The sequence below is a fragment of the Epinephelus fuscoguttatus genome, linkage group LG12 (genome assembly GCF_011397635.1).
Source record: "Epinephelus fuscoguttatus linkage group LG12, E.fuscoguttatus.final_Chr_v1".
NCBI lineage: Eukaryota > Metazoa > Chordata > Actinopteri > Perciformes > Serranidae > Epinephelus > Epinephelus fuscoguttatus.
The window spans coordinates 4,212,345-4,284,433 of record NC_064763.1 but is presented as its reverse complement, the minus strand read 5'-3'; the positions used below and the strand labels follow the sequence as shown (position 1 = coordinate 4,284,433).

General features: G+C 40.7%; 3 protein-coding genes and 1 long non-coding RNA gene across 7 annotated transcripts in view; 3 read left to right on the top strand and 1 right to left on the bottom strand.

The window, feature by feature from the left end:
* The window catches only part of LOC125898023 (calpain small subunit 1-like), a 10,926-nt gene extending 4,629 nt beyond the window's left edge, over positions 1 to 6,297 (top strand). For 2 of the 3 annotated variants that reach the window (XM_049591629.1, XM_049591631.1), the window contains exons 8-11: positions 1,131 to 1,209; positions 3,997 to 4,113; positions 4,239 to 4,297; positions 4,407 to 6,297. In XM_049591629.1, coding sequence (XP_049447586.1) covers positions 1,131 to 1,209; positions 3,997 to 4,113; positions 4,239 to 4,297; positions 4,407 to 4,433 — 282 coding nt within the window. In that variant the 3' untranslated portion in view covers positions 4,434 to 6,297. The remainder of the gene's footprint in view (positions 1 to 1,130; positions 1,210 to 3,996; positions 4,114 to 4,238; positions 4,298 to 4,406) is intronic. The other variant, XM_049591630.1, reaches the window with a different exon arrangement.
* A 16,264-nt stretch (positions 6,298 to 22,561) lies between these two features.
* LOC125898053 (uncharacterized) lies at positions 22,562 to 23,438 on the bottom strand. Its single transcript, XR_007450575.1, has 3 exons — positions 23,275 to 23,438; positions 22,891 to 23,205; positions 22,562 to 22,619 (listed from the first exon to the last, which is right to left on the bottom strand). It is a non-coding gene; the product is annotated as an uncharacterized LOC125898053 (long non-coding RNA).
* Positions 23,439 to 44,465: 21,027 nt separating this feature from the next.
* Positions 44,466 to 48,362, top strand: zgc:153990 (uncharacterized protein LOC768125 homolog). Of its 2 annotated transcripts, none has more exons than XM_049591588.1 (5): positions 44,466 to 44,901; positions 45,665 to 45,862; positions 46,086 to 46,505; positions 46,771 to 46,824; positions 46,913 to 48,362. In XM_049591588.1, the coding sequence occupies exons 2-5, from the start codon at positions 45,736 to 45,738 to the stop codon at positions 47,353 to 47,355; spliced, it is 1,044 nt and encodes a 347-aa protein (XP_049447545.1). In that variant the 5' UTR covers positions 44,466 to 44,901; positions 45,665 to 45,735; the 3' UTR covers positions 47,356 to 48,362. The 2 variants fall into 2 exon arrangements, with proteins under 2 accessions (XP_049447545.1, XP_049447544.1); XM_049591587.1 differs by having other exon boundaries at positions 44,467 to 44,901; positions 45,661 to 45,862; positions 46,913 to 48,361.
* A 10,392-nt stretch (positions 48,363 to 58,754) lies between these two features.
* dlb (deltaB) lies at positions 58,755 to 65,183 on the top strand. The gene is made up of 7 exons (XM_049591529.1): positions 58,755 to 58,995; positions 59,083 to 59,322; positions 59,528 to 59,585; positions 59,727 to 59,984; positions 61,460 to 61,821; positions 62,748 to 62,964; positions 63,212 to 65,183. Exons 1-7 carry the CDS (start codon positions 58,945 to 58,947, stop codon positions 63,925 to 63,927), a joined length of 1,902 nt encoding a protein of 633 aa, XP_049447486.1. The 5' UTR covers positions 58,755 to 58,944; the 3' UTR covers positions 63,928 to 65,183.
* Positions 65,184 to 72,089: the final 6,906 nt, after the last annotated feature.

Below are 72,089 nucleotides of genomic sequence, written 5' to 3'. Positions count from 1 at the left end.
ACTTGTTCAGTATGCCAAACTTGTTAGCTTTATTAACAGCCATGTTTTACACAGGCATAAACTTTTATATGTTCACTCAAGGGCCTACATTATTAATGTAGAACAGATCTTTTAATTTCCAATCGATAACTCTTACACCCAGTTCAGACCAAAGATTCCCAACAAGAACAGAACTTCTTGCAATGTGCTGTTCTGCAATGTTCTAAAAACCTGCCGGTTCACACCAATGCAACCAGATGAGACAGCGTATCATCTCTGTGCAACAACTCTCTGTACTTCCTTTCTGATTTCCAGCTTTTCAGGCTTACTTTGTAACCAGATTTAATTTTGTAGCTTCTTAAAATATGAATGAGGATAGTGATAGTGAGATACTGGCTACAGCTGAATTTGTAGTAGTGATGAAACGACGAGAAAAAAAAAAACATGCATCAGATGGACTGCATTCACAGTAAATACACCACTATAATATAAATAATCAGCAAGAGTTAATCAGTCAGTAAGAATATGTGTGTGTCAAGGGGGCACATACAGTAAACAGCAGCAGCGACCTAGGCTCACCATGAGGACAGAAACAGAGGGCTCAGTGGGAACGGAGCACCTGCCGCAGTAAGCAAATTCTCTGTCTACAGTCATTTTGACTTGACCAGCAAACTTCACTACAAGTTGATTGGCTGTTGAAACAGGTGACGTGCTTTACAATCTTAAACCAGCTGCCGGCAATTTGACCAGCTGAGTTGCAGGTGACACCATCAGCCGGCTTGAGTCGAGCTCAGACTGGCCAGTTCACACTGCTGCAACTTTGCTCTGCCACGTTCTAAAATGGTTTTATCGTGTCACAAATCTTTGGTCTGAACTGGGCTTTACATTGTCAGTGATGTGCACATGTATTTGGTGCTTGTTCAATTAAGCCTTCCAGTTAAAGATGTAGAAAAGTATGTAATTTATTACAATGGTATTCAGTTTGAAAAAAAGTTCTTTAAAGCAATTTTTTATATAGTTGTTTGTAGGTTGTTTAGACAAACTTTTTTCCCTGCTCTTTAGAGGTATATAGGTTTATGGATCATGGATGAGCTTAACAGGAAACTGTCATGACCTCAATGCTTTTAATACTTTTAATTCTTGTTGCTTAGGGAGTGTATAAATCCTATGACACAGATGGCTCTGGTGTCATTGGCGCAGATGAGTTGCCTAACGCTTTCAGAGCTGCTGGTGAGTTTTTTTTTATTTTATATTTTCATTTCACCTATTGTTGTTTAAGTTATTGAACAGCCACCGTAAGATGCAGGCAAAACAAAACTTAATTTATAACAGTAAAAAGAGCCACAGATAAAGCAGTAGTCATGGCTGCACTAAGAACTTACATATGGGCTCTTGATTAACAGGCAACAGTCATGTGGCTGCACATGTTTTCAACAAAGTTTGAATTGGACAGTTGTTTCATATGCCAGAAACCTACATGTAAATTTGATCATTTAACCATCATTGTTAGTCTGTAAAATGTGGAATTTGTTAGGTTTGGCTCGGTCCCTGTTGGTATAATTCTGTTATCCCATAAAGGCCAGTGTTCTCAACTCTTTAACAGCTATATGACGTTGAGATATGTAAAATATTAAATTATATCATTATCTAACTCATTGTAGCATTAAAGGCATTCAAAGTACTTCAAAAATACGTAACCCAGCAGTATACTACTAACTTACTGTGTACGTCTGTCTACCTGTAAATCAGAAGAAAATGTACTACTACAGTACATTTTCTTGACTGTGACATGTAACTGATTACGTTGCAGATTCAGATTTTATTCACAAGATAGAACAATTAAACTGTGATGCATTATCAGGGATAGACGCCCAATATTTTCAAGCACTGGCCCCCACTGGCCAAAGAACATTTTTGAGGCCCAAAGTAAACTTGTATAAAACCAGTGTGAAACTCACTTTTATAAACACATGGTATATTCTCTCACAGTCTCTCAGTTCACAGTCTCTTTACTTTGTTATTATCAATCAATTTTATTTATAAAGCCCAATATCACAAATCACAATTTGCCTCAGAGGGCTTTACATTATACGACATCCCTCTGTCCTTAGGACCCTTGCAGTGGATAAGGGAAAAAAATCATTTATAGTTGTTGGTGGCATAATAAAACACAATTTAAATGTTAAGGAGATATACTATATATTTTTTCTAGCCCCATAGAAAAAAAGGTAACACAAAAAGATACAGAATTAATTTTAAAATAGTCCAGATTATAATTCCATTGGTTTGTACACAGAGTGCAGATTGGTTATACAAAGTCTGGAAACAGAACTGGGAGGAAATCAAATACTGCAATCCCTACAATTCACCTTAAAAGTGTATTGTGGAGACCCTCAAGATCAATCACAATCTAAAATCGTCAGATTGCCCACCCCTAATTTGAAGATCATACCAGTTGTTCGTACAGCCCCAATTGGGATGCTGTGTAAAACGCAAATACAAACAGAATGCAATGATATGTGAATCAGTTTTGACCTTTGTTCAATAAAATACAGTACAAAGATAAAATATTTAATGTTGGTAACCTTTACTCTTTATTTTATTTTATTTTGTTTTATTTATATTTTTTGTAAATATACACTCACTCTGAATTTGATGCCTGCAACACATTCCAAAAAAGTTGGGACAAAGACAACAAAAGACTGGGAGAGATAAAACACAGTGAACATTCCACAGGTCAACAAGTATCAAGATTGGGTATGAAAGGGGCATCCTCAAAACTCTGTTGTTCAAATGCAAGGATGGGGCGAGGTTCACCACTTTGTGGAAAACTGCGTGGGCAAATAGTTCAACAGTTTAAAAAAAAAAAAAATTCTCAACGCAGTTTCAAGAAATTTAGTGATTTCACCATCTACAATCCATAATATTAAAAGATTCAGAGAATCTGGAAAAATCTCTGCATGTGAAGCAAAGAAAACCAACATTGAATGGCTCTGACCTTTGACCTCTATTGTATAAAGGATATTACTACATAGGCCCAGGAACACGTTGAAAAACCATTGTCAGTAAACACAGTTCATCGCTGCATCTACAAATGTGAGTTAAGACTCTGCCATGCAAAGTGAAAGCCAGACATCACCAACATCCACAAACACCACCAACTTCTCTGGGCCTGAGCTCACCTGAGATGGACAAACACAAATTGAAAAAGTGTGCTGAGGTCTGATGAATCCGCATTCCAAATTGTTTTTGGAAATCATGGACGTCATGTCCTCCAGGCTAAAGAGGAAACGGACCATCCGGATTGTTACCAGCTTAAAGTTAGAGCCAGCATCTGTGATGGTATGTGGGTGTGTTAGTGCCCATGGCATCATGGGTAACTTGCACAGCTGTGAAGGCACCACGAATGCTGAAAGGTACATGCATTTTATAGAAACATATGCTGAAATCTAGACAACGTCTTTTTCGGGATGTCCATGCTTATTCTAGCAAGACAGTGAGGCACATTCTGAAAGATTACAGGTTTTAGACTGACCTGCCTGCAGTCCAGGCCTGTCTTCTATTTAAAACGTGTGGCGCATTGTGAAGCACAACATACAATAAACGTAAACGCCGGACAGTTGAGCACCTGAAGTTGTTTATCAAGCAAGAATGGGAAAGAAATTCCCTTTCACCTTGTCCTCGGTTCCCAAACACTTACCAAGGGTTGTTAAAAGAAAAAGTGATGTCATACAGTGGTAATCATGCTCCTGTCCAAACTTTTTTGGAACATGTTCAGGCATCAAATTCAGAATGAGTACACATTTACAAAACACAATAAAGTTTATCAGTTTGAACATTTAATGTCTTGTCTCTGTACTGTATTCAATTGAATATAGGTCAAAAAGGATTTGCATATCATTGCATCTGTTTTTGTTTTACACAACATCCCAACTTTCAGGAAATTAAACTTATGCTTATGTGCCCTTTGTGTAAATGCTGTTATATTAAAAGACAATGGTTTCATCTGTTCCTCAGGCTTCCCCCTCAATGACCAGCTGTTCAACATGATAATTCGCAGATACAGCGATGAAAATGGCAATATGGATTTTGACAATTACATTGGCTGCCTTGTGAGGCTGGATGCCATGTGCCGTAAGTTTGAAAGATCAGTTAAAACAAATGGATTTATTCATTAGTTTAGCAGCTTTATCTGTGTGATAAGAATGATTGTGTCATAAACCGAAGGTGCTGTTGGCTTAACATCTGTTCTGATTCAGGTGCCTTCAAAACCCTGGATAAGGATAACAATGGGACTATCAAAGTCAACATTCAGGAGGTAAACTGATCTCAATTATCTTGACTATCAGTGAGTTTCTTTATGAACATTTGATTCAGTCGATAGTAAACATTCACTGTTAAAGTCATCTATGTTCTTGTCTTTGCAGTGGCTTCAGTTGACCATGTACTCATGAGTTCAGATGATGGCTCCCCTGCTTGTTAAAAGGAACCACTTTGTTTGTTTACACAGTACACAATATTTTCTCAACCTTCGCTACAACTTCCTGTCATTCAGCAAATACCCTTTGTGTGCAGGCGTATTATGAATGTTAATGCAATGCAAGTGTTGTGGGATTGTTCATGGTTCCATTATACTTACAAGACAATTATAAATAATAGTAATCACGAAAAGCCCCAACTTGCCCTCACAATGGCACCCATATCTAAGGATCAAAACATGACTGAAGTGCATTAAGATGATAATAGGTTGGTGCATTTGGTCCGTTAGTTTGGCATTTGTTTTTAATCTTCCTCAGGCCCGAAAGGAGGCAGGCCAACATCAACATGTTTCATGTTTCCAAATGGGAAAGCAGTAAGGTCCCGGTCTTATGTGGCTGGGGCTGATTTCACAAAGATTATCGGTCAGAGGAATCTGCAGAGAGACCAGTTTTAGTTTTGCTCTGAAACTTTTAATACTAAAATGCTGACGTCGGACAATAAGTCAATAAAGACTCAACACCTTCTGACAACTCTGGTATACCTGCAGGCAAAAACAGGAAAGCCTACCTCACTCCTGTAAAAAATCTTACACACATTTTCTTTTGGAGTGATTACAGGTTGATGGTGTGAAGTTGTAGCTTGGTTGATCATGTTTCTTCAGTTGAATGGCCACCTGAACAGTTGTGTTCACCTATTTTGCCCAGTTGTATCCTCAGAACTGTGTGGACGTGTATAGATGGCTGGATTGACATCTCCATCTCTTTGCTGTTATTTCTGCTAAACATTAAGCATTCATATCAGCAAATGGACTTTAATAACCTTGCAAATTCTCAGAAACATTCCACCCAACTCTGATCTGAGCAGAGGATTTACTTACCTTTTGTTAGGATGTGTAGGACCTTGAAGAGAATTTAACTATGAACCCATTTTAGAACGTTATGTTATGCTCATTGGGTAAATGCTCAGGTGAACAGGTTGGTGTTGGGTGAAGCTATTCTGAGAATTACTTGAGGTCAACAAGTCACCTTTACTCATAAGAATCATATGGGTATGACATTTCCCACCCTAACAGGTGCACCAGACTAACAGGAGTGTTGGGGAAATGGCTGTCAGTCAGTCTGCACACACTATGCAGCCCCGAGAAGAGGTCTAATTTGGTTAACACAGGCAGAGGTATGGGTGGACCCTTGCAGAGACTTTTAGACAGCTTTGTATATCTACAGTTTTACTTCTGTTAGACCACAGTCATATTCAGTTTTTTTTTTTTTGTGAACCCAACCTCAGGCCCACTGACCGGAGATTCTTGTTCACTAAAATAAACAAAGAAATAAAACGACGTTACACAGCTCAGCATTTTGTTAAAATGGTAATAAAAAGTAAGGCAGATGTTTAAATTATGGTTCACTTGCACCTCAGCTGATTGCATGCACATGGTTTTTGCATCACAGTTGCACTGTTTACACAGTGGTCAGGAATCCCAGTGCTTTCTCCTCTGTAACAGTAATTTACATGAACGTCCTAAGTTTTATATTTTATATAATCTAATATTTTGCCATTTAACGTTCAGTGCTGGTAATGCAACTTTGCCATAACATTCTGTATGTTTCACTTTAATGATCAGTTTACTTATCACTGTGTACTTCTTCAAAATGCCAGCACAATGTGTAAATTGAAAATATATGAAATATGTGTATGCCACTAATGCATGCAGTAAATAATAAAGATGCCATCATTAAGTGTTTTTAACCATGTTGTTATGGCCACAGTCATCAATGTGTTACTGAAAATGCTAGGTAAAAAAAATACCTGTGCCATATTTGGAATAAAAGGATATGTTAATGTGTCAGTTTTATTCTTGATGTACCGCTAACAGTTGTTGCTAGCTACTTTCAGACACAAGTCAGTGAGTAGTGGATTCTCATTTAAACTGAACTGGGATCTGCTATTGGACCATTCAGATGACTGAAAAAGCCATGATTTTGCAATTGGAATTAATGCTGCTTCAAGTGGTATTTAAAAGATGGTAATCATGCTTCAGAGGTACATATCCACCCATCCAACCAACCTTAAGGGGGAACTCCAGCCATTTTCAAACCTCATGTGTTATTCATATGGTCTAAGACAGTCCAAAAACTATTGGTAAACAAACAGCTCTCTCCCAAATCCAACAGGTAGAGAGCTAAAACTCAAATTTGTGATGTCATCAAGTAAAAATTGTGGAGCTGCTCTGTAGGCAATGATTGGTGAAAGATGTTCGAGATGACAGTTGGAGCAGCCAGGTATGTGTATGGGTGCACTGTCGCATTGGCTACATTTTTTAGCCTCAAAGGTTGCTGCATGGTCTCCTAGGAATGTGGTGCTGCTGCTCATGTGAAACTGTTGCATGATGCTGACCATGAGAGCCCAGTCAACAACTTATTCACCCAGCTGGTGGCCAATGACATGGCTTACTACTTAAGGGACCTCCTGCCTATGACGTGCTCATTCAGAATGTGCACAGACTCCATACCTACAACTGGGGTGAGTATGTGAGCTTTTTTGTATGCCAGGCTGCCACAGATGGTATGGTAGGAAATAAACTTTGAGGTGCGGAGGAAGCTAACATCAGGGGTTTGCAATAAGTAAGGAAATGTCTTTTAACTCTAGGAACTGTATACATGCGATTACAGAAATTATATACCTGAAACAGAAAAATATAACTGAAATATTTAGACTATGATATAATAATTGATATATTTAATAGTAGCTATTACTGACACAAATGTCTTTTGGTTAGCTGGTTAAGTTTTTAAGAAGTAGCTGATTAAACCTGATGCAAATAATATTAAGCTCTTAACACCTATTCAAAATATTAATATTACAGACATGCTATGTTTTATGTTGACTGTATTGATAATAGTATTGAAAAAAAAAACTACACAAATACCGTAGCCATTAAATTTTACTTTCAGATCCAAAACCAGACCTCTAATCCTACAGTTGCTGATCTACTTCCACATCATAACACAAGACAGGAATGCATCACTAGATCAATTTCGCATGCACTTACAACCCCTGGCAAAAATTATGGAATCACCATAAGGATGTTCATTCAGTTGTTTAATTTTGTAGAAAAAAACCAGATCACAGACATGACACAAAACTAAAGTCATTTCAAATGGCAACTTTCTGGCTTTAAGAAACACTAAAAGAAATCAAGAAAAAAAATTGTGGTAGTCAGTAACAGTTACTTTCTTAGACCAAGCAGAGGGAAAAAAAATATGGAATCATGAAAAAACAAACAAAAGAACACTTCAACACACCACTAGTACTTTGTTGCACCACCTCTGGCTTTTATAACAGCTTGCAGTCTCTGAGGCATGGACTTAATGAGTGACAAACAGTACTCTTCATCAATCTGGCTCCAACTTTCTCTGATTGCTGTTGCCAGATCAGCTTTGCAGGTTGGAGCCTCTTCATGGACCATTTTCTTCAACTTCCACCACAGATTTTCAATTGGATTGAGATCCGGATTATTTGCAGGCCATGACATTGACCTTATGTGTCTTTCTTCAAGGAATGTTTTCACAGTTTTTGCTCTATGGCAAGATGCATTATCATCTTGAAAAATGATTTCATCATCCCCAAACATCCTTTCAATTGATGGGATAAGAAAAGTGTCCAAAATGTCAACGTAAACTTGTGCATTTATTGAAGATGTAATGACAGCCATCTCCCAGTGCCTTTACCTGACATGCAGCCCCATATCATCAATGACTGTGGAAATTTGCATGTTTTCTTCAGGCAGTCGTCTTCATAAATCTCATTGGAATGGCACCAAACAAAAGTTCCAGCATCATCACCTTGCCCAATGCAGATTTGCGATTCATCACTGAATATGACTTTCATCCAGTCATCCGCAGTCCACGATTGCTTTTCCTTAGCCCACTGTAACCTTGTTTTTTTCTGTTTAGGTGTTAATGATGGCTTTCGTTTAGCTTTTCTGTATGTAAATTCCATTTCCTTTAGGCGATTTCTTACAGTTCGGTCACAGACGTTGACTCTAGTTTCCTCCCATTTGTTCCTCATTTGTTTTGCTGTGCATTTTCTGTTTTCAAGACATATTGCTTTAAGTTTTCTGTCTTGACGCTTTGATGTCTTCCTTGGTCTACCAGTATGCTTGCCTTTAACAACCTTCCCACGTTGTTTGTACTTGGTCCAGATTTTAGACACAGCTTACTGTGAACAACCAACATCTTTTGCAACATTGCATGATGATTTACCCTCTTTAAGGAGTTTGATAATCCTCTCCTTTGTTTCAATTGACATCTGTCGTGCTGGAGCCATGATTCATGTCAATCCACTTGGTGCAACAGCTCTCCAAGGTGTGATCACTCCTTTTTAACTGCAGACTAACGAGCAGATCTAATCTGATACAGGTGTTAGTTTTGGGAAAGAAAATTTACAGGGTGATTCCATAATTTTTTCCCTCTGCTTGGTCTAAGAAAGTAACTGTTACTGACTACCACAATTTTTTTCTTGATTTCTTTTAGTGTTTCTTAAAGCCAGAAAGTTGCCATTTGAAATGACTTTAGTTTTGTGTCATGTCTGTGATCTGCTTTTTTTCTACAAAATTAAACAACTGAATGAACATCCTCCAAGACGGGTGATTCCATAATTTTTGCCAGGGCTTGTATTCCTGTACCAACTTACAAAAGCAATTATGGTCAGAGATCATTTTTTACCCTAAATTCTAGAACAAAATCCCACACTACATTAGAACAATAACCTCCATTACACATTTAAAACATGCATATTTAAACACTATCTGATGGAAGGACATACCTGCAACCACTGATTCAAATCTTGTCACATTTTGCTCACTCCACATAAGTCCTCTCCTCTGCAATTGTTGTTTTGCCTCTGTTTATTGTTTCTGTTGTTATTTTGTATTGTAATGTATTTTGTATTGCAGGACCTAAATTAGCCGTCGTTGAACAACTCCAGTGTGAAGTAATTGGTAATTGACACATTTAGTCAGGATGGCACCAGTTGTTCTCCACTTGCAGCCACACATAGCTGACACCTTCTTTATGATCCTGAGAGACAAGAAATCAACAGAGAGTTGTCTAAGTGGTCAAAAAGAGCGAGACAATTGGAAATAAGGGACATAATGTGTGTAATAAGGACAGACAAACAGTACCTTTATAATATATTGGCTTGTGAGTGAAAAAAAGTGTTTAATTGCATGGTCACCATCTAAAGTTTTCGTGCCCTGCAGGAGAGACAGATTGAGATCCAGTGAAACAACTTGTCGTTGTCTGTGTATGTGATAGTGAAAAACACAGGACAACTGCAGTGTAGCAAAGTTAAATTTTTCACTTACAATGACAGAGAACTTTTTGGGGTGCTAGTAATGGTGCCAATTGGGGACAAGCTCTTAGCCATGTAACTCAGTGTCACATGGCTGATGGTGGAATAGGGTGATGAATAAATGCCCACTCCCACCTGCAAAGGGCCAGCAGTGTCCCTGAACCAGGGATGAAGATCCCTGAGGGGGTGGAGCATAAAAAGAGAGTTTAGATGTAGGAACAGTCTCAACCATAACATCAAATAGCCACACCAGGTAGCCATCTGTGTGTAGTCCCTACTTGAATAACAGTTCTTGGGTTTAAGGAAGATTGATAGGTATACCAAAGAACTTCAGTTATGTCTCTGATGACAGATGACAGAAACACAGGCCCCTGCACACAAACACACACAAAGATGGTCAGAAAGCAATCTCAAAACTAAAACGTGCAAACTACAATCAACTTTTTTACTACAACTTTTTAACCAGTGGAAAGCCGCCTTGAGTGCACATTATGTCCACGATGTCACTAGACAACTTTTTCACGCAAACTGGGCCACACAAGAAGAAAGACGGACGTAGAAAGGTAAAAGCAATGCTAATGCTACCTCGGATAGCCATAGCCAAGGAGAGATAGACCCAGGAGGACACACGTGAGGCCGAAAACGAAGAGTCAAGTGCACATCGAGACAAACTGATTGTGAAGAGTGTCACTGCTTATATAGAGAAGATGCTGGACAGTAAACTAGCTAACGTAATAAAGCCGGTCAGCGAAGTGGCTGAAAAACTGGATGGCTTAATCGAGAGGATGGGGACGGTAGAGCAGCGGGGCTCCAACCTGGAAGACGAGTCAGCTACTACTACACCCCGGGTGGGAGCTCTGGAGACCCAGCTAAAGAAAGCACTGGAACGCCTGGAAAACTTTGAAAATCAAGGTCGATGGCAGAACGTGAGGATCGTGGGGCTGAAAGAAGGCATGGAGGGCAATACACCGGTCGACTTTTTTGAAAAGTGGATACCAGACATCTTGAATATGCAGAACGACCGCATTCAGATTGAAAGAGCTCACCGCACGGGACCGCGGATGAGACTCGCCGGCAAAGAGGGTCCAAGAGCCATCCTGGTGAGGCTGCATAACTACACCGACAGACAGAGAATCCTGTACGCAGCGAGGAACAAAGGCACGATAAAAGTCGATGGTAGAAATGTGTCCTTCTATCAAGGAGGAAGGAATCGGCAAACGGCCGCAAATTGCTGAGAGAAGGTGGGATTAGATATTCCTTCTTATATCCGACTGTCATCAAGATTTTCCACCCTGATGGTTCCAGCTCTGCCTTCTCGACCTTGGAAGAAATTAACGGCTAACGTTACATCAGCAAATTGCCCCCATCAAAGTAAACCCCTAGCTTGGAGGCTAAATGGACTGTGAATGCTACAGGTATGAATGTAGTGGAAAATATGCAGTTCAAAATGCATCTCGAGAATTATCCTGTTAATTTTTAATGTTACAAAAAAGAACACTGGTATCACAATAGCAATCTAGTGAGGGAGGTCTCTATTCTTGCTGGTCAATTGACCCCCACAGCTGTACTTTGTACAAGGTAAAGGTACAACTAGGTAAGTTAGTTTATCATTTAGATTTTTTTTTTTTTTTTTTTTTTTTTTAATGTTTGTTTTCTGTGTCAAGTTGTTGATGATTCCAAGTATAGGAGCCAAATATGTTATTGGGAGGTTTGTTTCTGACTGTAATTCACTGTGTGGGCATTGGGGGCGCTGTACTGTCACCTGGTGAGTTCAGGCATTTTAGGATGTGACCTCACTATGATCATCAGGTGTTTGACCCGGAAGGGCAAAAGGTTTTTGACCGCTGTGGCGCTAACTGCCGGCGTTTTCTTTGTTTGATCAATTGTCAATAAATCCAAATAAATGTTCGTTATAATGCACCAGAAGACCAGCGTCCGGACTCTTTTACTGAGCATCAAGAACGGTAACGTTAGGGTGAGAAACCAGTAAGTTAGCAAGACGCGTCAACCAGGTTACTCTGGGTCAAGTTTCTCAGTAGCTAGTATAAGACATAGCTCCTATACCAAGCTTTTGGTTATGTTCGTGCTTGGAACACATTCCTAAGTTCAATGATGTTAACTGTACACCTGAAGATACAAACTGATCCTTTTTATTTTTAATGGTTATAGATGCATGCAGCACGCAATTTATAACACAACCTTTTGTTGATGTCCATTAAGATGGTCATGGTAAAAAGGAAATCTGTCCTGAACTCTCTTAAAAAAGATAAGATTCAAATAGGTTTCTTACAAGAAACACATCTTAGTGATGAGGAGCACAAAAAATATCATAGGGAATGGGTTGGTCAATTTTTTTTCTCATCACATTCAACTAATAAGAGGGGAGTAATCACTCTAATTCATAAAAATCTGCCTTTCACAGTAACAACATCCTGTAAAGATACTGAAGGGAGATCCATTTTAGTTAAAGGTATGTTACACGGTGAAAATATTTTACTAGGTAATATCTATGCTAGGGCGGCACGGTGGTGTGGTGGTTAGCACTCTCGCCTCACACCACCGTGCCGCCCTAGCATAGATATTGGTGGTGGTTAGCACTCTCGCCTCACAGCAAGAGGGTTGCTGGTTCGATCCCGGGCGTGGGAGCCCTTCTGTGCGGAGTTTGCATGTTCTCCCCGTGTCAGCATGGGTTCTCTCCGGGCACTCCGGCTTCCTCCCACAGTCCAAAGACATGCAGATTGGGGACTAGGTTAACTGATAACTCTAAATTGTCCGTAGGTGTGAATGTGAGTGTGAACGGTTGTTTGTCTCTATGTGTCAGCCTTGCGATAGTCTGGTGACCTGCCTCTCGCCCGATGTCAGCTGGGATAGGCTCCAGCCCCCCCGCGAGCCTCAAGAGGATGAAGCGGTTAGAAGATGCATAAGAAGACTATTATGCAACAAAATCAGAGGGGACCTTGATTGAACTTAAAGCAACCAGAATAGCATTGCATAACCTAATAACGAGGAAGGCAGAAAAGGATATTCTATTTACTAAACAAAAATTCTTTTAATTGGCCAACAAACCAAACCGCCTTTTGGCACGATTGGCAGGGAATGCTACTGTTAAATCTTTTATCTCAGCTATACAGGATGAGAATGACCAAAGACAAACAAACAATTGTCAGATTAATGAGAGCTTTAAAAAATTCTATGCTGATTTATATAGTTCAGAAATCAACCTAGAGAAGCTCAGAACAGGTCATTTTTTAGACAATTTGATTTTCCCACAAATTTCAGAAGATCAAACAAAATTATTGGAATCCCCTATTTCACAATTAGAAGTAGAGAAAGCCATCTCCACACTCCAGTCAGGTAAATGTCCAGGAGAGGATGGCTTCCCAGTTGAATTTTTTAAAGTAATGAAAGGGAAAATTTGCAATTTGCTGTTTAGGGTCTTAAATAAGTCATTTGAAGATTCTAAACTTCCAGAATCGATGTACAGAGCCAATATAACATTAATAGTGAAGAAAAACAGAAACCCAGAGCTATGCTCCTCATATAGGCCAATTAGTCTTCTTGGAGTAGATAATAAAATACTGTCTAAGATACCGGCCCTTAGGCTTGAGCATGTTATGACTTCTATTGTGGATGCGGAACAGACTGGTTTTATTAAGGGTAGAAACTCTTTCTACAACACAAGATGCCTTTTCAGTATTATTCACTACCTTAGCTCTTACCAAATACTGAGTGCTGTTATTTCTATGGATGCCGAAAAGGCGTTTGATAGAATTGAATGGGAATACATGTATGACGTTATGAAAAAATTTGGATTTGGGTCAAATTTTCTGAGGTGGATTAAACTGTTATATAAAGCACCTTCAGCTTCAGTTTTGACAAATGGTCTGTTATCTGCTGCCTTTAATTTAGCAAGAGGCACCGCTCAAGGAAGCCCATTGTCTCCTGTCCTATTCGATTTGGCCATAGAACCCTTGGCAATGGCCATCAGACAAAATCCAAATATTCAGGGAGTTGATATTGGCACAAAACAACATAAAATTTTACTTTACGCTGATGATGTCCTTCTGACACTAACAGACCCAATTAGATCATTACCGGCCCTAATAGAGCGTATCACAGAATTTGGTTTAATATCCGGATATAAAGTAAACTTCGATAAATCAGAAATGATGCACCTAAATGATGATACCGCTGAACTGGTTTATGTGAAGCCTTTTTGTTGGTCCCCGTCGGGGTATAATTATCTAGGAGTCAAAATTACTCCCCAAATTAACCAGCTCTATGTGGAAAATGTGAATCCCTTAGTAAAGAATCTCAAAGGAACATTGACAAGATGGAAGAAACTTCCCGTCTCATTTCTGGGCAGAATAACCTTATCAAGATGACAATCCTTCCAAAAATACAATATTCTATATCAATGCTATTTGTACTTCCTACATCAAATGACATAAAGGTAATCAATAAAATTATATCAGACTTCATTTGGGCTGGAAGGAAACCCAAAGTGAAATTAGAGACATTACAGTTGCCAAAAGAGTGAGGTGGGTGGGGTTTACCAAATGTAGAATACTACGCAATTTCCATACAAGCCAGAATTATTTCTTCATGGGTGAATGAACATTCATACTCTCCTTGGCTTGACCTAGAGGTAACAATGTGTAAACCCTTCTCTCCAGTGAACTTGTTAGACAAATGCCTAAATGAATGGCCACACATTGCTAGGAATAACCCCTTGATAACCAACGTACTGCGGACATGGAGGAAATTGAGGAAAATATTCAAAGAGACTCATCCACTCAATATTTTTCCATCCACACAGCATATTTCCGGGTATGATGGTGCCTGTGTTTGGCTCTGCCACTGCCCGGGTTTCCCGTGGGCTCCTACCTGTTCTTTGTATTGCTCTGTTCGTTCTACTGTTTGTCAACGATGGATTTGCTGCTTAGGTGTATGATCGCCAGACTCTCCTGTTCATCAGGGCATCCATGATGGATCATGGTGTTTCTACTCCTTGGTGTAGTCACCCGCAATCCTCGGCACCTCCGTTCCTGTCAGTGGCTGCCGGCATTCCCCGCAGTAGTTTGCAGCTCCAAGGCTCTCGCAAGTATGGAAGAAGGAGAGGGAGAAGGGCCAGAGTCCAGGTGAAGCTAAGATGGCTCTGGAGGCGAGGTGTCGCTGGAAAACGGCGCCGTTCTCTTCTGATGAGCCATGGCTTGATGTTTCCTGTTACTCTGTGGAATGATCTCCCTTTATCGATGACTGGAACTGTCAGACTCTTCGTTCTCCGACCTGTTTCCCGACTTGGCCAAGGAGCTGATCTCGGCCCCTCCGATGTGTGGAATACATTGGTGCGGTGGAGGGAGTCCGCGTCATCTGCGCTCCCTGCCCCGCTGACTGCGAGTAGTCTTCACCTCTCCAAATGGCGCTACTTAATGCGCGCTCCATAGCGAACAAATCGTTCGTGCTACACGACTTTGTCTTGTCTAAAAACTTGGACTTTCTTTTCCTGACGGAAACCTGGCAGGAATATGGAATATGGAACTGGGCCCCCTCATTGAGCTCTGCCCAAAGGGCTACACTTTTATCAGCTCGCTCAGACTCTCAGGCCACGGTGGAGGACTTGCTGCGGTGTTCAGGAGCCGCTTTGTACGTCGCTCGGTGAGCACTGGGTCTTTCTCTTCCTTTGAGCTTCAAATGATTAAAATTGGACGTAAAAATCCATTTTACTGTATTTACTGTCCTCCTGGCCCAAATGGCTCATTTTTGACTGAATTCACTGACTTATTGGCCTCTATTCTTAAGCTATCCAGATTTATCATTGCTGGTGATTTTAATATACATGTTGATGATGTTTCAGACAATTTTGCCTCTAGCTTTATTAACATCACAGAGTCTTTTAACCTTACTCAGCATGTATTAGGCCCTGCACACAATAGAGGGCACACTGGATCTTGTTTTTACTTTGGGTTTGAATACTGATTCTTTGTCCCTTGAGGATCTTTTTGTTACTGATCACAATTGTATTTTATTTGATTTGTCTTTTCATCTGGATTCCTTACCCTGTCGACGTATTATAAGCTCTCGCATCCTTAACCACCGTTCTGCTGGAAAGTTCTCTGCTGCCTTCTACTTCGACTCTGATGTGGACAGTGACGTTGACACCTTGGTACATTCCTTTAATGAACACTGCCTTACTGTACTGGATGAAGTGGCCCCTATTAAAACTAGGCGGGCCCCCCTGATCAAGCCCTCTCCTTGGATAAATGACAATATTCACTCTCTGAAGAGAGACTGTCGAAGGTTCGAGCGCCTATGGAAATCCACTCAACTGCATGTCCACCATCTTTATTTGAAAGAACTTCTAGCGTCTTTTAATAATGCAGTGAAGGATGCCAGAGCTGCTTATTTCTCCAGGCTTGTGTCTAATAATCGGCATTATCCCAAAGTGTTATTTGATACTATTGGTAATATTGTTACTCCTGCATCACCTGCTGTGCTAATTTTCTCTGATGAGGAATGTAACAATTTTCTGTCTTTCTTTGTGGGAAAGATTAATGAGATTAGATCAAATATTCTCCCCTCTCCTGCCCCCTCTATCGCTTCTCTTCTACTCTCGGCTGTCTATCCTGGAGAGCTTTTCTCCTATAACTCTGCAAGAACTTACTAATTTGGTTAACCGTATGAAAACTTCCTCTTGCTCTCTTGATATCCTACCAACATCTTTGTTTAAAGATGTCATTGGTTCTATTGGTCCTGCGGTGCTCTCTATAATTAACAACTCTCTATTATCTGGTTGTGTCCCTGCTCATTTCAAACATGCTGTTATTCAACCACTTCTCAAGAATTCAAATGTAGACTCTTCTCTACCTCAAAATTACAGGCCCATCTCCAAGTTGCCTTTTGTCGCTAAAATCTAAGAGAAAGTGGTTGCAAACCAGCTCACAACTGCATTAGATGAGCACTGTATCTTTGATAAGTTTCAGTCTGGCTTTCGAAGGCTGCACTCTACAGAAACAGCCCTTCTTAGAGTCTCCAACGATATCCTGATGCACAGTGATGCCGGGTCGTGCTATTGGATCTCAGTGCAGCGTTTGATACAGTGGACCAATGTATACTGATAGAGAGACTTGGGCAGTGGGTGGGTGTGACTGGGTCAGCCCTGCAGTGGTTCTCCTCCTACCTCTCTGACAGGAGCTTTGCTGTATCTGTTGGTAATTTCGCCTCCCCATCTGAAACTCTCAGCTGTGGTGTGCCCCAAGGTTCAGTCCTTGGTCCAGTTCTATTTGCCCTGTACGTGCTTCCCCTTGGGCAAATAATAAAACAGTTTAAAGGTATCTCTTATCACTGCTACGCAGATGATATTCAGCTTTATGCCTCCTTTAAATCCCACAACCTTGCTATACTGTCAGCTCTAAATGACTGTGTGAGAGCTATAAAAAACTGGATGGCCAATAACTTTTTGCAGCTTAACTCTGACAAAACCGAAGTCCTTATTTCTGCCCCTTCAAGTCTTGTCCCTAAGATCAAGGATGGTCTAGGTTTTCATACCTCAATGGTTAAATCATCTGTAAAAATTCGTGGTGTCACTGTGGACCAGGCTCTGACTCTGGACCAACATGTGAAGTTATTGATCCGCTCTTGCTTTTTCCAGCTGAGGAACATAGCCAAACTCAGGCCCATTGTATCTCAAGCAGAGATGGAAATGTTGATCCATGCATTTGTTTCGTCACATCTGGATTGTTGCAACTCTCTTTTTACCTGCCTCAGCAAATCGTCTCTGGATCGCCTACAAGTAGTCCAAAACGCTGCTGCCAGACTGTTGACCAGGTCCCCCAAAAGGTCTCATGTGACTCCAATTTTAATTGCCCTCCACTGGCTCCCCATCAAATTTAGGATCCAATTTAAAGTTCTTGTGGTCACATATATAGTGCTCTGCATGGTCAGGCACAGGCCTACATTAGTGATCTACTGCAGCCTTATAGGCCCGTTTCCACCGCAGGAACTTCGGGGTAATTTTACGGGGCCGGGGCCGTTGCTGCGTGTCTCCACCGCAGGAACCACCCCCGAAGGACAGAGTTCCGGAACTTTTACAGGGGCTAAACAAGTCCCTGCCTCGGGGTAGGTACTCAGAACGGCCCCGAAAGACTCCCGGCTGGGGCTTGGGGATTACTTGGTGCTGATTGGATATACTCAAGGAGAGATGTGATGTCAACAGAAAGCAACAAAATAGCCGGCATTTTTAAAACTCAGCAGAAGAGGATTAGCTCGTTCATATAGCTTTCTCCGCCATGTAAAAAAAACTCACTAAATGGCCCGTGAAAAAAATATTTTTCCAGCGGATATCTTAGTTACAACATGATTGAGCTAGCAAAGCAGTTTTGTGTTGCTATGTGTGGTATTTATTCAGTTTTGGGAAATCATGATGTCTAGAAAGCATCAGTGGCTGCCGCTGACAGAGAGAGCTAACAGCAGGCTAACATCAGGACGTCATCTGTTAAAAGCCTCCCGTTGTCGGATACGACGTGAAACTACTCCAGTTAGCTCAATCATGTTGTAACTAAGACATCCGCTGGAATTTTTTTTTTTCACGGGCCATTTAGTGAGTTATTACAGACACCGCTAAGGGCTATCAGCTAACAGCGTCCCTACATCACCCCGGTAAATGGTCGCGCAACGATTACGTCACATCCAGAGCCCGTAACTTTACAGGAACCTTCCTCCTACTCCGCTCTCTCAGTGGAGACACGACGGTTCAGAGGGCCGAGCGAGAGGACATTCCTGTAGTAGTTCCTGCCCCCCAAATAGTACCAGGAACTTCTTCAGTGGAAACGGGCCTTATGTCACCAGCAGGTCTCTGAGGTCCTCAGATCAGGGCCTGCTGGTAGTTCCTCGTTCTAGGCTGAAAACCAAAGGAGACTATGGTTTTGAGGTTGTGGCACCTAAACTTTGGAACTCTCTCCCACTGAATATAAGATCTGTGGACACTGTGGACACCTTCAAAAAGCAGCTTAAGACCCATTTGTTTAGACTTACCTTTGTTTGATTTTTTTTTCTCCCTTTACTGTGTTACTGTGTTTTATGTCTATATGTATATTTTTTGCTTTATTGCCTCTGTAAAGCACTTAGTGACTTTTATGCTCTTGAAAGGTGCTATATAAATAAAGTTTATTATTATATATTATATTATTTTAAAAACATTGGAAGGAAACCCAGAGCTATCATCACCAGGGCTAGGTCCAAATCTTACATCTTGGCAAAGAGTAGGAATTACTAGAATTCATGATCTCTTTGAGAAAGGGAGATTCAGAACGTTTGAATCTCTGAAAACTCAGTACCACATATCCAAGAATGATCATTATAAATATTTACAGGTCAGACATGTGTATGAGAAAACCAACTCGCTGGAATACTCTAACGATTCTTGTCCATTAGAGATGTTTTTTCTGAACCACAAAGAGCAAAAACATTTTGTGTCGAAATTTTATTCAGAAATGTTAAATTTGAATGCGGATAAACTGGCATGGCTTAAAACATCATGGTGTACTTTACTGAAATGTGTGATAAGTGACGATATGTGGAATGACATCTTGCGATTGCCCTCCAGAATTTCAATTTGCAACAGATATAAAGAATTACAATATAATGTCCTACATGATATTTATATATCGCCATATAGTATTTATAGTAAATATACAACAGGAGTTTCACCAAATTGTCCCAAATGTAAAAGTCATGCAGGCACTAGGTTGCATTGCCTGTGGGAATGCAATACAATTCAGGTATTCTGGAGGGCAATATGTGCAAACATTAGAATTGCAATAGGACAACAGGTGTCACCAAATCCACTTTTATGTTTGCTTGGAAATTTCCCCAATTTTCTTAAACAACATGAAGAAGTGATTCAATCACTCTTAATGCTGGCAAGGAAAGCAATCATGGTGAAGTGGGTAGGAGATGACCCTCCCTCTGTTCTTATGTGGAAATCTCTGATATCCGAGGTCGTGACTCTTGAAAAATCGGGACATTACATCAGTGGGAGGATTCATACTTTTCAGCAGAAATGGAAGAGACCATTGGAACAGCTTGGAATTAAATACTATTTGGAACTGAACTAACTGGACATACGCTTGAAATGGGACATTACGGGAATCTGACCCATGTATGTGTTTCACTAGATTGACTTTCACATTGTTAAAGTGCTGTGCTTCTCTCTTTTCACTTATTGACCAGTCTTGTAAACCTGTGAAAATTGTAATTTTGTAATTTGATTTTTTTTGAACGCTTTTGGAAAATTGAATAAAAGTTTATTAAAAAAAATATATATATATATATATATATATATATATATATATATAATATCCAAGAAGTTGTTGCACAGAGTCAGAATCAAGTATGCAAATCCTGATGGATGGAGAGAAACGAAAAGAAAAGAAAAGCATAGGTTAAACAGGTATGTTTTATTCAAAGACAGACACTCTATAAAACACAAGCTGATGAACTAGATATGATAGTCTGCGGAAGGAGAGATCCATTACCAAAACACAGGGGGAGCATGAAGAAAAGAAACACCAAAAGCTTCAGTTTGGACGTGATGGGAGCCCTGCTGTTGGTGTTCCTACTCCTGTAGCTGAAGCTGCTACTCTTGCTGTCACTGTTGCTGTCTCTGAAGCTGTCTGTGTTTTGCCAATGTAACTGATTGTGTCTCTACTCAAGCAACAAGGGATCTTGCGGCCTCTGAAAATCCGAGATGTAATGAGAAATGCACCAGAAAGGAGGGAGAGGTTTGAAAATGAAAAACATACGACTGCATTAAACACATACATACGCAGTGTGCAAACAGTGTGACTGAGGCACAAACATAAACTCCAGCTTACCTCTGCATGTTTTCCCTTTATGTAGTGATGTGTCCTCCCTCACTGTCATAGTATCCAGTGGAATCCAATAAAAAGCTTCTTCGTGACATGACTGTAAACCAAACAAGAGCACAGGAGGGGTCAGTCAATTACTGACACAAGCTATGTCGTACGTTTTTAACAGTAACTTTTCGAATTATGAGACTTGTAAAAATCTCAGTACGTGTCAAATGTTTTTGAGCTTCAGACACACAAGCAAAAAACTGTGTCACAATTCAGTGGGATAGACACTGTTTAGACATAGGGTAACCCAGCTTTTTGAAACAGACAAACAACTGACCGTGTGAGTGGGTGCAACATACGCCCTTAGTTCCCTCACTGGAACATAAGCAGACATTCTTCCCCTTGCGGGAGAGCCGGATCAAGATGAAATGCGCTAATCTCAACCACCTCCGTTTGTGAGTTTACAACTTTAAGCAGAAATGAGGGATTTGGCCAGAGAAACAAGCCTGTGTTATCAGCCAGAGATGGTCCTGGCTAGTTTTACGCCCTGGGCGAACCATCCCTCGGCGCCCCCCCAAAGAGACAAATGGAGCAGGTTTAGTTGACTATGGGTTCATCCCAATATCTCTTCTTGACTCCTCTATCCTCTTTCCTTGATCACTTGACCCCGAAATCTTAGACATCTCAATTCATTAAATGTACTTGGAGGAGTCAAGGAGAGAGGAGGCTTTCAGAGGGGAGGGAAGCGAGGATGCACAAGTGCAGCCTTTGTGGAAGCCTTTTACCAACCGACACACCCCCTGACTGGATATCAGTTATTGACTGGACAGTGCAGCACTGCAGCAGATCAGACTGATCAGACTGATCTGATACATCCCAATATCACTGGAGTTTCATACAGAGTGAGGACAGATAGCAGATTAAACTCAAGTGTATCACTGCCAGAGTTGGGTATAACGCGTTACAAAGTAACAAAGCGTTAGAGTACTTTGATTACTTTTTGCAGTAACGAGTAACCTAACGCGTTAGTTTGCTGTTTGAGTAATCAAATACTTACTTAAGTAACGTAGACTCACTGTTTTCCGGACATCACGGTATTCCAGACACTTGACCTTTTCCTGCAAATTCAATAAATAAATACTTCCAGGTCATGGGTCATATAAATATTTGTGTCATCACTGACTCCACCTCTTTCGACTCAGACCAGTTTTCCCTTTCTACAGCCAGTCGTTTGGGAGAAATCAACGTGAGTTTCCAATATGCACCTATGAACGCTCAGAAAATGGTGGAGGGGAGGAATTTCCAGCAGGACAAGAGACAGAGGGGAGAGGGATCCATGTGCAAATTACTGATTTTAAAACACGATCAACCAAAAATAAAATGTCATGAATGTTCTTAGGGTTTCATTCAATATTTAGGAGTTACTTTGTTCAAATATTTTGACTTTTTGAAGGGATACACGCATTTATAGAGGCACTTTGTTCGACATGAATATCAGCGCATAACAGCGTCACTGGTGTATCACAGCATCAACACTGAAACAACACCTCACTCTTAAAATGACTGTTTTATAGTTATTTTAAAACACATCTGTGTATCTGGTTAGGGACAGCATACATTTGTAACTTTAACTTTTCAAGCCATAACATTTCAACGTTACCAACAACACATAATTGATCCAATATTTGCCATGAAAGTCTGTTAACATAAAACATAACATAAAAAACATAAATCTTTAAAATAATGTTAATGTGAACTTGTGTTATATAAAAAACTTAATGCTATTAAAAAAAGAGTCTGAGGTTACATTTCAAACAACATATTTTATTAACTTGAACAATTAACGTTAAAGTGAATATGAACTAACAACAATAACATAAAATAAAATGATGTGCCGATCATGTGGCTCGCTGGCCTCTGCCCGGCGTGTGTCTGGCCTCTCTCTCTCCCATGCTGTTCAAGGGAAAACAATGCTTTTAAAATTGTATTGAAACACACTTCACACAAGCATAATTTTACATAAAATCCATAAATATCAGATTTACCATCAATAGCACCATAGAGAAATGCTAACAAATTCAAAATCTGGATTCATGTCTCTTTTGGTAGGGAAAAATGTCAGGGAAAAGAAACAAAACTTACAGCAGGGAGACTCTTGAGGCTGCTATGGAAGAGGTTAGAAAAGGGGAGAGTGTCAGGAAAACCTCTAAAAAATATAACATACCCAAGTCTACATTTGCAGATCACAAGCTCGGCAGATTTGAATGTGGTCCTCATCCAAACAGGGCCATTAACCAGGAGGAGGAAAAGGCCCTTGTTAATTATATTACCTGGATGGCTGACCATGGCTTCCCCCTGACCAGGTCTGTTATAAAATGCCTGGCCTTAGAAATAATTAAGGACAGTGGCCGGGAGACACTGGTAAACATCGAGAAGGGACTCAGTGACAACTGGTGGTCCAGATTTAAAACCCGCCATCTAGAGCTGACCTCCTGGACACCAGACTCCCTCAATCAGGCCAGGGTCCTCGCGGCCACACCTGAGGCAATAGAAAAGTTTTTCAGCTTGTACGAGGGTATTGTGGAGAAGTACAGTCTGCAAGACAAACCTGGTCAGATCTGGAATTGTGACGAGTCCGGCTTCGGGGACAAGCCAAAGTCCAAGGAGCGGGTGGTCTGTCAGAAGGGGAGGAGGCATGTTTACCGCCAGCAGATCACCACCAGAGAGGACATCACTGTGCACCTGGCAGTCAGTGCAGCTGGTACAGGCATCCATCCTCTGTCAAGAGAGGCAGTGGACATGTCACAGGTTAGGTTTTTTATTTTATTTTGTATAATGATTCCTATTAATTGTTATGCAACTTAAATTTAATTTAACATTAGGAACCCTAGGTTTTAACCTGATCAATTTCTTTCCAGATGGTAAAGCTTGTGCCTAGTTGAGCTGCTGTGCCCACCGCCTCCTCCACTGCTCCTTAGGCCGTTCCCTCTGTTGGGCCCACCTCTTCCACTGCAGCGGCCTCCTCTGCCATGCCAACCTCCTCCGCCATGCCCACCTCATCCAATCCACAGGCTGCCATTCCCTCTGCTGCGCCCAGCAGCTCATTGCCACCTTCAGAGGAAACACAGTGTAACGTTAAATGTCCCACATGCAACAGGTCCAACAAAAATTACCTCGTTGAAGCCGGTCTCATTCCGCATTCACTTTCTGAAATCCTTATGACGCCCACATTTGGGGACAAACCAGGAGGGGTACGCCGCCTGGTCCCACAGGCTTGTGTCATCACAAGTGATGACTATGTTGCACATTTGGATAGACTGGAAGCTGAAGAGAGGGAGAAAAATGAACAGAAAAAAGGAAGAAGGAACTAGAAAAAAGGAGAGGAGAGAAGAAGGCCAGGAGGGAGAGTGGCTATGTCATAAATGTTGTCTCACTGCATAGAACACGCACACACACACACACACATTACTGTAAATAGTTTACATACAAATACAAAATTACATGTTTAAGAATTATTATGGTTACCAGTTAATGTTACCTGTTATTACCTGCTGGTTTTTTCTTGTTTTGTTTAATTTCTTGCAGCCTCCAATGTTCAGTTCACACACTATAGTTAAAAACAAAAAAAATTACAACATGTCATTTTATTATATCTATTATAGCTATTATCTATTATATTATGTGTATATATATCTAACATTATTGTGGCCAGGTGGGAGATTCTGACTGGCCAGGGGTTGTCAGGACATAATTGCCTGCAACACCGGAAGTAAAAGGCTTCCTCCTCGCGGTCCGCTAAGATGCCAGGTATCGTGTTAGTGTCTCTTTGTATTGCTGTGGCACTGCTGTCGGCCGAGCAGGGGAGGTAGCCAGTATGCGCGAGTCGGGCTTGCAGTGTGAGGCCAGTTGCCAGACCCAGGTCCTGAGTTGCTTTTTGATGTGTTCATGAGCGCGCCGTAGCGAGTGACCATCGAGCCAGTAATCTCCTCCAGTCCACTGTATGTGTTTCATTTTGAGCTTAGTTTCCCTGTGAGCCTTAAAGCACTATTGTATTGTTTGTCATTTGTGGAATAAGGTCCAGTTTGTCTCCTTTCTTCAAATTTCTATTTTTGTATTGTGTCAAAAAAAAAACCTCCTTTTATATATATCTTGCTAAAATTGTAATAAAGTTTATTTTTTATATAACCAATGGACTGACTGCTGGTCATTAAGAAGTATTACTCTTAAGTGATCTTATTGCAAGGTTACATTATGTAAATAGGCCTATGTCAGTTATGAAACGTTAACTTTAGGGAAAGGAGGAAGGGAGGGAGTTAATTGTTTCAAATTAAACTTACAATTCAAATTTACCAGAGCACTTTAATCATGCACTTGGTTTTACAATAGCATTATCTCTAGCTATATAATGTTAACGTTATATCAACATCAATTTTAATTCTGACACGTGCATCAACTTAGTTAATTAACTTTACCACCATTTTCAATTGCGCCACCATTTTAGACTCTCTGACGCGCATCATATCAGAAAATGTAATGCTTAGAGATGATAAATATACAATATGTAATAGTTATTCATCAATATCATGCATTAAATATCTGATATTTACTAAAATATGTGCTTTAATAGTGTTAGAATAAACTCCTCCTTACCTGTCCGGAATACCATCAGCCAAAATGTCTAACCGTCCGGATCAGCATGAGCACACATGGTATTTCGGACACCCTTGTCAAGTGACGTTTTTTTTTTTTTAATTTCTCCCAAACAACTGGTCCAAAATGTGTCAATCAAACTTTGGTGTGCATGTAAGACCCGCCCCCAGAGACACATAAGCCAGTCAGGATTCTCTATCCATGCATTGATATCTTAAGGGACTTTTGCTGTGCAAAGTGTCCGGAACACCGTGAGTCTATGTTACATTTTTGAACAAGACATCAGTTACTTTTAGAACGCTGGTCCTTCAGCTCCAAAACAGCAATGGCTGTCGTTTGTTTCTAATAATGGAGATAACGTTAAACCTATCAGTCTGAAAGAAGCCATGGAGCTTGTGGCTCACTACGTGGTCGGATAAATGCTGCTGTTGTCTACGGTAGAGTCTAAATAGGTGGAGGAGGACTCGCTGACAGACATATTTCAGACTCAGGACTTGCATTATGCCTGGTACACGCTTCACGCTGGTACTCACCAATTATCCCTGGTAGTCTTTCACGGCGTGTGTGATGTCATCGGGTTATTCTTGTTCTATTTTTATTACTTTCACTATTATTTGAGTCACTGCCAGAACTGTGTCTGTTCCAGAGACTGTATAAAAATATGTGCCAGCCGACATGTTGTAGTCACCTAAAAGCGTCAGCAGATGGCAGGAGCTACATTTGAAGCACCATACGTAAACTGTCAAGCTAGTGTATCTTCCACAGGAAGTTCTGACAAATGTTTCAGAATAAAAGCCCATTTAGAAAATGGAGGGATTCTCTCAGCCGAGGTTATAAGGGGCTTTTAATTTTAAACAAGTGTTGAGTTTGAAACGACGGTGCAATATGTTAAAGACAATGGAGCGGATAAAAAGTAAATATATAAACACACAGAGGGATTAATAAATAACAGACCGTCTATAATCTAGTTTGTTTCAAATGAAGCTGGGAGCCTCTGCAGTTGTGGCGAGTAAAAGCCCCGCAGCTATTTGTTAATGTTACTACTTTATGTCCGACCGTGAGGATGTACCATTGCTTGTACCTAGCTTGATGCTAACGACAGTAATGTTAACTCAGCGGGTTGACAAACTGCCTCTGCTGTTTCACACCATCATTTCCCCTTTTACTCTGTGTGGTAACATCCCTAGAGGAAATAATAAAAATGCTGGGGTGTTGTTGTCATACAGTTGTCTACGGCAGCAGATTGTTCTGTGTTTCTACAGGTCAAAGTGATGGCTGTGATGGGAGAATTGGATCTCAGTGAAGGCCAAGTGGTCCATAACTTTAATTTTGGAGACAAAAAAATGTAGGCTTAGTGCCGTGTGGTCCATTGCCCAATAGGAAATGTAGAATACTCACAAGTACTTTAAAAGTGCTTGAGTTACTTTTCTCAGGGAGTAACGCAGTAAAGTAACTGGTTACTTTTTAAAAAAGTGACGCAGTAACGTACTTTGATTACTTTTAAAATAACCCTTACCCAACACTCTTTTATTAGGCAAACTATCATCCATTGGCCTAGACAGTCTCTCTATCAGCTGGTTCTCTGACTGTCTTTCAGGTAGATCACAAGCGGTAGTTGCAGATGGTGCTAGATCCAGCTCTCTTTCTTTGGGCAAAGGTGTTCCACAAGAATCCATCCTGGGCCCACGTTTATTTAGTCTTTATATTAATAACATTTTACTCCCCTCACCACTTTGTGATGCTCATTTCTATGCGGACGACACAATTTTGTACAGTTTTGGCCCCACTCTTAAATCAGCCGTTGCAAGCCTGCAATCTGCTTTTAACTGTTTTCAATTGTCTCTTATTTCCCACAAGCTTGTCCTGAATCCCAGTAAAACTAAAGCTTTGTGGTTCACAAGGTCACAACTAAATGACTCCTGTCTCAGTATTCAAACCCCGTATGGTGAGTCAGTTGAAACTGTTGAGTCTCATAAATACCTGGGCATTTGGTTGGACACCAAGCTTTCTTTTCAAACCCTCAGCTCCACATTGAAACCTCTTAATGCAGTTTTTCACAGTACCTTACGTTTTATCACTGGGGATCGGTATCTTATCCACCACTGCATTTTATATGAAAAAATGGGCTGGCCCTCTCTCAAAGTTCGCAGAGAACAGCACTGTCTTTTATTCACTTATAAAGCCTTGTGTGGAAAGCTTCCCTTATATTTAACCTCACTTTTAAAACTTTGTACCCCTGGTTATAATACACGTTCACAGACACAGCTTAGACTTCACATCCCACGTATGAAAAGTGAACTAGGGAAGACCGCCTTCAGTTTTTATGCCCCTGAGATGGAATAGACTCCAGGAGTCACTTAAATTAGATAATCTGGTTTCCATCGAGTCCTTCGTGGTGCTACTTGATGAGGCTTTACTTAGAGATCAGTCTTGCTCCTGTTACTTTTAGTCTTGTCTGTATCTACTATGTTTAGTTTTTTCACTTTGTCACTATGTTGTTAAGACTGTATTTTTTTTGTATTCTGTACTCTCATGTTTATGTACCTTGTAATTTTGTAATTGTGTGTGTTATGTATTGCATGCAGGGCGTCCTTGAAAAAGAGAGCTCGCTCTCAATGGACCTCCCTGTTGAAATAAAGGTTAAATGAAACACTGATCACTGCCAAGTTTTATATTTGATTTGTTTTCTGATTCACCATTGAGTTAAAAATCTGAACAAGATTTAGGTATTCACAATCAGAACAATACAGATGCAGATAATGAATGTCTAAATCATATGAACACATTCTGTGACTGAGCAAGACACAGTACATATTATAAATACAAACACAGGTTGTTGTTGTTCTTGTGCAGATGATTGTTAGAAAGAAAACACTGCTGCTATGTTACTAATAACTGTATCTGTATCTTTATCATTATAACATTATGTGTGTGCAGACACAAACTCCATCAAAAGTTTCTATAGCTGTTAATAAAGCCTCCTGACAACTGATCCAGCATTAATCAGCTGCCGCCGTGTTAGAATGACCGTTTAGCGGCTGGATGTAACAGGACACAGAGATGACCGGTGGAGGCAGGTTGTTAATTTAAACAACAGCACCAAACAGACCTGTACAGGGACCAGAGATCTGACCAGCAACACAGACAGATAGAAACTGGCGACTTTTATACTGTGCCACTACTTCACCCTAGGTTCCTTCCATGAACAGGTATTCACACATATCATGTCTTCCCTGTAATTAACTTATAGTCATAAATATTAAATATAATTAACACATAATATTTACCGTTAATGCCTACTGCTGATTTATATATAGCCGTCACTTTGACCAATAGGAACTCAGAGCTATCTGCTGCCGTAGACAACTGTACTCAAGAACACCACAGCCTTTTTGATATTTCCTCTAGGGACGAGTAAAAAGGGAAAAATGCCGGCATGAAACAGCAGAGGCACTTTATTGACCTGGTGAGTACTGCCATTAGCATCAAGTGAGCAAAGAATGTTCTTTTTTCATAATGGAGATGGACATAAAGTACGAAAATTAAAAAATAGTGGCGGGGCTTTTACTCATCACAATTGCAGAGGGCACCAGCTTCATTTGAAACAGACTACATTATAGATGGTCCGTTATTTATTTTTCCCTCTGTATTTTTCTATTTTTACTTTTTATCTGCTTCCGTTTGTCTTGATAAAGTTAATGCATCACGCCGTCATTTCAAATTCAACACTTGTATCTGTGTAAAATCAAAATCTGTTATAACTTTTGAGACAATCTCTTCATTTTCTAAATAGGCTTTTATTGTGAAACATTTGCAGGAACTTGACTTGTATGTATTCAGTGACTTGCATGTTTGCATATGGTACTTCAAATGTAGCTTTTTACATTACTACAATAACATTTCAGCTGGCACATGAACAGACACAGTGACTGAAATAATAGTAAAAGTAATAAAAATAGGACAAGGATAACCCGATGACATCACACACATTGTAAAAGATGACCGGGGATGATTGGTGTGGACCATCGTGTAGTGTGTCGTGCCTGTCAGTCATGTCACGGCAAAATTTTATGACTCCACAGTCACCTAATGTGACATAGCGACTGTCAGAACAGACAGAAATGTGTACCAGGCAACGCGAACACCCTGACAAGCAATTTACATTGCTACGAGCAGTGAGACTCAAGATGATGTCGTAAAATGTCATAACTTCCTGTTTAAATTGGCGGTTTGTGTCCTCGTTTGCGTTTGTACCATTTGCGACATAAACGTAAAGAAAGATGGATGCCTCAAAGAAAGCAGTTGTCCCTATTGCAGTAGCAGAGCCTTTAATTATTAGCAACACTGCTAGCTAGAGATTCCATGCACAACAATACATCATAAAGCATTCCCATAAGGCATTATAATGTGTACAAGTGATTAAAATGAAAACTCAAATTTGCTCAACAGTAAAAATGATAGTAAAGAGCAGAGCCACTTAAGATAAATAGGGTGCAGCCATCTTTGCTTTCGTCAGTCTTTCGAAACACGTAGTCCTCTGAGTTTGTACGAGAACCGCACTGGTAGAACCGCAAGATGTGTCGCTGCGTAATTTTGCGCAGTTCCTGTCTCTCCTTACCCTGGAAATCCAGAGTTCTCACGAGAGCACAATTTGAATTTGCTCAGCGAGTCACTCTGGCAATCAGTAATGATGCTCATTACCTATACCCATAACCAAGCTGCACCAATCACATTGGTGTATCTGTATCATACAGATGGTATGACCCAGTCTCAGGGTGGACACTCTACCACTAGGCCACTGAGCTGGTTATATGTCATTCAATAAAAACCAGTAGGCTATAAAAACATATATGAATATGTACCATTACATATAGTTTTTTTGTATGTTAAGGGATATAATGTCACGATAAACTATGTTTTCTATAAGAATTCTTAAATGTCAGCCTATGAAATCTGAAACAAGATTATAAAAAATACATACTTTATATAAACAAATCTATACAGTCAGTTTCATATAAGTTTCTGTCATAAGAAACACATGACTCACATATGAAAGTGACAAGACTTAATTTGTCCCTTTACTACTGCAATTGGATCAAACTGTGTAACAAACTAGCAATGCACTAACTGCTTGGCCAGCTCCCAGAACAACTACTTTCTACCATTCAAATTACATAAATGCAGTCTATAAATGTTGTCTTTCAATACCTGTAATACTGAAAAAATGGCTGTTAGGCAAATTTTTAATTCAATGAACTTTATTCGCAAAACAAATTAGGCATAGTCACTTATACTGACTAATATTTACCACTGCTGAACAATAATCATTTCACATGGAACAGTGTGTTTGTTTTCAACAATCTGAGTACTGAAATTACACAACAAACAACAAACAGCAACAAAGCTCAATTTAAGGGGATGCTTTACTTTTGGCACAGAGCTCTGTGATCTTGGCATTGATTGTGATGCCAATGCTGAAGGGTTGGGTCCCTGCCACCTCTTAAGAGTTGCATCTACAGTATATATATATATATATATATATATATATATATATATATATATATATATATATATATAAAACTATTTCTACAAGAATGGGATGAATAGTCTTTTTCAATCTCTGCGTTACATTGAATACATTCGACAGGGATTTTGAATATTTGCTGTGTTGATTTAATCATTTTTCCTAACTTATTGGATATAATTGCTCCTAAAATGTTAAACAATATTACCCATGTAATAATTTTAGGAAAATTAATTCGTTTAGAGATAAGAATATGATCCCTGGTTTTGCAAAAATGCTAAACTTAGCAACATTTTAACAGTCCTTTGTCATTACATGTTGAAAACCTGCTTTCAGTCATGCTTTTCCCTTCAATTTTATTATCATATTATGTTGTTTGTGGCACCACAAGTAAATCTTGTAAGTGTTTTCTGTAATACTTACAAGAGTTTAGTTTCACTGATTATTGTCCAACTCATATAAGTTTGATATTGTAGGATATTGTATGTGGAATTACTGTCATATAATGTTCTTATAAGTACCCAAGTCATACAAGTTTCATTTTGTACAAATTTAATAAGGATCTTATATCTGGTTTCACTGTTGTATGCATTACATACAAGTTTCAGACAAAAGATATACAAACTTTATAAAATTTATCTATATCTTTTCCATATGGGTAAATTGCTATGTGCAATCATTAAAGTGCTATGTTAAGTTGTCCATATAAAGTGCATTAATACAAGCCCATCTGTGACATATTTACAAGGCAAAATGTCACTGGTAACGAAATGCTCGTCGTTACACGCCATCATCACAAGCAGACGTTGCTTCATGTGACGCTTTAGAGTGAAAGACATCTTGTTTCTCTAAAGACATATTTCCTAGTTTCTTCTCTCCTAGCATCTCATCCTTGCATCTGTCCCCCGTGTATTACAAGGGCGGAGCCAAGATTAGGGTGACCATATTTTGATTTCCAAAAAAGAGGACACTTGGCCGGCCACGACATAGCCTACTTAAATGATACTCGCAGTTTACTCAAAGATGCCTTATAATTATAATATATTTAAAATTTATATGTATGGATAGAAAATTCAGTTATATTACAAAATAATATCTCTCAAAGGCAGAAATTCAGATAGGCCCCAATAGGGGACACATACACACACTAGAGTGTGGCGATCCGAGCCCGACGGTACCTGACGGGTCGGGCCGGGGTTGGTCAAAAATGTAGCTATAAATTGTATTCGGGCTCGGGCCGGATTCGGTCAGCTTTCGGTGAAAATGTAGTGTAAAAATAAATAAAATCCTATTGTCTGTCCTGTTTATTGCTTGAGCACTGTTATTTACGTGACAACACCTGAACATAACACACACAGACACACATTGGCTTCTTGTTTCTACCTCTCTCCTCTCTGGAAGTCTCAGACCTCCAGCTGCCCGCCTCCGCCTTGATTAAATGCTGAAAATAAATTAAAAGAGGGAGACAGGTTTTTCCTATTTTATCTTATTTTGTTATATTTCTCCCTCTCCTCTCGCTGGAAGCATCAGACCTCCCGCTCCCGTCTCAAACACAGAGGTCTCCCTCTCCGCTGAGCACGCCCGGCTTGTTAAATAGCCTGTAACCATAACAACTGTGTGACACAAACTCAGTGCTTTGGTCATTAAATAATGTCGGGCTCGGTTCAGGTTCGGACAGAAATATGTGGCCCCTGCCGCACTCTAACACACACACACAAACACACGGAAAACCGGACATTATCATCAGTTTATAAAAACCACCCAGACGCCCCGGATGGGACGTGAGAAGTGGACATGTCCGGACAAAAGAGGACGTTTGGTCAGCCTAGCCAAGATGCGAGATCAGGTATTGGGATGAACCCCAGGTATAAGTAGGCCTGGCAAGAAATCAGAGGTGTGGCTGAGGCGTGGCCCTGCTCCTGAACCTAAGTTAACAAATTAACCAAGCGTGCATTCACACCAGGATAGTCTGGGGGACTTGGTTCGATTGGGCGGGGAATGGCGATAAATTTCACACCTTCATTTGGTGCAGTTCACTTTCAAACTGCACTTTTTAAAGCGGACCAAACCACCTGGATAATGTTATGCAGTTAATCAATGCTAGATCACTAGCAAACAAAACTTTCTTGCTAAAGGATTTTTTCTTCTCCTGTGAATTACACCTGATGTTTATCACGGAAACTTGGATTCAAGCTGGTGAGTCCGTAAATTTTTTCGAGCTTCTTCCTCCTGACTGTAACTTTTTGAGTTCCCCCCAAACCACAGGTAAGGGGGGACGGGCAGCTTGTGTGTGAAAGTCCAGCTTTTTCTGTCGAGGAATCCCATCTGTCTACTCCAGTTTTGAGCTGCAGCTTATTGAACTGAACTCTTCTCCTCCCACGTTATTTGCAGTTGTTTATCGTCCTCCTAAATATAACAAGAACTGTATTTAAGATTTTGAAAAGTTCCTGTCTAGTATTTTGGTGACCTACAATAAATGTTTAATCCTGGGAGATTTTAACATTCATGTATGTTGTGAAGATAAACCGCTGGTTAAGGAGTTTCTTTCACTCATTGACGTATTTGATCATTACTCAGTGGGTCTCTTGTTCAACACATGAAAAAGGACATACACTTGACCTGGTGTTATCTCATGGCCTGTCTGTCAGTATAAATGAGCTCTGTAACAGTGCCTGTATTTCTCATCATCTACCAGTGTTATTCTCTACCATCCCTTGCTCTGTTGTTGCTGCCCGTCCTCCTGTACGTCAGTTCCGAGTTGTTAACTTGGATATCTCACTGCAGTTCTGCTCGATGTTTGATAATCTTGTAAATTCATCTATGAATGAATACAGTGTGTTCAGTCCAAAGAATCTTGTTGCGCTCTATGACTCTAAGTGCGTTACCATTTTGGACTCTATTGTCCCTTTTCGGAACAGAACTTCTAAGGCTCCCTCTGAACCATGGATAAATAAATCTATCCGTGCTCTCAGGCGCTCTTGCAGGCGTGCTGAGAGAAGATGGAAGAAGGACAAGTTGCAGGTGTCATTTGGTATATTGCGAGATTGTTTATTAGAGTACCAGAGTGCAGTGAAAGCTGGGCCCAGGGTTTTGTTCAATGTTCTGGATTCTCTCGTTAACCCTTGCAGTACTGATCAAATTGTACCTACATCCTCTCTTTGCAATGACTTTCTAAACTTTTTTGTTCAGAAAATCTCTGCTCTGCAGGCAGCTCCACCTGCTGGTGCTCCTCACCCTGCTCCTGACCCCCTGACCCTCCTGTTCTCTGCTGTTTTTAATCAGTTTGAGCCAATATCACTGTCACTAATTGCCTGTCAGACAGCATCCCCTCTTGCCTCTTCAAGGAGGTTTTCAGTTCCATTGGTTCTTTTATTCTAATGTTGGTCCATGCTTGTTTTAGCTCTGAGTGCTTTCCAGCTCCTCTTAAACATGCTATAGTGCTTATCAAAAAGCCTAACCTAGATCCTTCTGTCCTCTCCCATTTTCATCTCCAAACTACCATTTCTATCTAAAGTGTTGGAGAAGGTAATGGCTACTCAGCTATCATCATTTCTAAAGAGAAATGATATTTTTGGGAAGTTTCAGTCTGGCTTCAGGCCCCGCCATAGTGCTGAATCGGTGCTTCTGAGAGTTTTTAATTATATCATTTTAACTGTTGATTCAGGTTGTGCTGCTATCTTAGTGACCCTGGACTTGACTGCAGCATTTGACACTGTTGATCACAGGACCCTGTTGTCACGCCTGGATCAGTATGTGGGTATCAGGGGTGCGGCCCTCAAGCTGCTCTAGCCCTACTTGATCGAGAGGAGTTTCTCTGTAAAGTTGGGAGAACTCTCTTCCAGCATGGCTCCTCTCACCTGTGGGGTCCCTCATGGGTCTGTTTTGGGCCCATTGCTATTTTCTTTCTATATGCTACCCCTGGGCACCATTTTTCATATGCATAATATATCGTTTCATTGTTATGCAGATGGCATACAGATTTACCTCTCTCTAAATATAAATTGTAAGGACTCACTAACCCCTCTACAGGCCTGTTTGGCTGATATTAAGCCTTGGATGAGCCAAAGTCATTCTCAACTTAAATGACAATAAAACTAAGGTTATTGTGTTTGGACATCCACCATGTAGCATTAACTCTGTTGCTGGTATGGGCCCCCTCGCCTCCAAAACCAGCTTGCATATCAAAACCCTTGGTGTGACTCTGGACACTGATCTAAATCTAAAAAGACAAACTGGCATGGTGGTTAAAGGTTCCTTTCACCAGCTTCGGGCCCCTGGCAAAAGTGAAGCCATATTTATCCTTTGATGACTTGGAAAGGGTCATTCATGCTTTCATATCATGCTTTCATATGTTCTAGGCTTGATTACTGTAATTCTTTGTATATTGGTCTAGATCAGTGCTCCCTCCGTCGCCTTCAGATACTGCAGAATGCTGCCGCTTGCCTTCTGACTGGCACTAAGAAGCGGGACCACATTACTCCTGTTCTGGCTTCCTCACACTGGCTTCCCATCCGCTTCAGAATGCATTTAAGGTTTTACTGTGTGTTTTTAAGATTTTAAGTGGCTTGGCCCCCCAGTATCTGGCAGAACTGCTTCAAGTTCATAATCCAGTCAGAGCCCTTAGATCATCAAATGAGCTGCCGTTTGAGGTCCCCAGATCTTCATCTAACTGCTTCATCCTCTTGAGGGTCGCGGGGGGGCTGGAGCGTATCCCAGCTGACATCGGGCGAGAGGCAGGGTACACCCTGGACAGGTCGCCAGACTATCGCAGGGCTGACACATAGAGACAAACAACCGTTCACGCTCACATTCACACCTACGGACAATTTAGAGTTACCAATTAACCTAGTCCCCAATCTGCATGTCTTTAGACTGTTGGAGGAAGCCGGAGTGCCCGGAGAGAACCCACGCTGACACGGGGAGAACATGCAAACTCCAGGTCCCCAGATCCAGGCTTAAAACTAAAGGCGACCGAGCGTTCTCAGTGGCTGCTCCAAAGCTGTGGAATAGCTTGCCACTTCATGTCAGACACGACGATTCATTGGCGAGTCTTCTTTAAAAACTTGCTTTTTCTCCTTGGCTTTTGGACCTGTTGTGTGCCAGACTTGATTTTTCCTGTGACTCCTGTATAGTTTTATGTTGATGTGTATTGTATTGTATACTGTATTTATCCTGCTATTAAACCTCTGTCCATCCGTCTGTCATCATCTGTTTTCCCCCTCACTGCTTTGACCTGTTTTTCTGAACTTACACACAGGCTTTCATCTTGGTCATGTGCAGACAGCCACAATGCCATTTTTGCATTTTCTCCACATTTCTACTGTTTATATTTGCGTTTTTCCACTACCCATTCATACTGTGAGCACCATTAGCAGCACGAGCTGTGCTTGCACGGAGACCATGTTTCTAAATACAGTGTGCATTGTTTGTCTTACATTGATATTTATTACACAGTGCATTTACAGTGCTCTCATTTTGCATCTCCTCTAATATACTGTTGTTGATTTCTTATTCCTTTATACATAACACATCCCCGGGTATGGACTAGTTTAGTTTTATGTTCTTATTATATGGTACTTTTATTGATGTTCTTGTAAAGCACTTTGGTAAACTTCATTGTTTTGAATGTGCTATAGAAATAAATGTAACCTTGACCTTGACCTTGACAACAGCTGCTTATTTGGGGGCGGTATTGCCCAAAACAACCACTGACCAGGGAGGAAACAAGCATGAGGAAGAAGAGAACCCAGCTCATCGATTGGCCAGGACCGAAAATGGAAATCCATCCCCTTCAGCCGGCTTAGTCACCACAAAACCAATGGAGCAACACTAAATTTATGCAGTCTTGGGGTTCTTGCACCTCCTCGCTATTCCACGTCTGCACACGAGACATTTTCCAACTTTTTCTTTAATCTCTGCTTCTCCCGGTTCGCGCTGTTGGCTTTGTTTTGGTTTTTTTTCTTCCCAAAATGCACTGCGCTCTATGTCACTTCCTCTCTTTGGTTCACTTTCTCTCTTTGGTTCACTGGATAGTCCATTTGCATTTCCCACTATAAGCGAACCGCACCAGGATTCACTTGCAAGTGAACCGAGACCCCCAGTTTTCAAGCAGACCAGGGTTCGCTTGTTTGGTCCGCACCAGAGTTTGAATCAGGGATGGATTGGCCATCCAGAGTACCGGGAGAATTCCTGGTGTACTGCTCTAGTGTGGGCTGGTAGTAAGCTTTTTTTTCTTTTTAATTTATTTTATTCAGAGAGATGATGGGCCCACTGGTTTGTCTCTCATCTGAGCACTGGCTAATCACGGCCCACACCCATCCTACTATTCAGGGACAAGACGGCAGGGAACAGGAGGCTCACAGTGTAGGAGAGGGCGGCACGCCAGGTGATGGAGGTGAAGTGGTAAGCAGCACTACAGGGAGTGTATGTCTAGCTATTTGAACTTGACACAATGAATAACAAATGACAAATAACAAATGCTAGCTAGCTTATTAGCTGTCTGCAAACTGAACTCTAGCTGACTGCATTTTAAGAGTTTCTAGTTTCTAGAAGATTGTCAAACCGCTACACACCACTGTGATCTTTTTAAGAAAGTAGGATGGTCCTCCCTCAGTGTAAGGAGGGCCCAACATTGCATATTGTTTGTATATAAATCTATCTGCACTCTACTCCAATACCACTCAGCTAAGTAGTGGTATTTGTGGCTGGTATGTTTATGTGTTGAAGGGGAGTACACGGATGGGGGATGTCCAGCCGATTGTGGTGGGCTGGTCTGGGCAAAAGTCCTGGGCTGATTTTATATCTCAGTCCAGCACTGGTTCGAATGAACCTTCACACCACTCCAAACGAACCGAACTATCCGTGGAAGCGGACCAGGGATCCTTTAAAGAGGATCAAATAACGCCAGTGTGAATGTGCCCAAGTCCCAGAAAGTAATATTTTGTATTTTGTTGTCATACCCAAGTAGTATCTTGTTTGCACAAGCCCCAGATGATATGCAAATATGTGCATATAAGATAATACATGGGTATGACAACAGTTGATATGGGGGGGTGGTTGCCTGACTTGTAGGCATCCTTTGTACTGACTTCACTCAGTCCATCACAGTGCAGGAAGAGCCTATTGTTTGCAGCTATTCATCCTCTCATTGTGGTTGTTTCTTCTTTTACTCGGATGTATTAGTAGACTTGTTTTTTACTGAAGAGTAGCGACTTACCAAGTTCTGCTAATTTGTCAGAATCAGAATCATCGTGGTCGAATTAGTTAAAAACATGTCTTTAAACATGATCCTAGGTACTCTGATTAAAAAGTTATATTTGTCAAGATGGCACCAGAGATTTGGCCATCTGGTACAGTGAACCAAGTAGAATGACCCTTTCATCAATTATTTTATTTGATGTAGTGTTTTATTAAGTGTTTGTGTTGGAAACATGCCATAAAATATTGTAGCTGCCAGTTCCATAAAGATGATTTGTGCTTGATAGAAGTCTTTGCAAGTGTGTGTATCCTTCCACACAAAACAGATGCACACAACTTAATGCATAATTTATACCCTATGACATCACAAGTTTAGGCCACGTTCACATGGAATCAGGCAGATGGTAGATGTCAAACTGGATGTCGTTTTTGTGGATGTGAGCAGGAGGGTAAAATTAAATAAGGCCGGCAAAGAATACCAGCACCTTTAAATGGCATTGCCATCCAAAGTTAAACCATTTTAACTTTATGCTGCCCTCTGCAACAGAATTTACAACCGGATGTAACATAGCTCCCTCAGGGAGAAAACATGGCCAATCTGGGCAATTATTGCACAATACTATAATAATTGCATAAATAAGGAACTGTTCATAACTTACGAGAGGGAAGAGGTGGTGCACTGGTGAGGTATTTATGTTTTGGATTTTTTTTGGCTCTGGACAGTGTGTTCACACCGGGCGCGAGGCGAATTTTTTACGCGATAAGAGTACATACAAAGTCAATGTAAAGATGCGAATAGACGCGAATTTGTGCCGGCGGCGCGAATGGCGCGACGCGAATGGAGCAAACACGCGAAATTCGTGTCGCGCAAGTTCAAAATATTGAACTCGAGCGAAATATTCGCTTGATGCTGTGTCGGAGCAGCCTATCAGCATTGAGATTTTCCTGTCGTCACCGACGTCACTGACGTGCTGCTGCCATTGTAGTAAACAACATTCATTCAGGCGACATGTGACTTGCCGGATACAGTGAACATTTATTGATTTTCACACACAAAAAACTCACCGGAGACAGATGGATATTTATTTTGGTGCTAATATTCAATGCAGGCTCCACTTCACCGACAGCGACTGGGATGCTCGCCCTCACTGCAGGTGTCTGGGTTATGGAGAATGCAGGTAGCCTTCACACACTTCTCTGCCACATCTGGATGGACCTCAATGGTCAACAACTGCCCCGCTTTGTTCCGAAAATGGAGGACAAGCTAATAATAGCTGTTTGTGGCCACCCTGAGCTTTATGACATTACGTCCCCAAATTATAAGCTTTGGACCAAGAAAGACCTGGCGTGGAGGAAAGTGAGTGAGGAGGTCGGTCTGCCAGGTAAGTTTTGAAAATTGATTCCAACTATCGGCTGTACGTTTCTATCAACAAAGTTAGCACTAGCATTAGCCCCAGTTAGCACAACCGATGTAGCTTGCTTTCCAGCCGGCATACTTGTCTGATTTACTAGCGGTGTGAACACACAGTTACTCGCGTGAATGTTGCGAATAAAAACAAATATTCCAACGGTCAAACTCGCGTGAGTAGAGCGAGGTGAATATTTTACTCGCGCCCGGTGTGAACACACTAGGAGATGGGCATACAACTTTAAACTTTTTTCTGTTTTTTAATTGCAAAAATGACACCATTTATCATAGCCAGAAACTGTAAAGGCCAAAATACACTATGCACGTCAAAAAATGCGCCCCTGTTATTTTTAATGTACAACCTCAAACTGGCGGTGGCTAGACGTATGTCAACACTTCTGGACACACCACTGCACAGCACTTCTTTTCACTGTCCTATTTCAATCAATCAATTTCCAGCCTCACTGCCCCTGGAATTAAATACACCTTCCCCCCACTCGCTCTCTACTTGTACATAACAGCTCATGTAGCAGCTCTTTTTCTCTGTTTCTATGGCAGCTCAGCTCATCTCCTCACTATTGACACAAACAGACCTCTGTTGTTGTTGCTGTATCTCATGTGTGATGAAGATTGGATGAGGAGAGACCTGTTAAGGTTGAGAAATATCCTGAGCTAAATGATCCACAGTCCCAACATTATAAAGACCATGGCCAAAAAAATATTGCCTGCTGAGTCACAGCTCTGAAGATCCACTATTCAGGTGAGAAATCAACTTTTATTAACGCTGTCCACACATGATTTTAAGCTAATGTAGAGGTGGAAGAAATCGAGGGGGGTATTCCATCAAACAGGCTAAAGGCAAATCCAGGCTTAAATGGCCAAGTCCCGGGTTTAGTGGTAGAGCAGGCGCCCATGTACAAGGCTGTTGCCACAGCGGCCCCGGGTTCGATTCCAGCCTGTGGCCCTTTGCTGCATGTCACTCCCTCTCTCTCTCTCCCCCTTTCACACTTGTCTGTCCTGTCAAATAAAGGCTAAAAATGCCCCAAAAATATCTTTAAATGGCCAAGTCTGGCTAATGTGAGCCAGAGTTCTGTTCCATCAAAGTGGCTAAGATTAGCCTCACATCGGTAACCATGGAAACCATGGTTCTGGCTAAGCGTGATACATTGAGCTAAACTCCGGTTTCCATTCCATCAACCCAACTCTGTTCCATCAAGGTGGTTAACCTGAATCCCAGCCTAGTAACCATGGTAACTTATGCTGCCAGGCAATCCTGGTCTGTAGCAGGATTAAGGTGAGGATTAGCTCCATCTATGATCAAAAAATGTTCAATAGACAAGAACAGGCGCCTAAAAGACAGTTCTGCCAGTGCTTTTACACACTCACAACTGTCATGTAATGATAAAATAATATGTAGATCATAATATATATAACATCATTAATAAAAAAATTAACTATTAAAAAACAAATTAAAATGTAATAAAAATAAGATAATTTTAAAAAACATTTACAACAGTAAAGCCAAAATCAGTTTAATAAAAACAAAACTATAATAAAATGAAACTGAGGCATTAAAAAAAGATTGTATATGAATATGTGATTGCCCTTCCATCCCCACCCCACACTGTTTCCAATTTGCAAGCAAATTCACAGCCAATTAAGGTCAACTGACAACGGCCAGAGAAGGAGAGGGACACACCCAGAGAGACACAGAGACAGAGCAGGAGAGAGTAAATTAGGAAATAATGGCATGCCCCTTCATCGAGGATCCTGTTGATGAGGAGGCCCACATTGTTCAGTGGGCCTTCCAACCACCACCAGCCCTGTCCCTTCCAGGACAGGACCAACCCATTGATACAGACAGACTCCTATCTGTGGGAGAGGTACCGGTTCAGCAGGCAAAGCATAGTGTATCTATGCACTTTGCTGGAACCACACATTGTAAAGGTCACACTCCGTAGCCAGTCTCTGACCACTGTGCAGTCAGTCTAGCGGTACATTCCTGTATAGTGTTGGTGATGCTGAGAGGCTAAGTACGGCAACTGTTTGCAGAGAGGTAAAAAGGATGTATTTTCTATTCATTTTGATTATTTCCAGCATCACCATACATAGGGCTTGATTTGTTCACATTAACATATGGTTATCTTTTATATTTATAAATTAACCATGACACAAAGCAACCACATTAAAATGGGACACACACCATTGTGGTTTGTCTGTTCCTCATCCTATAGCACATTCTATACATTTAAGGGGATTTTCCTTATTTTGATATAATAAGGGATAGAGCTTACAATTGACTCCCAAATGATGAGAAATAGATAACTGATTCACTATCACCCGCATTCACTTAATAGGTTTTCTCATCTCCACTGAACTGATGGATTTACTAAATGGAATTTTCTACAATCAATAGATAAATGTAATGTGATTATTTCCTATAAACTGATCATTTCGGAAATGTCATAATCTACAATGATAAATGCGATGATAGACATCAAAAAGTTTGATTAAATGCATCATCTGAAATGTATATAGGAATCAGTAGATAAATGTGATAAATAGCCTATCACTAATATTAATTTACACATTTGGTGAATTTCATTAGGCATACTTGAATTGTTAGATTTAATAGGTGTTCTTATCTACATATATTTTGTCCCTTTGATGCGGGATTTATATAACATGATATTGTGCTGAAAGCTGAATTTTCTGTCACTTGCGCATTAAAGGGCCAGTGTGTAAAATGGTTGAAAACCGTTGAAAACAGTGACATCAGTGGTCAAATTCTAGATTGCAGGGCTCACTCACTCACCCCTCCCATCAGGTAAATGACGGTGGCCTCGTAGGGACAAAAAGTCTTGCGCAGACACAAGTTTTTCAGGAGTAGGTCTATCTAGCGAGAGGTGAATGTTTATTTAGAAATCTAAACCATCTTATGATATTGTAATGAATCCCTCTCGAGCAGGAGACCAGAGTAGTGTTCGGGACAAAGGCCAGTTTATTTGAGCACTCCAAAAACTAACACTCCAGGGGGTAAAAGACTCCGTCCCAAACTCTGACTCTTCTAGCGTAACACACACACTCCATACACACATTCTCGTTTACGTTACCTAGCGGGCACCCCCTCCCCTCTCTGCTCCACCAATCTCCAGCCCGCACACTGACTGACAGCGTAGCCTGTAAACAGAGCTCAGCTGTTTATTTAGCCTAGCAATATCTCCGGACTATAGTAGCTGCAATGGACGACTCTGAACGCGATTTTGAAGAGATTCTTGTAGCGGACACAGATCCAGAGCCATACCTGTTTGAGCCGGAGTACACAGATGAGAGCCGGAGTACACTGAGCAGGTGAGAAAAGAGGCTGAATCCTCCACTCACATTTTGCTACACAGAATGGGATTCGGTGCTACTGCTACCATCGTTGGGGAGATATATCATCAGGAGGAAAAGCGCCGCAGAGAGTGCATCACAAGGAGTAAAGTTGCATCTTCTTTTCCTTGCAGATGACGGTTCGGGTTCATTCTCTCCTGTTGCGTGGTAAGTGTGGTCCATTCTCAAACTTTATAACTCAAAAAACTTTTCACTACTCTCTATCTACGAACTACTAACACTCTCTGCTGTTTCCTCCTCCTTCTTCCTTCCTTCCGCTGTCTTCGTTGGTTTATTTATACACGCGAAACGTGTTCTCTGGCTGGCTGGCTCGGTCTGCCGTACATACATGACAGCGCAAGATGGTGACCTCTCTAAAGCAAGGCCCTTGCTATATATATATAAAAAAGCATATTTATAAGGCTACGAAAACCAAACGAGTTTTATTTTATAGCAATTGTACACTTATATAAACATATTAATGGGTAGAATATTCAGATTCAGATTTGGCCCTTTAAGCCTGTCGGCAATATTCTGCCACACCACCTCCCTTGCTTTATTAATTTCTGCAGTATTGCCTTTTTCTTAATTATGTCCTTATAGTCCGCATACACTTCCATAAGGAGCGTTTGCTCCGCCGTAGAAAAGGCCTCCGCTCGCTCCTTTCCCTTGCTTTTTGACATTTTGCAACATTTTCGGCACTCGACTAGTTTGGGCTTTTTATTTTCCCTGGGCGCCTGCATGAGTTGAGGCTTAACAGGTGAAGCTTGAATTAGCGTCAATTGGAGCCAGCTGATTTCACTTGATGGAACGCGTTGGAGCTAGATTGGGAGTTGGCGTTTAGTCGAACTTCAAGATTACACCTTAGTCTGGATATTCTTAGCTACGTTGATGGAATACCCCCCAGATCTTTAAGTAAAAATAATAATAACTTTGTGTGGTTGTCTGTTAATGCGCTGCAACGCACGCATCCGGTGTGTGCTAGGGGCAGCACTTGACGTGCATAACATGATGTGCTGTGCTGCAGCAGTGCTGGTGTAATTTCAGCTTAAAACTTAATTTATGTTGGAGGGAGAGTCATACATTTTCCCCAAGTCACTCAGGGAGGTTCAAGGAAAAATATTGGTAGCGTCAAGGAAAGTTAAAAAAAAAAAAAAAAAAAAAGTCACATTTCAGCCACCCTGCACTTATAAGTAGAGAACAGTCCCTAAGAGACACATCATTTTATTTAGTGATTTATTATGTTCTTCATTAACAATACAACATAACCATTGCAATATATCCTCATGTGCATTTGTTTTTACCGTCCTGCCATTTCATCCGACTGTTTTTCTTGTGCTATCTAAATGGTGTTGTCTGTCTGATGTCTGCCTGACTTCGTGTGAATGCAGCATGACTTCTTTGGTTCTCTGGCTTCTGGAGAGAGAGTTGCATATGTCATGAATGAACTCTCCTGGGCCGTGGAAATAACATTTTGGAGTTCTTTCTCTTTAATGTCTGACTGTGTGGACCTATACGCACTGCCAGATAACCTAAAGCGTTGAAACAAAATCAAAGAGTATTTTTTATTGCAGTAAAATGATAACGAGCCACACCTCCTTCATCCGTCAATAAATAAGAGCCCCATAGATAAAAGCTTCGCCAAAGAGGGAGACATTGATCAGAGACTACAGATTACATTGGTGTTTTTGAGCTAGCCTACACTTATTTCCCGTGTGTGTGTGTAAAATCAAGCCAGCCTACGTTACCAGAAAACGCGTGCACCTTCAAAATAAAAGCGTTTTGTTATAAGGGGAAAAATATAAGAAGTAACATGAAGCAATGAAATTAGCGATTGTACTAGGCTAATTGTGGTTGGTGCTGTAAGTTGCGTGTGAAATGAATACTTAAATGTCGTGTAGTATTTAAATACTAATATTATTATGTTCTTCTTTAGCCAGCTGTTTTAATTAGCTAGCTAACCTGACCGGACATCTTTTGTATAACGTTAGCTTCATACTGGCTAGCTTGACAGTAGCTATCTTGTCTATAAGGAAGTTTATCATTACGTTTCTGGACTAAATCCCAACTTCTGTGACTTGCGGGTATGTTCACCATCTCATTTACTATTTTGTCATGAAGGTATTCCTCGTGAAATGAGGTTTCGAGAACCAAGTGCTTCAGTAGCCATTTCTGTCTAACGTAGCGTTAGCTAAAGCTGTCCTGCTGCATAGAGAGCTAACCTAGTGTGTGCTGTTGTGTAACATTAGACTAACGCTTGTGGAGTAAGTGTGTGTTGTATTATATGGGGAAATTAGATTGCTGTTACCCGTTTAAAATAACCAGGTCAATCTAGGTAAAGGTACATTTTACTATAACTACAAGTGGGCTCTTGATAGAACGTTAGCTAACTAGCTAACTAGGCTGTCGCGTGTGTAAAGCGACTATAGCATCGTCCATTGTCCATTCACTCTGTGACGGCTATCACTGACATTGTTATTATCATGTTAAATCACCACTTCCCTGCTTCGTGATATGAGAACAGTTAGACCTTTGCATGTAACTACGTAACAGTTAAAATGTTGATAATATCTATTAATCATCTATTTAGCTATCATAATTAACTCCACCGGTACACATGACAATTGCTCAGCTGCTAAGCCTGAATGACTATAACATTATCACTGTATCAATACTAGTTACCTTAGCTTTCATCAGATTAACTTTTTGTGTAAAGCCTTTAACTTTAGACTCACATATTAATTGCAAAGTACAGTGTCTGAATCAATACACTGACGTATGAGCAGATAGATCATTAACCTTCCCATGCTGTTATAATGTTTTTGTCAACACAACACCCCCAGACAGACAGCTGAAGACGTCGAAGAACAGCAGAGACTCCAAAGCAGCTGGATAACTATTGACACTGTCTTGGGAAGATGTCCTCACCAATATACTACAACCAAGACAGTGTTACTCGCTTCAAGAAAAGAAAAGCTCGTTTCTCTTTCAGTGAAGTTCACATACTGTTGGACGAAGTGAGGAAGCATCGTATGGTTGTTGTGGGTATGTCTTCAAGCGCTTATCCCATTCAGAATGACAAAGATTGTACTTTGAGGTTTTTGTGTGTGGGTACAGAAAAGTAAATGATTGCACAGCGGAATTAAAATGTTTTTTGCATACTAGAAATTACAGTGAAGCTATGAACAATACGGTCTTGCATGTGACCTGATACCACAATGTAGTTTAAAGGCAAGTGCCTAAGGTCATTTTGTTTTCTCGCCCAAAGGCAAATTCAATCGTGGCGTGCCAACAGACATGAAGAAGCGCACATGGGCAGAGATTACTGCACGGGTCAATGAGATTGGGGAGTGCCAACGTGAGGTTATTGAAGTCATCAAGAAATGGTCCGATCTAAAGTGTGACACCAAGCGGAAAGTTGCTGCCATGCGTTCAGGGACAGTGCCTAACAGGGGCCTCAACTCTCGTCTCTCCAGAGACCTTAATCAGACTGAGAAAATAGTGCTCCAGATTCTGGAGATGGACGAAGAAGACCAGAGCACAGGTGACTTTGGCCCACTGGGAGATGATGACGATGTGCCAGAGGAGGAAGAGGAAATGGAAGAGGAGGATATTATTGGAATGCAGAGTTCTCCAAATGGTGGGTTGGACATGGTGTCTATGCCCCCACCAACCTCCTACAGCATGAGTGAGTGCAAAAAAACATTTTGTCAGTATTTACTCACAATTTCAGTTAAAACATCAGCAAGGTTTATATGTCTACATGTTTTGAGCAAAGTCATGTCACCCTCCTCTCAGTGTTGTGACAACTCACATTTCGCTCTCAGGATGTAAATGTATGGCACAGGTTTGACTATTTGTTTTTTAATAAACCGTTCATAGTAATGGGTTCATAAAGAAGTTCTTGGGAAATGCACACAAACTGTTTTATTTAAATGCTATGAATGTTGCAGGGGACTCTTCACAACCTGCCTTTGATGTGCAGTATGAAGTACCTTCGACAGAAGGTGAGATGTCAAATTTGGAAACATTAAAAAGACTTTTTGCAACATGTCGTAACAAAAAACACTGATGAGCCCTTTTCTTTGATTCAAGATGCTGAAGCTGTGTATGGAGACTCAGACGATGACCAAAGGGATGACGTGCTTCCTTCCACTCAGGCAGCAAAATCAATAGAGGATCACCAAGGAAACAATGGCATCCAGAAACAAGGACAGCCTCAGACATCCTCTGGACCGTCAACGTCAACAGCCACCCTTCCAACAGCAGGTCAGCCCTCGCAGAACATGAGAGACAGCATGCTACGTAACGCATCGCTGAGCCTTCAAGAACAGCACGCCACCAACATCCTGTTGGAGACGGTTTCACGCTCCCTAGAGCTTCTGTCTGAGTCAGTACAGCAGCTGGCAGAGACTCAGCAAGAGTTTGTGCGAGAGTCGCTGCAGCTCCAGAGGGAAACGGTGCAGGTACTCAGAGACTTCACAGGTGGAGCCATTGCACTTATGCATGACAAACTGAATGGACGGCCAGCGTTATAGCAGCAAAGTGTCAGACAGAGATGTTAAGTTGTATCACTGACTGCATACATGGCCTTCAGGTGCAGGAACCTTTTAGTTCCTTTGGACTCCACCGCTGGTTACTTTACTTTTTGATAGTACTCAACAGATTTTCTGTTGTCATATTTTAAAACTGTATTCGTAGAAACATTGTATTGATGGAATTTCTGTCTGTGAGGTTACATGGAAATGATTTGAGAATATAACTGATGTTAGCCATAAAGAAAGGAAATGTGGAGGGTTTTTTTTGTTTTTGCTACTGAAAGTGAGACTCCTACCACTTACATTGTAAAGCATTTTTTCACCACATTTGAAGCCTTTACATTCTTTTATTGTTGACATGCAAAGAATGAGTCTTTGATTTTGAAAAGTCTGTCTAATCCGTTTGTGTGTCCATGTATAAGTTGTAGTTTCATCAGTGTCTGGAGATTATCACATGTACTGTAATGGTGAGTGGATTTCCACACCTGACCATTATATGGTCTGTATGTCTGGGAGCTCAACAAGGTGTGTTAGATATTTTGAAAATACCTGTAACTGCATAAGTTGTGATTGTCTGATTTTGTTTTTTACATTGCAAACATGAACACTTGAATATGAAAGTTTCAGTCATTTCTTTAAATATGAAATAAACCCTCTCCATGCATTTAAACACAACACAAGTCAATTATAGCCTTTATCTTGATGTATTGGCAATAAGTTGATTTGACTTCACTTAAAACAGTACATTTCAAATCATTTTACATTTGAATAAATTATTTTCTTCATTGTCTGTTTATCCAGTTGAATTGAATTAGAAGCCTTAAAAGAGCAGTGATGTTTAGAAATGTAACTTGTTATCCTTGTTTGTTATGGAGGTTTATGCTCAGATTTTACTCTGGAACATAAATGTGGTGAGCTGTTTTGCATTGTGTATTACAGTCTTTGATACTGACAGAAACAGTTGTAATGCTAATACCTAAAAGGATATACCACATATACTCAAAAGGATAAAGCTGGATATATTCAATATGTTTTTCATTGTCAGCAAATCTCATTCATTCATTCATTTGCCGTAACCACTTACCCTGTGAAGGGTCACAGGGGTTATCCCAGCTGACATTTAGTGATTGTGGGGTACATGCTGGACAGGTCAGCAGACTATCACAGGGCTGACACATAAGAGACAGACAACCATTCACACTCATATTCACTTCTACATCCAATTTAGAGACACCAGTTAACCTGCATGTTTTTGGACTGTAGAAGGAAGCTGGAGTACCCAGACAAAACCCACACTGACACGGGGAGAACGTGCAGACTCCATACAGAGGGGCTCCCCTACCCCGGGTTCAAACGAGGAACCTTGTTGCTGTGAGGCAACAATGATAACCACTGCAAATGCTGATATATCTGTGCCATACAGCTCCATTATTGTCCAAAAACTATTGAGAACACATCAATGAGCCATGTTGGAGTTTAGTTTGAATTGATCTCACGAACTACATCCTGCTGCCATAAATACACATTCGAGTACAAAATGTGTATTAATTTGCTGCTTAAAATAGTCCCTAACAACAAAACAAAAAGATTAACATCTCCAGGAGGAGGGAATGGGCTTGGGCTGAGTGCGACAGACAAGGTACAGAAGTTAGAAAGCATTAAGAGAGAAGGCATGCTGATTTTATTCTTTATATGGAATGTATTGACAATTAGAAAAAGGTAGAATATGACCAGATTTATACAGTGAAGACATGCAATGTTAAATGTCTTTGATCTTCTTTTGCACACATCTTGACACTGTTAGATGGAGACAGAGGTCCAACATGCATAGTTTTGCAGTTTTGCAGGTTCATACAAACAACAGTAGGGGGCTCCACTGCACAGTCTGTTGAGAGGCCAAACTATGCTGTGGGGAGCTGATACTCAACATGAAGTCATGTCCAGAAAGCGCTTTTCTCAACAATGTATTTTACACCAAGACTCTATACAATCAAAATAGTTTTTCAAGGACGGCTTAATAACACATTTTGAATATCCCTGGCTTGCAGCACACTTTATCAAGCTACTTTTTTCCTGTAAATCAGTTCAATCAGGAAAGACACCCAAGTCTGTAAGTGTCATGAATCATCCCTTTATCATGCTTGAGCCTGTGTCAAGAGCTTCATTTCAGATCACTCCTTAGCATGTGTAAAACTTGTGAAACAGGTAAGAGAGCCAACCCTGTAAAATGGACAATCCATCAGTGGCACTTCTTAAAATGACCTAACACTAATGCTGAAACTATAGAGATTTTAAGGAGAAAAAAGCAAGAGTCTGAGCTGAGTGCAGAAAAAGTCATAGCCGTCCAATTAGAGACAGGAATGTCATTTTAAAACATATTCAAATTGGTAATGACTTGAAGCAGTTAATGCAGATTTTGAATCATTATTGGTCCAGCACATCAGTGACAGCTTTACAGCTAACAGCAAACTTCATTCATTATATATGGGTCATGTGGTAACATTTGTAGTAACTAGTAATTACTTTCATTTGTAGTGATAGCACAATCAGTTTTTGGCTAGTCTTTTTTCACAACATTGAGTTAGTTAGAAGTAGCTGAATCAGCTTAGTGGAAAGTTGGCTGCCACATCAGTGAAAACCAGTAGCATTGTACCTGTAACTGTGCTACACTACATAGTGTAATGAGGGACATTAAATTTTTTAACCAATATCCAATTTGCAGATATATAACAACTTATTTTGCCGATAACCCATACTAATATCAGTTGCCTTGGCAGGGCCTGCTTTGTGCATATTTTCCCCTGTCTGTCTGTCTGTCTGTCTGTCTGTCTGCTGTGTCTTGCAGGTCCTGGTGTGCAGAGCTAAGTGAGTGGCCACTGGGAGCACTTGGCCAGTCTCCCATTGGCAGCTTACTTACGCCTGGCTGTGCAGTCAGTTTGTCCTCTTCCCCATATCCAACACCATATTTTGCTTAGTTTGCTTCGGCCTGGTTTTCACTTTGTGTTTTACGCCATACAACACCCTGCACACATCACTCACTCACCCATTCACCTGCCGACACACTGACACCCAGACTTACACAGCTCATAAATTAACTCTGTTGTGCAATTATCTTCTGTTAATAATAAATTTGTGCACTTTTTCAGTTGATACTACGTGTGTCTCTCCTTTTTGTCATGGCCTGTGAGCCGGGTCATGACAATGTTTATTTGAAGGTGCTCCAGAAACTGTTGATTAGAGTGATGAGATTGAGAAGGACAATAGATGCATTTTTAAGGAGAATTTGCATCAAGGTGCATATTTCAGTGATGTGGAGTGGCCTGGTCATATGCTCCCTATTAATCTCAGCAGTTCAAGTGAGGAACATTATTTTGCTTGGTTTTATTGCACTCCTTGTTGAATCTTTAGCATTCTGATTGGAATGGCCAGAACACCGTATTGATGATTTATGAAATAATGTCTTAGTCCAGATAGTTGAGGTGCTCCATTCATATAGTAGCATTGCTTTTTAGACCCTGCAGGGCCAGAACCAGAAACATTATTATCATCACAAATATAAGTTTCTTTTGAGTCCCATCCTATCTTTCTATTGATATTGATGGCTTTAATGCTTCACACACTCCTTGGGGAATTGAGTATGGTCATATGTAGTCTACAGTTGTGTAATTAGACTCAGTTATGCTCCAAGCAGATCTACACACCAGTATTTAGTTAAGGTAGAATGAAACAGTCAAGTTCAATTCTATGAAATGCATTTTAGGCATGTAACAGGGATTTCTTTCAAACGCTTGCAATTTTAGTACGGGTAAAAATGATATTTCATTCACAATTCGACAATTGGGGAATAATCAAGGTTTTAAAGTGATGCTCAGCTGCTCAGTATATGTAAGCAAAAACATTAATGATAACTACAAATTTGTGCATCACATTGTGTCAGGACACAGATTGTTTGCTGTGAGTTTTCAGATTACCAAAAGTGGTTGCAGAAATCTCCTTGTGCTTTTGACCACACAAGGTTTTTTGCTCTGCTGTGGCTCCTCTGCTTAATGCACTCATTTGAACTGCAAAGACATTAATGCAACTGATAATTCAGGTTTGGTTGCTTACAGTGAACAATAACAGTCTTTTCTTTACATTGACACACACACACACACACACACACACACACACAAAGAGGGAGAGTCAAGTCACACTGCATTGTTCCTCTGCAGCCCCTTCTGCCAAGTCTAGTTGGCTAAACAGCTGCCGGGGCCGAGCTGGCGTGCCGCAACAGGGAGGGGAGGAGGGCGTGATGCAGCAGGAGTTCAACAGTCTGCTCAAGCTTCCTCCATAGCTGGAAGGCAGGGGGCAACATTAGTGTGTGGCTGGGGGGTGGGGTCCTGAATAGGCAGCTGTATTCACATTGTGTTTTGGTCTTTTACCTTCAGTTCTTTACAGAGCCCTTAAACCTGAGACTAAGGCTTTTTTCAAAGGGAATTATTCACTCTAAGTACCTATAAAATTGTATTCTACTTAATTCCAACCCCCATCTCCTTTCTTTAGAACAAAATAAAACTTGGTCTATTTTACTTAGAGAGTGAATATTTACACTAAACCTGTGCCTGATTAAACTCAATTATTAAATTCCTTTATAGGCTGCATTTCTCTGTACTCTTTACATGAGACATTGCATTCATGTGGTTGAATCCAGTGCTACATCAATAGAAAAAATGTTGAGGATCAAAAACTGACTCAGAGCATATTCACCACATTAAAACTAATTACAGTACATTAAATCAAATTGCAAATAAGAGGGCAATTTGATTGAACAAAATATTTCCGAAACATGTCAATACAGCCATTATACTGTGTGTTAATACACTCTTTCTCCAAGCATTACCCTGTAGACATATTTTTCACGATCCAGAGTTGGCTGACATCTGGCAAAAAAAAGACAGATTTAGAGAGGCACAGTGAAAAGGAAAAAAAATCTATCCATCGATCTGTCCCCTGCAAGTCTATATGTAAGTTTCCTCTCCCTTTCTAATGCCCTAGTTGACCTCTGTGCCCTCTCTTTTTCCTTCAGTTTTCACCCCCACCTGTTCTCATTTGCTTGTTCCTCCCAACTCCCTCTTTCATCTACCATCTGTCACTGAGGCTGCTGCAGGACAGAGTCTGGGCTGGCGAGGAAAGGTGGGATTTAAGGAAGGCAGATCTATTGCTCATTTTGGACGGGATTAAATAATTATCATGCCCTCTTTTGTGCCCCAACATAACATCATCTGCTGCTAAGCCAAACATTTCTGTTTTATTTACCTCATGGTATATGTTGATTTGGGGAGGATTTGGGACATGGTCAGTTACTCACAGAGACAGATTTGTTTGTTCCATATGGAAAAGCAATGATCACATTGTTTCTTAGAAAACCACTATATAAAATGTTTATCAGTTTACCTTTACCTTTTACCTATACACAGCCACTGCAGAAGAATGGTCTATGGGTTGTGGGGTACTTATGGAACTACAGTGCCACTTTGACTGAATCTTTGAAAATACACACACACACAAAATGATGTGTGTGATTGTATTGGTTGGTTTGTGAACGAAGGTCTTCACAGCAGTTACACAGTGAGATGGTCATCCCAAATTTCTGACACTGTCAGAATTTTATCCTAGGCTGACTTTGATCACAAGACCGTGACAGCGGCCATCCTTGTGCGATATAGGACCACTGATTATGTGAATGATGTCTGTGTGAATGATGTGATGTGTGAAGTAATGGGTATTATTTATTGCATTTGTATTGTCTATTGTTTGTACATTTTGGCACTTTAAAGGAGTAGCTCTCCTATCTTGTTGTACAGGAATGCATAATGACAATAAAGGCTATTCTATTCTATTCTATTACCGTTTGAGAGCCATGACCAAAGATATTGTCACCTTTCTTTCATGATGCTCATCTTTTGCCTGGGACAGACCAAAACCGCACAGTGTATACTGGACTTAAGTTAGTAAACTAACTGACTAACTAACTAACTACCAGTCATGAAAAAACTATTTGGCCTGCATGTCTCCAATAATCAACTTTATGATATTATTGCAGGAAAGCTTAGCCTTTAGCTAAATCTGGTGCAAACATCTTTTTGTTTTGTAAACAACTAATGTACCTGCACGCTGTCCTTTTTATAAACTAAATAAACTAAACTAAACTAAGGACAGAGGAAGTGGTACTGATTAAATACTGAAGTAAATGGACTGAACTGAACTGATGGATAGTTGGTGATGAATGGCACATACTGGCATTGATGTAATAAATCTAAATAATGGTACAACAAGTGAACAATATTAATAATTGTAAAGGAAACATGTTATTTTGAAAGAAATGCCACATTTCATGGAAAAAACACAGCTTTTTCAAACTGCTTTTTTAGCCTCTGCAATAATTAACATAACTTCATGTTTTGTCCTGAGCAAAATGTGATGCTTATGTCAGTTAGGGGGCCTTGATAACATTTTTAAGACTCTGCAACAAACATTTGTGATTCATTTTTTGTCTGTTGTATTTATCTACCAGTTTACTTTAATATTAATTATCTAAATGTCATTTCAGTTTCTATCTGTAAATCACTTTGGTCAGTGTTTGTTGTTTTTGAGTGGCTGTGGCTCAGAGACAGAGCGGGTCACCCACCAATTGGAAGATTGGCAGTTTGATCTCCGGTTACTCCAGCGTGTCTGCATGATAAAGTATCCTTGGGCAAGATACTGAAACCCCAAATTGCTCCTGATGGCTGATCCATTGGTGTGAGAGCATGTAAATGGTTACTGAGTAGCGGGTGGCACCTTATATGGTTGCCTCGACCACCAGTGTGTGAATGTGATTGTGAAAGGGTGAATGTGACTCAGTAGTATAAAAGCGCTTTGAGTAGTCAGAAGACTAGAAAGGATTTTCTAATGCACACTGTGAATAAATCCACTTTGACTAATCATAAGACATCTTATCATGAGACTAAAAGAGGATGTAAAGGCTCTATATGTGTTGTAGCAATAAGGAAAAGGAGAGACTTCAGATTCTGGAGGAAAGCTGAGATAAAAGTACACAGGAATATGAAGGAAAAATACAGAAGTTCTGTCTGTATCACTGTAAACCTGCTGAGTCTGGAGGAGGGCTGAAGTTAAAGCAGATTAACTGAGTGGACACAGATGGCCTAAGGAAGCAACAATAGCCTAAATTGTTTCAGAACACTGATTTCACAAAGGAAACCATTAGATGCAGTGCAGTATTTCTGTCCATATTATTGCCAGCCAGTGATTAGCCTTATAATGCACCTCCACATACCTCACTCAACCATAAATTTGCACAGTGGGGATGTGGCAGAGCTGTGTGCCCTTTTAGGTATCCGTCTTAATGAGATGAAACAATCAACCAAATGACATGCACAAATTTGAAGCTGTATGCACACACACACACACACACACACACACACACACACACACAGCATCACAAGCCGCCAGACTCCCATTCCACACCTCCTATTGTCCAACAGTCAGACAGCAGGCTGGGACTGCAGAAGTGGCCACAACAGGCTGACTTCTCCCCTGAGAGCCTGCAGGGGTCAGATTTGCAGCAGCTCCCCCTCTCTTTCTCGAAGTGTCCTTGGGGAGAAGGATCTCCAAGCTGCTGTGGGCTGTAGATGAGGCAGATGCCGGCCACTCAAACTGGTGGGAGGTCCAAGGGGGATGACATGACTCCTCTTTGGTTCCCATGCCCTGTGGCACACTCATGTCACACTCCTGCAAGTAATGCAGTTGACAACAGCAGAGAGGGTGCATGGTCCATCTGCTGTCCTGACACAAAAACACACTTATCCTCCCCTTTGGAAAGATGCAGCCGGTACTGTAGATGCAGCGCATACAATACCTTGCAAAAGTATTCACCCCCTAGTGTTTTTCCTAATTTTTTTTGCATTATAGCCTGTAATTTACATGAGTCTTTTTTAGATTTAGTGTAATGGGCCCACATAAAGTAGTCACAATAGGTGAAATGAACCCCCCCCCCCCAAAAAAAAAAACAACTGTAAAGGGGTGTGTGCATGGTGGCGCTGGTGAGCAATTACCTTCAAAAGTCACATAATTAGTTAAATAAAGCCCACCTGTGTGCAATCTAAGTGTCTCATGATCTCAGTATATATACACCTGATCTGAAAGGCCGGAGTCTCTGATCACTGTCCGTCTTGTCTGGTCCCTGAGTTTCGGTGAGTGGTGTTCTCATCCAGCGAGTTTCCTGTCACTCTCCAGCTGTTCTATAATAAAAGCAAAAAGCCCCACAAAACAATCTTAAATAGATAGATAAAAATAGGCCTAATAATAAAAAAGCTCTGGATCTAATAATCTGTCATTCTGTTTGTACTTGTATTTAAATAATATATTTCGTTACAGTCGACAACTGTCAACATGAATACATATATCAAACTATTTTTCCAACTCTAGTCAATGCATTTTTAATGATAGCAGTTGTAAAGTATTCTGTTTCTACTCAATACTTTTTACAAATGTCTACAAATATTTTTATTATCACAATTCATAATTAATAATAATAATTAAAAAAAAGTGTTTTAGGGTCACCAGACCGAAGTACCTAAATAGCATCAAAACAGAGAATGTTCATTCAAAAAAAATCTTGCAAGTGGACCCCCAGTGTCTTCAAATATTGCAAATGCCACTAGCTCCTTGGACTTCATAGTGCCATTTACTTGATGGTAAACCTTGCATAGTGTTGCTGCAGACTCTGGGGCCTTTCTAGGTCAGGTGTATATATACTGAAATCATGTGACACTTAGATTGCACACAGGTGGACTTTATTTAACTAATTATGTGACTTTGAAGGTTATTAGTTGCACTTGTATAGAGGCTTCATAGCATTGGGGATGAATACACATGCACACACCCACTTTTCAGTTGTTGTTTTTTTTTTTAAACAAGTTTTTTTTTCATTTCACTTTATCAATTTTGACTAATTTATGTGGGTCCGATACAACCTGTAATTTAATTGGTTTTATTTGGCTTTGTTTGTAAGTGGAAATTGTCTTAGTCATATAAGGGACCCAGTGGCGTAAGGTAGTTACAATGTGCCCCAGTGCATGCTATTATGAGGGGCCCTATTACGCCCTAGTTACAAGTTATGAAGCACACACACAGACAGACAGACAGACAGACAGACACACACACACACACACACACACACACACACACACACACACACACACACACACACACAGAGTGTTAGGTGTATATATTTTAACAACAGTGTGTCTTACTGCTGCTTTTATGTTACATCTACTTGCAGATACTTGATACTGGACACATTAACATACATATTACACAGCAATCATCATTACATATCTGTATAAGACAAATCTACAAAATTTGAAATTATTAGTTCAACTGGTTCAATTGGTAAATTATAGTTTTTTAAATAGATTATGTAGAATAAGTTTATAATTTGTTATAGATTGACACTGTTTTACAAAACCAGAAAATCATGATGGAGATGGGTTTGCCTTATTTAGGACATGTATGGAAAATAGCACCATTTTTGTTTTAATGTGAGTTCTTCTTTGAACATGGGCCTATTTCCAGGTGGCAGTGTCTATATTTATGCCCCTGAAGGGACCCCCTGAAAGTCCTTGAAGATGTTTGGTCGTTCTTTTACAGCCACTGTTCTGGACTCAACGTTTGACACAGAAGTTTGTGAGCTGGTCATGAATAAGAACGAGAGACCGCTCCAGCCATTTTACGTACTTACTTTACATACAGCTGTGTATGTTTCCTCCCTGGTTTGTCCTTGTTGCCCTGTCGGGAAATGTGCCAGGATATACAGGGGGTCAACTCAGGCACGCGTCCTCTTTTCTCATTAGAATGTCAATGGGACCGTCACCCACCCACCTACTATCCCCATACACATACACATAACCCAGCGCACACGTTTGTATAGTGTCTGATTGATAAACTCATGTGGCTGCCATGTTGACATCTTTGACTTTATGTCAATGTATTCACAGACTGTCCACTGACTGAGTAAGTCTGGCTTTTTATATCAATTATTTACGTCTTGATGTATAACCACAGAAGTGGTTTGACTCGCTTCAGAGAGAAAATAGCCAAACGCAAATCAAAACTGTCAGTTTATTTTTGAGGCTCAAACTCATCTTATGACACTAATTTTGAGGCTGTTTATTGTTATATTAAATATCAGTGCTGAGGATTGAAACAGCTCTGCTGTATAAATAACAGTTTAGGTGTGTTTACCCTCCACCTCATCCCTGCCAGCGACAGATGCTGAAACCGACTGCAGACCAGTTCTCCCTAAATCAATACGGGGTTAGCACTGTGTGTGTGTGTGTGTGTGTGTGTGTGTGTGTGTGTGTGTGTGTGTGTGAGAGAGAGAGAGAGAGAGAGAGAGAGAGAGAGACTGTGCGCTGGGGGTGGACGCTTTGAGGAGACAATAGTCGGGTTTGGAGCCCCACACTGTCGACCATGTGCCATTGATTACCATACAGCTGTTCGCATGAGGTCCAGACAAAAGCAACATGATAGCCCAAACTCTGCAGGACACCCTGACACACACACACACGAGCGCGCACGCGAGCTGCCCCCCTTCTTTTTCCCCCCCGCACCCTTTTCAGGCCCAGGAGCGCATCAGAAGAGGCCTGAATAGCCGCCAGACGCACAATACATTCTCATCTTTGACCTGCCCACTCTTTGTCACCCCACACGCGTCAGAGCAATTATAATGTTGGATGTAAAGAAAGAAAAGCTATACGCTGTTCTTCCCCGCTTCTCTTTGATCTTTGTTATGTGGGCAAGAAAAAAAGAACCTTATAAACAATGATCTACAAATTGGTGTTAAAGTTAAATGCTGAAATTCATGTTTGATGAAATGCAGGAGGCCGTAGTTGGATAATGTCCTGGCACGCTCACTGTTTGACAAATCTCCCAGATCTGAATGCCTAAATGATAGTATATATTCTCGTGGATGACAAGTTTGTTTTTTTTATCGTTTTTTTAATGAGACTTGTAGTTGTTTTCAGACACTCACGCGTAGAAAGAGTTCTCCATCACTAATACTTGCTGTTTTTCCAGGCCTGTGGCGACTCAGTCCCATCACCAACATTGACAAACTCTTCCGGGTGGTTAAGATTCATGCAGCAATGCCAAACATATCTGTCCTGCGGCAGCTTATGCATATTCTTAATAAGGACTTTGTCCAGGTGTGATGTGGGTCGTCTAAATCCCCCGGCAGGCCCCCTGAGTCAGGCTGCTCCCTGAGGTCTGCTCCGGCTCCACCTCTCTGCCTGTGACGCGCAGCATCATAGTGTATAAAAAGCCACTCAGCGACAATTGCGCCGTAGAGCCAAAAGAAGTAGAGTGCAAACGGCAGGACAGCAGGGAGGACTGTCTGCAGGAGACAAGGACTTGGGAGACACCAACAGGATCATAGAACTGAAAGTGATGAAAGTTTTTTGATTTTTTCCTCAGCGCCGTTTGGGAATATTATCGAACACGACGAATGCGGACATCTACTTACAACAGGAAAGCAAATTCTGAGAAGAAATGGCAAATGTACACCTGAGATACCTCTGTGCTTTGGCCTTAGTGCACGTCGTAAGTTAATTTCTGTTTGTGCTAAAATAACAGAGTCTCAATGTGTCCGCACAGCGCGCCTCATACCTTGTTTTTCTGTCATTACAGGTTTTGTCCTCTGGTGTGTTTGAGCTGAAAATAAACTCATTCCACACGGCGCAACGCATCTGCAGAAGACACAGGGACTGTCATATATTTTTCAGAATTTGCCTTAAACACCCGGAGGATGTGATCTCCGCTGAGCCACCGTGCACCTTCGGCACCGGACACACCAACGTCATCAGGGCCGATCACACCTCCATTTCCAGCAGCGCTCCCATCAGGGTGCCCTTCCACTTCAAGTGGCCGGTAAATGCGAAATCATAGTTAGAATAACGATCATAGCGCTTCTTGGCTGCTGTAAGCTGTAGACAGGACATGACTGAATACATAAGTGAGACGCAGTTTATCTGCCATTTCATTTATTAATGTCAGATATAGAAATAAAATAGGCTACTATATGCGTCACTGTTGTTACGCCTCAAAGCACTAAACGCATTTTTTTCTGCTCCAGGGAACATTCTCGTTGATCATTGAAGCCTGGAATGCTGAATCTCCGACTGAGTACACGGGTAGGTTGTTCCTTACTGTATTCAGTGATACCAATAAAACGTTAAGCCAGTATAAATGACGTGTTCTGTAATGCTCTCCATCTGACGCACACAGCTTCCTTGCAAGGTAACATTTGTTTATAATGTCTCTTCACACTGCAGATAACCAAAACAACCTTGTGAGCCGTCTGGCGACCAGGAGGAGACTTGCCATCGGTGAGGACTGGTCCCAGGACGTGCACTTTGGCGAACAAAGCGAGCTGCGCTACTCCTACCACGTCTACTGCGACGAGTACTACTTTGGAGACGGCTGTGCTGACTATTGCAGGCCGAGAGACGACACGCTGGGCCACTACACCTGCGACGAAGAGGGCAACCGCATCTGCCTGGAGGGCTGGAAGGGAAACTACTGCTCCGAGCGTAAGTGTATAGCCTATTAATAAGTAGCCTGCCGAAGTGCCATTGAACACGGTATTTTAATTTTAATTTATATATATATATATATATATATATATATATATATATATATATATATTTATAAACTTCTTCTCTCCCAAAGTTTTTCTGGGAGGAGTTTTTCTATCCACTCCATGTCATATGCTGTAAAGTCCTCTTAGGCAAACTGTGAACTAATTATTGAGAAATTAAAACTACTTTCCATTCCAGGCTTTTCAAGGACCCCTCCCAATGGGGCCCTGGGTAGTCCCACCCCTGACCCCCACTACAATGTCCATGCTTGTAGTATCTACAGTAGAGTAGAGGTCAACATGTTCTCATTTTGTTTTGTAGTCGTCTATGATATCAGAAAAAAATATTTACTGAGTTACTCATTAATGAGTTAATACTAACTGTCACAATAGCTCAATATAATAAACTTTATTTATGTAGCACTGTATAAAACAAAGTTACTAACTATGAAAAACAAAATCAAAACAATTCAATACTACAATCAGCATGAAACACCAGGGAAAAAACAGTATGATAAACACATTAAGTAAATGGCATCCTTCTGAAAAGTGTTTATTCAAAAGGAGGAAGGCCTCATAATAAACTCTATCAACACAAACAAAACACCACATAAACATCTGAGTAAGTAAAGACACTGAAAGAATGTAGAGAGTGGAAACAACCAAAGGCATTCGTGCTTACTCACAAAACAGTAACATTAAGAGACTGAATATTTGCAAGACAAGACAATTCAAACCTCTTCTTGAGTCTTACAGTACTTTGCCTTAGAGAGTGGAAACAACTTAAGGCATTTCTGCTTACTCACAAATATGTTTATTGTATGTTCAGTATACGCACCAGCAACCAAAAGCAAATTCTTTGTAAGTGAAAAACCTACTTGGAAGTAAATTCTGATTGTGAAGACTTGAAAATTAGGCTCAGGTTTTGTTGAGGCATGGATAAAGTGTTTTTATCTTATTACTCAGGCTAGTTTCTGATCTCCTCCACAGACAAGAATCTTTTCAGAGCATGCAGAATGTTTCCTTTATCTGAGCGATGTCCGGTAGCGCTGTGTTTTACTCTTTTGCAAGATGGTCTGTGGTGTTCCATCTGCCTTTTGTTCTCTGTTACAATGAGAGAAAGAGCTGTGGGCTTCATTACACACATACATTTTTCAAGGTGATTTGGGTGTGTTGTGTGTGTGTGTGTGTGTGTGTGTGTGTGTGTGTGTGTGTGTGTGCATGTGTGTGTAAAATGAGATAAAAGAAAGCATTTTTCTTCGGCAGTGTGCCTACCAGCTGCTTGGCTTAATACTTAACCAACAGTGAAGTCTGGAGCAGGGCTGGGGTCAGACAAGGGGCCCTGTACGTGTGTGTGTGTGAGAGAGAGATGTATGAGAAGGCTTGCCTATTGTAATCACACACCCTCCTTTCCCCTCGTCCCTCCAGCCATCTGCTCGGCGGACTGCAGTGAGAGGCATGGCTACTGCGAGGCCCCAGGGGGCTGTACATGTCGCATGGGCTGGCAGGGCCCCTCCTGTAATGAATGCGTACGCTACCCAGGCTGCCTCCATGGGACGTGCAGCCAGCCGTGGCAGTGTAACTGTCAGGAGGGCTGGGGGGGCCTCTTCTGTGATCAGGACCTCAATTACTGCACCAACCACAAGCCCTGTGCCAATGGTGCAACCTGCACCAACACTGGCCAGGGCAGCTACACCTGCACCTGCCGGCCCGGCTTCGGAGGCACCAACTGTGAGCTGGAAACCAACGAGTGTGACAGCAACCCATGCAAAAATGGAGGCAGCTGCAATGTGAGTATACAAGGGGTTAAGTGTGTTAGTTTAAAGTTGCACTAATAATAAAATAGCTGCAATAAATAAATAAGCCTATCACAGATAAGATGAACATTATCAATCCCATGCAGGGAAGTTTAAGCATCAGACCAGCAAAAGAACAAGAACAGTAACTTATAAAAACAATTTTTAATACTACCAATATATACATTATAGATAAATACTATACACTTAAAAGTAATCCACTGGCTCAACTTAAAAAAAATAAAGGAAACAATTTGCATGCATTTTTAAGTTGTTCCTACTCTGATTATTGAGTCAATCCTATAAGTGTTTTACAATCTGACAAACTCAAGTAACTTAAGAACAACCAACATGATTTGCTTTGATTTTTACCTCTAAAAGCTTAAATTGAACCAACTCAATATTTATTCAAAAGCTGTGGTGACATTAAGCAGTCAAATTATTTTATTTATGATATTTTAACTTTTTTTTTAAAGTCAGTCCTACTCAAAAATGTGAAAAGTTTTTTCAAATTTGACCAACATCGTAAAATAAATGTCAACTGATCAAAACACCTCAGTGTTACAAACACAACTTTTTTTCTGCTGGAAAACTTAATTTTAAGCATTATCCTCGAACCCCATGAATCAAACAAATAATGATAAAACTAAAATAAAAGATTAATCAAAGATTTTAATGCAAGCACAGTGATACAAAAGGTTACAGTTATAATTCAGTAGTTGTTGTCAGTGTCTGCTAGACTACTGAAACTGTAAATTTCAACTTCATGCCGTGGCTTCATCTGAATGCAAATTGAAAATTAAGAGCTTTCATCAGGTGTAATCCTTTATCCTACCTTTCAAAACAAAAGTAACAGCTCCAGAGATAGAAGGCTCCAGATGTCCCCCTTTATGTAAAGCTTTTTCCTCCTCCGCCCACAGGACCTGGAGAACGACTATTCGTGCACCTGTCCACAGGGATTCTACGGTAAGAACTGCGAGATCATTGCCATGACGTGTGCAGATGGTCCCTGCTTCAACGGAGGCACCTGTGTAGAGACGATGACTGGAGGCTACACCTGCCGTTGCCCTCCCAGCTACACTGGCTCCAACTGTGAGAAGAAGCTGGACCGCTGCAGCAACAAGCCCTGTCTGAACGGTGAGTGGGCGGGAGAGGCCTCCCCTCTGGCGACATCTTGTGGCTGAAGTGCAAATCATCAGTTTCTTTGCTGAATATGAAATTGTTTAGTGAAAAGGTATCACTGTGGACACTCCTGTGTCAGTGCATTCCATTGCAATTTCCTATTGGATGAGTATTGAATATAATCCCATTAACACTCTCAGTGTGATCGAATGGTCATCCCTGATCTCCTGGATGCTGAACAGAGTATTTCTCCCCTCTGCAGGTGGTGAGTGTCTGGACCTTGGCCAGAGCATCTTGTGCCGCTGTCAGGCAGGCTTCACTGGTGCCAACTGCCAGGTCAACATTGACGATTGTGCCTCAACCCCCTGCCAGAATGCTGGAACCTGCCAAGATGGTGTGAATGACTACACCTGTTCCTGCACCCTGGGGTACACCGGCAAGAACTGTAGCGTGCGCTCAGATGCCTGTGGTGCCCGCCCATGCCAGAACGGTGGCACTTGCTTCACCCACTTCACCGGTCCAGTATGCCAGTGCCCCAAGGGCTTTATGGGTCCAAGCTGTGAGTTCACGCTCCAGCCCAGTTTCAAGCCTGCTTTGCGTCAAGCCTCCCAGCCCTCCTCTGCCACCCTCACTGTCTCCTGTGTTCTGGCTGTCCTGGTGCTGGTTCTGGTGGCAGGTATTATCTTCTTAAGGAGGAGGAGAAGACTGCAGGGAAGGAAGCACCTAAGCGACATTGCAGTCTACAATGACTTGGAGACAGTCAACAACCTGGGAGGAAATGAAAGAGAAGCATTCCTCAGTCCTAATGGCCTGTTCAAGATAAGCAATGGCACGGCTCGCCTCAGCCTTTCCCTCTGCCCAGACGGAAGATCTGGGTACAGGCACAATCCTGTGGAGAGCAGCCTGGCCAGAGGTGAGCGGCAGGACTTTATGTGGAGGGAGGAGGCCGGCCTGGGCTCTGTGGCAGGGCCGAGATGAGACAGAGGGAACACACTGATGTTCACACAGGGGTAAATGAATATTAGCACTTGTTGCTCCTCTCTCTTCATACATAGTGATGAAAGTGATGAAAGGAACAAATCCATGAGCTGAAAACCACTCTGCTTATGCAGGCGATAATGTACCATTAAAAATGTAAGAATAAGAAACAAATTATGGACAAATGAACTGTTCTGATGAAGATTGTTTACAAAGATTTATGGAAAAAGTATATAGGGCAAAGCTCTTTCATGTTTAAGACCCAAAGAAAGAAATAATACCATCCACTTTTCATAGGACCTACAACACATAACACATACCAAATACAGGAAGTCACAATACTCTGACCACCCAAAAGATTGGGTTATTATTTTCATTATGTTGACTTTATTTAATTGTTTCTCATTTTTTAAACAGAGAATTTTTGTTTTGCTTTTCAATCTTCCTTTGGACATTATTTCCTTATTGTGCGCACCATCATTTTTATTCTTTATATATTTATTTATTTGAAAATTCATGTTTATGGCTTCACTTTGATTGTCACAGATGTACAGATATATTTATATGATGCTGAATGAAGACCGACGCTTGATGTTGTATCTGGATGTTTTATGGGCTGTGAAGGTAGTGTGAAGTATCCCAAAGATATTCAGTGCAGGGATAGAAGTTAAATGTGCTTTATTGCACAAAGTCAGCCATTACTGTAATTTATATACTACTGATCACATCGCTCTTTCATGTGCCATTTTGTGTTCATGCCAAAGTTTGTGTTATGTTACATGTTTTCATTCCTATTATTTAATTTCATCATGTTGTGGTTGTGATGTGGAATAAAATATTTGCTTTGATGAGATTCTGAATTTAAGTCTCTCCTGCAGCCGTGAACCCTATGCCTTAATTCAGAGTACTGTGCACTTGTATGGTTAATGAAGGTGCCTGGAACTTAAGTGTGTAATGGTTGTTAATAAGTTGAGGCTGCTACTAACATCATCTGCTGATTTGTTTTTTCAATTAATTGTCCAATGCATGTTCTTGAGAACTGGAACAAAACCTTAATATTTACATTCCAACTAGGCTGGGAAAATATATTATAAAAGATCAAAATCTTGCCTCTTAAATCTTGTAATGGGCTAACCTCTTAGTAATTCAATTTTTTTCTTCAGCTTTTGACACTTGACCAAATGGGCTTAGTTTCCTCCAAAAACATAGGACAAAGGCAATGACCAACGAAAGAAGAAATGACCCAAAAATTAATAAGGAAATAGTAAAAAGAGAAAATTTGAAACAAGAAAATAAGTGTAAAAAAAAAAAAAAAAAAAAAAAAAAACATATAAAAAAGGAAAAAAGAAAAGGAAGTTAAACAAACAAACAAGGAAATGACTTGGGAATTTAAAAAGAAAAAAAGTAATTCTGTAACATATTTTTAAATATATAATAATAATAATTTATAATGATAATTATAAATAGTTTTTCCCTAGCTTTTCAAAAATCTATTAAGTTTTTGCAATTTGTTGAGCATTTCTTATCAAGTTGCTCATTGCCTTTTCCCCATGTTTTTGAAAGAAATTGCACCAATTTGCTCAGGGTTCAAAGGTTACAGTGGGTGTCTGAAAGCAGCACAAGAAAGGTGATGTCACTCCAGGTTTTCAAGTGTTAAATAGCATACATGATTAATGTCAGAAGTCAAAGGTCAAAGATCTGACAGAGTTTATGCCTTATGGAGTTGACAGTTTCACAGCAGTCATAGTGAGGAGCCATTTTATTTTTCAATTCAGAGTTCTCTAATACTAATGAAAATGTATTTTATATATTATAAATATATATTTCTAAACCATAATTGTTATTCAGTTTGGATTTATAAAGGCTACAGAGCTGTCCTGTTATGGTTGAGACATACTGATAGCAATATTGTTTAATAAATTTATCATAAAATAGAAGGTTAACAAGTACTTAAGCAGCATCCACACCTTCTTGGAAACCAGGAAGTGAGATAGGAGTCTTTGTGATATAGTTAACCTATTTTATGCCTGAATAAATGATGTTTTTGTAGAAATCTGACAGAGCTGACAAAAATCTGGGACATATCTTTACAGGGCCAACATTTTCGTGAAAAATATATTTTTTACAAAGATGAGTTTGTCCTTATCCGCTGTGTGGGTCCAAAGGACAGAGGGATGTCGTATGCTGTAAAGCCCTGTGAGACAAATTGTTATTTGTGATGTTGAGCTTTATAAATAAAATTGGACTGAACTGAATTGAAAGGGTGGCACGATGGTGTGGTGGTCAGCACTCTCGCCTCACAGCAAGAGGGTTGCCGGTTCGATCCCGGGCGTGGGAGCCCTTCTGTGTGGAGTTTGCATGTTCTCCCCGTGTCAGCGTGGGTTCTCTCCGGGCACTCCAGCTTCCTCCCACAGTCCAAAGACATGCAGATTGGGGACTAGGTTAATTGATAACTCTAAATTGTCCGTAGGTGTGAATGTGAGCGTGAATGGTTGTTTGTCTCTATGTGTCAAATGTGATAGTCTGGCGACCTGTCCAGGGTGTACCCTGCCTCTCGCCCGATGTCAGCTGGGATAGGCTCCAGCCCCCCCGCGACCCTCAAGAAAATGAAGCGGTTAAAAGATGAATGAATGAATGTATGAAATCCAAGTCAGCGGCAATGCCTAATACATGTGAAGGTGCATGGCAGGTGCACTTTTCCATTTATCACATGTAGGGTCCACATCTAGGTATATTCGCACCAATTTGGATTTAGATATGTGGATATGATAGATCACTTTAAACTGCGAGAGTCTATGACGTGCACACATGGAAAAGGAGTGAATACATTTAAGGACTGAGTCCCATGTGTCATCAGTGAGAGCAGAGCCTAGGTCTTGTTCCCAGGCAGTTCTTATAGCCGCCATCGAGGGGCAATGAAACTTTGAAATAAGATTGTGGAGGAGACATAATGCCTTTTAAAATGGGGTTAACAGAGAGAAATACATCAATAGGATTGACTGGAGGTTCATAAGGACATTGTGATTCTAAACATTGTACATAATTCATGTCGTATGCTGTAAAGCCCTGTGAGGCAAATTGTGATTTGTGATATTGGGTTTTATAAATAAAATTGACTGAATAGATTGATTGATGACTTGTAAGAATCTCAGAAAGTGATTTTTGGCAATACCAAACGTTTCTGACAATTGAGGCCCCATTTAGACGACAACGATTTCAACTGAAAATGGTAAACTTTAGTTTACACGACGGCGGCGTTTTAGGTGCCTGAAAACGCAACAATTCGAAAACGGGTTCCAGAGTGCAACTTTTTAGAAATGGCAGTGTCTCCGTTGTCATGTAAACTTGCAATATGCAGTTCCTCTGAAAACGGAGACTTTTTGCACATGCGTATTACGGTTCCAGTCACTAGGCATGCCGACTGTCACAACAACAATGCTGAGCTCTGTTTGTGCTGCTCACCCTGTTGATTTGAAGTGAAGTGTATATCTGTTACTGTAGCAACTCCACCTCGTCATCCATCCAGACAAAGTTATCTGTGCATGCTTTCGCCATTGTGTCTTCTTTGTTTTGGTTTGTAATGACCGCCTTGTCGAGGAAGGCGCTTCAGCGCAGGTGCATGGCGTCATGCCGTGGTGTTGCTTTAAAAATTATGCTGCCACCCATTGGCCTGGCGTGCATACTACAGCGTTTCCAGTAGATTTTGCGGCTCCGTGTGAACGGGGATCGTTTCAATAACGTCGTCATATAAATGCAGAAGTTTTTTAAAACGCAAAGGACAGACTTTTCCGTTTTTACTGAAATCGTTGTCCTATAAACGATAAGGAAGCAACAGGCTTGACTGAATGAAGGAGGGAGTGCACCAGAGTCAAAGGAGTCAGTAAACACTGAACATAAAAAGGGAGCTAGTTTGGCAGAGAATTTCTTAAAAAAAATCTGACGGGAGCCCTTCTGAGCCAGGAGATTTACCCGACTGCATAGATGATATTGCTGTAATAATTTCCTGCTGGGTTATGGAAGCGTCAAAGTTGTTTCTCAGGTTTCAGGAAGGCACAGTATTCCAAGGTTGCTGAAGAAATTGTCCATAATATTTAAATTTGCTGTACAATCAGAAGTATATAAAGTTGAGTGAAAGGCTCTGAAATTCTCATTGATCATTTTATGATCCAATGTTACACAGCTATTATCTGTCGGTACACCAGCAATAAGTTGCTTTGCTCTCAAGCCACAAAGTTGGTTGGCCAGGAGTTTACCTGCCATCTCATCATGCTTGTAGCACTCATTCCTACTCCAGAGTAGCTGACTTTCAACTTGGCGAGAGGAGAGAAGATTAAATTCTGTCTAGAGTCTCAAACATTCATAATATGGTTCAAAGGAGGGTGAATTTGCATATTGTCTATGTCTAAAATCTGATTGGCAACGTCTCTTTCTCTCTTTTGAGCACTTATTTTTGTTTGCTGCAAATGATATAATTTCACCCCTTACATATGCTTGTTTAAGGGGTGAATGGGGTATATTTTTAATGTATGTAGAGATGTGTGTAAGAAAACTCTTATCTGTAGCAACAGCAAAGCAAAGGATCACGTCTCCAGTGTTTTCTTGCATATTCAGCCTCTGGAAAAGTCAACTATGGGTGCATGATCAGAAAAAATAATACTTTCATAACTACAGGATTTAAGATTTGAAATTAAAGAATTATCTATAATGATGAATCCATTCGAGTATAGCTGTGGTGGATGTGAGAAAAAAACAAGTATGGTCTACATGTGGGGTATAAGAACCGCCATGGATTAGAGACGCTAAAGTCATCAAGAAATTACTTAATATACCCAGTAGATTTGCTAAACATGGTATGTTTGGTAGAGGAGTGGTCCAACACAGTACCCATCTAGCAATTAAAATCCCCTATATGAGAATTAGAGAATGAGAGCTGAGGTTTGGGAGTTGGGAAAAAAATCTATTAAACATTGTACATTATCAACATTAGGTGCATACACACTGGTCAGTGTCACGGACTTATTGTAAAGTTTGCCTGAAATGATAATAAAGTGTCCATTTTTATCTGATATAACATCAGAGGGCTCAAAAGGAATATTTTTAACAATAAGGATAGCTGTGCCCCTATAGCCTTCCCTTTAACATTAGAATGAAAAAAATATCATACCTAGCATTTACCCAATTGCCATTGGTCAGAGTTTTTTTTTTATATATATATATACTTTCTTAATCCCCAAGGGGAAATTCAATCTTTTCACTCTGTTGTCATACACACACATGCAGAAACCAGACCTATACATGCACTATATGGAGAGATGTCAGAGTGGGGGGCTGCCCATGACAGGCGCACTGAGCACTTGGGAGGTTCGGTGCCTTGCTCAAGGGCACCTCTCCAGCTACCAGTCCACGCTCTATATATTTGGTCCGGGCGGGGACTTGAACCGGCAACCCTCCAGTTCCCAAGCCAACTCCTGATGGACTGAGCTATTGCCGCCCATTTGCAGGCTTGAGCTGCTTTAAGTTTTAGAAGACCTTGCTTCTTTAGCTCCTTCACATTCAAACTAATAAAACGAAGATACCCCTTCATGTTCACACACACACACACACACACACATTTGTCAGCTGTCCCCCAACTAACCCCTACCCACTACCCCTACTCTGATCTTTTAACAAAAATAACAACCAATACTCTCTCCCACTTAGGTTAAAAGTTCACCCTACAACCGTAGGATGGCATAATTAGAACAAGGTGCATCCAGTGAACAATCATGAGCAGTATCAAAAAATAGTAGGTTAACTTAAATTTTTGCCCACAACACTGCAACTTTAACTTCAGTAATCTTAAGTCTGCTTACACAGAATATAAATATAAATAAAAAGAGAGGGAAATATTAAATAAGGCGAGCTGGCTAGCTATACTATATTGTAGCTGGTGATTAACTTTGCAAATAGACAAAAACACACAAGCACATGACATAAAAAAATGGGAAGAAAAGACACATATCAAAAAGCCCAGCCAGTTGATGTGATCAAGGCATTAATAAGGAAAAGGGGAAATGAACGGGATATTTATATTTTTGGTATGATACTCACAGATATCAGAATGTCCATCTTAGCAAGTCACTGAATCAATTTCAAATCGCATGCCATTGTTCAGTATTTATGACGCAGTGGAAGGGCTCTCCTTTATGTCTTGTTTCCACTTACAGATGGGACTGGTAGATCTTTAAATGTATGGATGATGCCTCTAGTGTCCAACGCAAGGAAGTGCAATATGTTGGCCTTCTAGGTATGCGGCATGTTTGGTGAAATATTTAATTAAAAAGATGTATGAACGGCTGAACGACTCATAAATGACATAACAAATTATTCAAACTCACTTGACAATCAACACAGGCAACTTAATTGAAGAAAACAGCCTGTTAGCCAGTTAGCAGCCTGTTAGCTAAGCTAGCACACTGTCCTGCGGTCTCTCCAAAATCTACCACAAAAGTTAACATTTTTTTAATGTACTTGAGGCAAATTATTACAGAGGGGAGGAGTTTTGCAGGCACACTGGATATCTCAGAGATACCCATAGGAATGAATGGACTACCAGTTGCCTCATCTCCATACATATGTAAGTGAAAACAAGGAATTAAGTTGTGGATGAAGTTGGTTGGAAGTACTTGATCACTGAAAATACTGACAAGAAGCTGGAAGAGAAAGGCAGTACGTTGCGCAACGGACTGGTAAGCTCACAATGCCAATGTTCTGCCTCCTATTGTGTCCCCCTAAATCGGAGAGTTTAGATTTCAGCCACCTGTTGTCTTCCTGTATTGAGGAGCATGTAGCTTCAACTTACTCCAGACGTTGGCTTACTTCTTCCATATTGGACTCAAGATCAGTTAAGTGCTGTCCCTGTCCACAATAGCTTGAATTTTGTCCAGCACGGTGTCCAGTGTTACAAATGATGACTTTGACTAGGTGCAAGATATCTGTTGCTGTTATGCTAGTGCCTCCGATAGCATTAGGCTAGCTGTGGAGCACTCTGCTGCTGATTCCTTTTTGGTTTGTCTGGCAGGTTTTGACATATTTTCTGCCGCATTATTGGTAAAATTGGCAGTAAAGGTGCAAATAGTCAACTTTGTAAATAAAAAATAGGGTTAAAAAATAGGGTAGAGAATAACAGGTTCTTAGTGGGAGCTAAAAAACTTTTACTACTACTCCATCCATCCATCCTCTGCAAACCCTACTGTTCTGATCCCTATCTACTTTTTTCTCTATTTGTGCTTGTACCACCAGGAAAGGTTGTGACAATAGGGGACTCGCCCCACCAACTGTATATCCCATCTCAAGTTTTTGATGGCAACATCTCATATACTGACCTTTCACATATAGCTAATGAATTTTATGACTATTTTGCCAATGTGGGTGGCAAACTTACGGAAAAAATGGTTGATACAGAGGAATGTCCTATTGATAACATCACTGGTTGATTTCCCACCTTGTCTAGACTCAAACCCCCTACATCCAGGGAAGTACATGACATTATTATGAACCTTAATAACTCTGCAGCAGGTCATGATGAAATTCCAGCTGAGATTATAAAACCAGTGGCATCTTCAATTAGTGAGCCTCTAACTCATGTTCTATCAGTATCTTTAAATACTGGGGTTGTCCCAAAAAAACTGAAACTTGCTGAGGTCATTCCATTATTCAAGGAAGGGGATCCCAGTCTTTTCACTAATCACTGGCCAGTTTCTTTACTACCTTGCTTCTCCAAAGTTTTGGAAAATGTTTGTCCATGACAGACTATTAAAACACCTAAATGATATCAACATCCTGTAGATATCAATATGGATTTCAACATATATGGCTCAGCTTAAAGTCAACATCACCACAGCATTGGACAATGATATTCTTGGACTTATCAAAAGTATTTAATACAGTAGATTATAACATAACTTAGGTCCAAACTTCACCATTATGGCTCTCAGGATGTGGTTATCAGCTGGCTTAGTGATTACCTTAGGAACATAGATCAGTATGTGTTCATAAATGGTTGTGGGTCAAATAAAATCAAACTGTATTGTGGAGTGCCCCAATGCTCTATACTTGGGCCTCTTTTCTTTTCTTTAGATGTCTGACACTACATTACGCATCCTCTTTGCTGATGATACTAA

Excerpts from the sequence above, each read along its gene's own strand:
- zgc:153990 (XM_049591588.1), top strand. The coding sequence starts at position 45,736 with ATGTCCTCACCAATATACTACAACCAAGACAGTGTTACTCGCTTCAAG. Across the intron at positions 46,506-46,770 it reads ACCAACCTCCTACAGCATGA|GGGACTCTTCACAACCTGCC; the intron begins GTGAGTGCAAAA and ends TGAATGTTGCAG. Across the intron at positions 46,825-46,912 it reads TGAAGTACCTTCGACAGAAG|ATGCTGAAGCTGTGTATGGA; the intron begins GTGAGATGTCAA and ends CTTTGATTCAAG.
- dlb (XM_049591529.1), top strand. The coding sequence starts at position 58,945 with ATGGCAAATGTACACCTGAGATACCTCTGTGCTTTGGCCTTAGTGCAC. Across the intron at positions 59,323-59,527 it reads CCTTCCACTTCAAGTGGCCG|GGAACATTCTCGTTGATCAT; the intron begins GTAAATGCGAAA and ends TTTCTGCTCCAG. Across the intron at positions 59,586-59,726 it reads ATCTCCGACTGAGTACACGG|ATAACCAAAACAACCTTGTG; the intron begins GTAGGTTGTTCC and ends TTCACACTGCAG.